The sequence below is a fragment of the Arachis hypogaea genome, chromosome 20 (assembly GCF_003086295.3).
Source record: "Arachis hypogaea cultivar Tifrunner chromosome 20, arahy.Tifrunner.gnm2.J5K5, whole genome shotgun sequence".
In the NCBI taxonomy this organism is placed as follows: Eukaryota; Viridiplantae; Streptophyta; class Magnoliopsida; order Fabales; family Fabaceae; genus Arachis; species Arachis hypogaea.
In genome coordinates this window covers 7745644-7817732 of record NC_092055.1, presented here as the reverse complement: position 1 = coordinate 7817732, position 72089 = coordinate 7745644, and the positions used below count along the sequence as shown (strand labels likewise).

The window sequence follows — 72089 nt, the reverse complement described above, 5'->3', positions numbered from 1 at the left end:
GAAGTTTATGAATGTTAAAATTTTTGGCTCTTGAAAGAATAATGAAAAAGGAGAAATATTATTGATAATCTGAAAAATCATAAAATTGATTCTTGAAGCAAGAAAAAGCAGTGAAAAACACAAAGCTTGCGAAAAAAAAGAAGGCGAAAAATAAAGAAAAAGCAAGCAGAAAAAGCCAATAGCCCTTTAAACCAAAAGGCAAGGGTAAAAAGGATCCAAGGCTTTGAGCATTAATGGATAGGGGGCCTAATGGAATAAAATCCTGGCCTAAGCGGCTAAATCAAGCTGTCCATAACCATGTGCTTGTGGCGTGAAGGTGTTAAGTGAAAAGCTTGAGACTGAGCGGTTAAAGTCGTGGTCCAAAGCAAAAAGAGTGTGCTTAAGAGCTCTGGACACCTCTAACTGGGGACTCTAGCAAAGATGAGTCACAATCTGAAAAGGTTCACCCAGTTATGTGTTTGTGGCATTTATGTATTCGGTGGTAATACTGGAAAACAAAATGCTTAGGGTCACGGCCAAGACTCATAAAGTAGCTGTGTTCAAGAATCAACATACTGAACTAGGAGAATCGATAATACTATCTAAATTTTGAGTTCCTATGGATGCCAATCATTTTGAACTTCAAAGGATAAAGTGAGATGCCAAAACTATTCAGAAGCAAAAAGCTACTAGTCCCGCTCATCTAATTGGAACTAAGCTTCATTGATATTTTGGAATTTATTGTATTTTCTCTTCTTTTTATCCTATTTTTTTTAGTTGCTTGGGGACAAGCAACAATTTAAGTTTGGTGTTGTGATGAGCAGATAATTTATACCCTTTTTGGCATTATTTTTACATAGTTTTTAGTATGTTTTAGTTACTTTTTATTATATTTTTATTAGTTTTTATGCAAAAATCACATTTATGGACTTTACTATGAGTTTGTGTGTTTTTCGGTAATTTTAGGTATTTTTTGGCTGAAATTGAGGGACCTGAGCAAAAATCTGATTCAGAGGCTGAGAAAGGACTGCAGATGCTGTTGGATTCTGACCCTCCTGCACTCGAAGTAAATTTTCTAGAGCTACAGAAGCTCAATTGGTGAGATCTCAATTGCGTTGAAAAGTAGACATCTTGGGCTTTCCAGCAATATATAATAGTCCATACTCTTCCCGAGATTTGATGGCCCAAACTGGCATTCAAACGCCAGCCAGAGACCCTTTTCTGGCGTAAAACGCCAGAACTGGCACCAGAACTGGAGTTAAACGCCCAAACTGGCATCCAAGCTGGCGTTTAACTCTAGAAATGGCCTATGCACGTGTAAAGCTCAATGCTCTGTCCAAGCACACACCAAGTGGGCCCCGGAAGTAGATTTCTGCACTATCTGCACTTAGTTACTTATTTTCTGTAATCCCTAGTAACTAGTTTAGTATAAATAGAACTTTTTACTATTGTATTATAGAGCTTATACCACTTTAAACATTTGGAAGGCTGGCCATTCGGCCATGCCTAGACCTTTTTCTCTTATGTATTTTCAACGGTGGAGTTTCTACACCTCATAGATTAAGGTGCGAAGCTGTGCTGTACTTCATGAATTAATGCAAGTACTATTGTTTCTCTTTCAATTCACGCTTACTTCTTCTCCAAGATATACTCTCAAACTTAATTCAGTTAAGTCAGAATGAAGGAGTGACCCGTGACAATCACTGATGAGCGGGTAATTTATACGCTTTTTGACATTGTTTTTAGTATGTTTTTAGTAGGATCTAGTTACTTTTAGGGATGTTTTTAATAGATTTTGTGTTAAATTCACATTTCTGGACTTTACTATGAGTTTGTGTGTTTTTCTGTGATTTCAGGTATTTTCTGGCTGAAATTGAGGGACTTGAGCAGAAATCAGATTCAGAGGTTGAAGAAGGACTGCAGATGCTGTTGGATTCTGACCTCCCTGCACTCAAAGTAGATTTTCTGGAGCTACAGAATTCGAAATGGCGCGCTTCCAATTGCGTTGGAAAGTAGACATCCAGGGCTTTCCAGCAATATATAATAGTCCATACTTTGGCCAAGAATTGACGACGTAAACTGGCGTTCAACGCCAGCTTTCTACCCAAATCTGGCGTCCAGCGCCAGAAAAGGATCCAAAACCAGAGTTGAACGCCCAAACTGGCACAAAAACTGGCGTTCAACTCCACAAATGGCCTCTTCACGTGCAACACTTAAGCTCAGCCCAAACACACACCAAGTGGGCCCCGGAAGTGGATTTATACATCAAATACTTACTCATGTAAACCCTAGTAGCTAGTTTATTATAAATAGGACCTCTTACTATTGTATTAGGCATCTTTGGATTACCTTATGATCCTTTGATCACGCTTTAAGAGGCTGGCCATCTCGGCCATGCCTGGACCTTCACTTATGTATTTTCATACGGTAGAGTTTCTACACTCCATAGATTAAGGTGTGGAGCTCTGCTGTTCCTCAAAGATTAATGAAAGTACTACTGTTTTCTATTCAATTCATCTTATTTCGCTTCTAAGATATCCATTCGCACCCAAGAACGTGATGAAGGTGATGATTATGTGTGACGCTCATCACCATCTCCCCTATGAACGCGTGCCTGACAAACACTTCTGTTCTACATGAATTAAGCTAGAATGAGTATCTCTTAGATCTCCTAACCAGAATCTTCGTGGCGTAAGCTAGAATGATGGCGGCATTCAAGAGAATCCGGAAGGTCTAAACCTTGTCTGTGGTATTCTGAGTAGGATTCAATAATTGAATGACTGTGACGAGCTTCAAACTCGCGAGTGCTGGGCGTTAGTGACAGACGCAAAAGGAGGGTGAATCCTATTCCAGCATGATCGAGAACCGACAGATGAATAGCCGTGCCGTGACAGGGTGCGTGAGCATATTATTCACTGAGAGGAGGGGATGTAGCCACTGACAACGGTGATGCCCTTGCATAAAGCCAGCCATGGAAAGGAGTAAGACTGATTGGATGAAGATAGCAGGAAAGCAGAGGTCCAGAGGAACGAAAGCACCTCCATTCGCTTATCTGAAATTCCTACCAATGATTTACATAAGTATCTCTATCCCTATTTTATTATATAATATTCGAAAACAACATTATCACTTTATATCCGCCTGACTGAGATTTACAAGGTGACCATAGCTTGCTTCATACCAACAATCTCCGTGGGATTCGACCCTTACTCACGTAAGGTATTACTTGGACGACCCAGTGCACTTGCTGGTTAGTTGTATCGAAGTTGTGACAGACTGTAAAACTAGATCAGAGCACCAAGCTTTGGAGCCATTACCAGGATTTGTTCGAGCCTGGAGATCACAATTTCGTGCACCAATCACCCACTATCTTCGTTACTCACTTAGCCAAGATCCGCGTGCCTGACAACCACAAGCGGTCTACATGATGTTCAACGTAGTCATTGGACGACAGCCGGAGTATATTCTCTTGGGTCTCTAATCCACAGACCGATTCCGTGAGATTAGAACCTTCGTGGTATAAGCTAGAACCAATTGGCAGCATTCCTGAGATCTAGAAAGTTTAAACCTTGTCTGTGGTATTCTGAGTAGGATCTGGGAAGGGATGACTGTGACGAGCTTCAAACTCGCGAATGTTGGGCGCAGTGACAGTGTGCAAAAGGATAGAGAGATCCTATTCCGATGCTAGGGAGAACCGACAGATGATTAGCCATGCGGTAGCTGTACCTGGTATTTTTCATCCGAGATGAGAAATCCGACAGTTGATTAGCCGTGCAGAAACCGTACCTGTTATTTTTCATCCGAGAGGATCATACAGCTTGCCATGGAAGGGAGCACGCATGATTGGATGAAGACAATAATAAAGCAGAGGTTCAGAAGCAACAAAGCATCTCCAAACGCTTATCTGAAATTTCCACCAATGAATTACATAAGTATCTTTATTTTATTTTATGTTTTATTTATCTTTTAATTATCAAAAATCATAACCAATTGAATTCGCCTGACTAAGATTTACAAGATGACCATAGCTTACTTCAAGCCGACAATCTCCATGGGATCGACCCTTACTCACGTAAGCTATTACTTGGACGACCCAGTGCACTTGCTGGTTAGTTGTACGGAGTTGTGAAAAGTGTGATCACAATTTCGTACACCAGGCACCTTAAGTCATCCAGTTCGGTACTAGTTTGCCCTTCTAAATTCGGATCCAGACAGTTTTTGTTCCTTTGGTCATTATTCCGGCGTTGGAAACGTGAAGCGACAAAATGATTCTTTTTGAAATTTTGGCTCCTAGGTGTAATATGCCCCTTTTTCTTTGGGAAGGGTTCCCGGCGATTACTCCTTGCTACCTCAATCCTCCTTGAGCTTTCTCCCGTTGCCTGACCCGGGTTAACTTGCTCTGGATAACCCACTGGTACCCCTGTAGTCGGAACATTATGTCCACCTTCATATTCATTATCACTTTCGTTGCCGGTTCCAGCTTGTGGTTCCATCCCATCGATCACTCGGATGGTCGCAGCAGCAACAGCACCAATGGCAGCAACAACACTCATCATTGCGATCACGATATCTGTCAAACTATCTACCGGTATGGTTACCTCATTAACTCTCCGTCTTCGACCTCGATTGCACTCACGACCGCGCCCACGAGACGCCATTTGGTTCCTGTTTATACCAAACAAGTGATATCAAGGTGATTAGTCTCAATATCTCAAGTCCAGTATTTCAAAGTCCCAGATGCATGCTCATGAGCATTCATGCCACATATACCAGTTAGATACCTTAAATAGCATGTATAAACACCCAAAGTATACCCAGAGGCATAATCAGTCCGTCCCTCAAGCTCTATAGAAATGAACTGCTCTGATACCATAATGTAACACCCTACCACACAAGGCTTTACACCTAGGATGTAAAACAAAGGTGGTGAGGCGCTACGACCTCTAAAATAAAATACATACGTATAATAGCAGAAAGAATATAATAAACTAGGAGCCTTAAAAAATGGGTAAAACAAAATCGCAAAATAAAAAGCGCAACGCTCAAGAGAAAGGATTACTTGCGTGCTAAGAAACTTAAAAGCTAATGATAGGAATAAGACAAGAGTCATAAGAGTGCCAAAAATGCAGAGGAACTAGCTTCTGACTCAGCATGCGAAGCCAAGGCTGGCCGGAGAATATTTATATATATATACATAAGAACCCCGAATATCCAAAATATAGAAACAAGTCCCTAACTCTCCTGTAGCCTCTATGAGGAACAAAATAAACAAGTTTAGCAAGCTAAGTACATGAGTCATATATACACAAACAGAGAACCCAAAATATCCCAAGGACTACTCCGCTTTAAAGATCCAGACGCCTAGCGAGGAGCCTCTCGACCTGCATCTGAAAACAACAACACAGTATGGGATGAGAACCGGAGGTTCTCAGCATGGTAAAGGTACCTTGCGTATAATAAATAAGGTCCTGGGAATGCCAAAGGCAATCCTAGAACTTCGTCATACAATTACAGAACTTAACCTCTAAGTAAAATCCATAAATAGGGGTAGGTGTTCTAAGTACACTATAATCCTTTGTCTTAAACCTAACACCTAACACTCAACCCTTAACCATTCCTCCGTCCCTCCGTCTTCCATAAATTCAGCAGAGACAAGCAACCAAAAAAATTCACGCACAAGTAATAAGCAGATAGTGCAAATAGCAAGAATAGCAGGTAACACGATATATATGTTCAATTAGGCAATCCCAGATAATGCATAGCAATCACACAAACAAATGCACATGATACATGCCTGTTCTATGGCTGATAAGGCTCATATGTCGGTTATCCAGCCAACACGACAAGTCCGAAAACCTTAGACTGTCCCCCGTCGCGCATCCCCGTGATTCTATGCATAGATTTCACATTCATATAACATTCAAACATTCATTCATAAATTACACAAAGGGGGCTATCCATACCTGGGAATTTATACGTGCCTGGTGCACGAATTTGTTACATGTCAATGTCAATATTACTATTTTTTACAAATTCGCACAACTAACCAGCAAGTGCACTGGGTCGTCCAAGTAATACCTTACGTGAGTAAGGGTCGAATCCCACGGAGATTGTTGGCTTGAAGCAATCTATGGTTACCTTGTAGCTCTTAGTCAGGAAAACAATTCACTTATCAAATTGAATTACGAGGAATAAAAGAGCATGAAATAAATACTTGTTATGCAGTAATGGAGAATATGTTGGAGTTTTGGAGATGCTTTGTCTTTTGAATCTCTGCTTTCTCCCTGTCTTCTTCTTCACGCACGCACGTCCCTCCTATGGCAAGCTGTGTGTTGGTGGATCACCGTTGTCAATGGCTACCATCCTTCCTCTCAGTGAAAATGGTCCAGGTGCGCTGTCACCGCACGGCTAATCATCTGTAGGTTCTCGATCATACTGGAATAGGATTTACTATCCTTTTGCGTCTGTCACTACGCCCAGCACTCGCGAGTTTGAAGTTCGTCACAGTCATCCAATCCCAGAATCCTACTCGGAATACCACAGACAAGGTTTGGACTTTCCGGATTCTTAAGGATGCCGCCAATAGATTCTAGCTTATACCACCGAGATTCTAATTAAGGAATCTAAGAGATACTCATTCAATCTAATGGAGAACGGAAGTGGTTGTCAGGCACACGTTCATAGGTTGAGAATGGTGATGAGTGTCACGGATCATCACATTCATCATAATGAAGCACGAATGAACATCTTAGATAGGAACAAGCGTGTTTGAATAGAAAACAGAAGTAATTGCATTAATTCATCGAAACACAGCAGAGCTTCTCACCCCTAATAATGGAGTTTAGAGACTCATGCCGTCAAAGAGTACAAATTTCAGATCTAAAAATGTCATGAGATACAAAATAAATCTCTAAAAGTTGTTTAAATACTAAACTAGTAACCTAGGTTTACAGAAAATGAGTAAACTATGGTAGATAGTGCAGAAATCTACTTCTGGGGCTGAGACTAAAGCTTCTCACGTGCCTGGGCTGTTTTGGGCATTCAACGCCAGGTTGTAACCTGTTTCTGGCGCTGGACGCCAGACTGCAACATGGAACTGGCGTTGAACGCCAGTTTACGTCATCTATCCTTGAGCAAAGTATAGACTATTATATATTTCTGGAAAGCCCTAGATGTCTACTTTCCAACGCAATTGGAAGCGTGTCAATTGGACTCCTGTAACTCCAGAAAATCCATTCCGAGTGCAGAGAGGTCAAAATCCAATAGCATCAGCAATCATTTTTCAGCCCGAATCAGATTTTTGCTCAGCTCCCTCAATTTCAGCCAGAAAATACCTGAAATTACAGAAAAGCACACATACTCATAGTAAAGTCCAGAAATATGAATTTTTCCTAGAAACTAATGAAAATATACTAAAAACTTAACTAAAACATCCTAAAAACTACATGAAATTAACCCCAAAAAGCGTATAAAATATCCGCTCATCACAACACCAAACTTAAACTGTTGCTTGTCCCAAAGCAACTAGACAAATAAAATACAATACAAATAAGTCACGAAGCAATAATATCTCAGAGTTTTTGAGTGAAGCTCAGATTCTAATTAAATGAGCGGGACTAGTAGCTTTTTGCTTCCGAACAGTTTTGGCATCTCACTTTATCCATTGAAGCTCAGAATGATTGGCATCTATAGGAACTTAGAATTCAGATAGTGTTATTGATTCTCCTAGTTTGGTATGTTGATTCTTGAACACAGCTACTTTATGAGTCTTGGCCGTGGCCCTAAGCACTTTGTTTTCCAGTATTACCACCGGATACATAAATGCCACAGACACATAATTGGGTGAACATTTTCAGATTGTGACTCAGCTTTGCTAAAGTCCCCAATTAGAGGTGTCCAGGGTTCTTAAGCACACTCTTATTTTTGCTTTGGACCTTGACTTTAACCGCTCAGTCTCAAGTTTTCACTTGACACCTTCACGCCACAAGCACATGGTTAGGGACAGCTTGGTTTAGCCGCTTAGACCAGGATTTGATTCCCTTAGGCCCTCCTATCCACTGATGCTCAAAGCCTTGGATCCTTTTTATTACCCTTGCCTTTTGGTTTTAAGGGCTATTGGCTTTTTCTGCTTGCTTTTTTTTTTGCAAGCTTTGTATTCACTGCTTTTTCTTGCTTCAAGAATCATTTTTATGATTTTTCAGATTATCAATAACATGTCTCATGTTCATTATTCTTTCAAGAGCCAACATATTTAACATTCAAGAACATCAAATTCCAATGACATATGCTCTGTTCAGGCATTTATTCAGAAGGCAGAAAGCATTGCCACCACATGTAAACAATTAGAATTTGTTTTATTAAAAATTCGAAAAATATTGCCTCCTTATTCTAAAGAAAATCTTCTATTTTTTTCATGTTTAATGATGATGAGAAAAATAAATTATAGCTTAATTGGAGATAAAATAACTACTAATTACTACTATAACTTCTAAGGTAAAACTCAAATAAGAATAATTATCACAGAGTTAAGGTTAAGATTAGAGCTCAACAACCTTGAGTTTGGGATGTGGATGTTCCTCTAGTCTGTGGAGTGCTTGGTCCTTCAAGAGATAACTTCTGACGCTTCAGTTCCTTTAAGTCACGCCCTTGCTCTTCTTGTTCCCTGAGCAGTTTGCAGAGCATACTATTTTGATTTTGCTGTTCTTCCTTTATTTGGTTCGTAGATTCTTGCAACTTGGTGACAGATGCTTCAAGCTGTTCCCAATATTCAAATTGAGGGACTTCCGGGAGGAATTCTTGTGCCCTCCTCTTGATGGGGTCATCCTGCATTTGTTGTTTTTCCATTGTGGTTTTAGTGATTGGTTGCTCTACTGAGATGTACTCCGTTATTCCCATCCTTACTCCAGCATCTTTATAGAGCATAGAGATTAGGCTTGGATAAGCCAACCTGGCATCTTTGGAGTTCTTGTTTGCAAGTATGTAAAATTCAGATGGAATCAGTTGATGAACTTCCACTTCTTTTCCCAACATAATGCAATGGATCATCACTGCTCTTTTGACGGTGACTTCAGAACGGTTGCTAGTGGGCAACATAGAACGCCCAATGAAGTCCAGCCATCCTCTGGCGACTGGTTTGAGATCTTCTCTCTTGAGTTGATTTGGGACACCCTTGTTGCTGGTGATCCACCTGGCTCCAGGGATGCATATATCCTCTAGAATCTTATCCAGGCCCTTGTTTGTTCTCATCATTCTCCTATTGAAGGAGTCTAGGTCATCTTTCAGCTGAAGTAGCTTAAAGATCTCCCTGATTTTGTCAGGGTGGATGTGAACAATCTTTCCTCTGACCACAGTCCGATAGTCATAGAGGGCAGTTCCAGATATTCTCTGCCTGTCTGTTTGCCACAGATTAGCGTAGAACTCCTGAACCATATTCCTTCCCACTTTTGTTTCAGGATAAGCTAGGACTTCCCAGTTCCTGTTTCGAATCTGCTCTTGGATCTCCGGATATTCATCTTCCTTCAGATCGAACTTGACTTCCAGGATCACTGATCTTAGACCTATTATTTTGTAGTAATGGTCTGAATATTCTTTGGTTAAGAACTTCCCTTGATTCCAAAGTGGTTTTGGAATACTCTCTTTCTTGCCTCTTGGAGTGGTTTGTTTTCCTTTAGGAGCCATGATCTTAGTGGGTATAATTTAGTGATCACGGATAAACACACCAAACTTAGAGGTTTGCTTGTCCTCAAGCAAAAGAAAAGAAAGGAGAGGGATAGAAGGAGAGCTAGTGTCGAATGGTGGATGAGATGAGGGAGGCCGAATGTGGATTTAAAAGGGAGGGGGTGGGTTTCCGAAAATTTTTAAAAAAAAGATAAGATAGAAGATATGATTTATAAAAAAAAATAAGTATGATATGAAAAGATGTGATTTAAAACTGAAAAGATATGAAAGATATTTGAAAAAGATAAATTTGGATTTTGAAAAAGATAATGTGAAGATTTGAAAAAGATATTGATGAGTTGAAAGGATTTTAGAAGGAAAAGAGATAGATTTGTTTTGGAAAATTTGAAAAAGAGTTGGATTGGATTGAAAAAGAATTTGTGTTTATGGATTAAGATACGTTTGATATTTTTAAAGTAGGGTTTTTAGAAATTAGGGGTTTTAGAAATCAGGGTTTATAACATATTTATGCAAAAAATCATGAATTGAAACATGAAAATTAAAATTAAAATGAAAAATATGAAGTAAAAACGAATTTACCTCCTCCCCACCATCCTGGCGTTAAACGCCCAAACGCTACATGTTTTGGGCGTTTAACGCCCAATTGCTGCTTCTCCTGGGCGTTCAACGCCCAGCTGTTGCTTCTTTCTGGCGTTGAACGCCAGGAACTCCTTTGTCACTGCGCGTTTTTCTGAACGCCCAGGACACTATAAATCTGGCGTTAAACGCCCAGAAGGAGCTTCTTTCTGGCGTTCAACGCCCAGAAGATGCTTCTTTCTGGCGTTTAACGCCCAGATAGCTATCCTTACTGGCGTTCAACGCCCAGTGGATGCTTCTTTTGGGCGTTGAACGCCCAAAACAGACTTTTACTGGCGTTTTCTTGCCAGTGAGCTCGCTTTCTCTGTTTTGTGTGTTGAATCCTTCTGTAACCCTGTGAACTTATACAATTGACTCTTTACCTTAGTAGCAATGAACTTTATATAAACAAATAAAATCAAGAATAGGGCAAAATAACAGAAAAAAGTCTTCCCAATGGCTGGATTGCCTCCCAGCAAGTGCTTCTTTATTGTCTTTAGCTGGACCTTGCTGAGCTTTTAATCTAGCTTAATCCTTGAGCACTCTTGCTCAACATTGCCTTCAAGATAGTGCTTGATTCTCTGTCTATTAACAATGAAATTCTTATCAGAATCAATGTCTTGAAGCTCCACATAACCATATGGTGATACACTTGTAATCATATATGGTCCCCTCCACCGGGATTTCAGTTTCCCTGGGAATAGCCTGAGCCTAGAGTTAAACAACAGAACCTTTTGTCCTGGTTCAAAGATTCTAGATGACAGCTTTCTGTCATGCCACCTTTTAGATTTTTCTTTATAAAGCTTGGCATTTTCGAAAGCAGTGAATCTGAATTCCTCTAGCTCATTCAGTTGGAGCAATCTTTTTTCTCCAGCTAATTTGGCATCAAATTTTAGGAATCTGGTTGCCCAGTAGGCCTTATGTTCCAGTTCCACGGGCAGGTGACAAGCCTTACCATACACAAGTTGGTACGGAGAGGTCCCTATAGGAGTCTTGAATGCTGTTCTGTAAGCCCACAGAGCATCATCCAAGCTTCGTGCCCAATCCTTTCTACGGGTACTTACAGTCTGTTCCAGGATTATTTTCAGTTCTTTGTTAGAAGCTTCAGCTTGCCCATTTGTCTGTGGATGATATGGAGTCGCCACCTTGTGGCGAATCCCATACCGGACCATGGCAGAGTAAAGCTGTTTGTTGCAGAAGTGAGTGCCCCCATCACTGATTAGTACCCTAGGGACACCAAACCTGCTGAATATATGTTTCTGGAGGAACTTCAGCACTGTTTTAGTATCATTGGTGGGTGTGGCAATGGCCTCTACCCATTTTGATACATAGTCAACTGCCACCAGAATATAAGTGTTTGAGTATGATGGTGGAAAAGGCCCCATGAAATCAATTCCCCATACATTAAATAACTCAATCTCTAAGATTCCTTGTTGAGGCATGGCATAACTATGAGGCAAATTACCAGCTCTCTGGCAACTGTCACAGTTACGTACAAACTCTCAGGAATCTCTGTAGAGTGTAGGCCAGTAGAAACCACATTGGAGGACCTTGGTGGCTGTTCGCTCACCTCCGAAATGACCTCCATATTGTGACCCATAGCAATTCCATAAGATCCTCTGTGCTTCTTCTCTAGGCACACACCTACGGATTATTCCGTCTGCACATCTCTTAAAGAGATAGGGTTCATCCCACAAGTAGTACTTTGCATCAGAAATTAATTTTTTCTTTTGTTGCCTACTGTACGCCTTGGGTATGAACCTTGCAACTTTATAGTTTGCAATGTCTGCAAACCATGGTGTTTCCTGAATGGCGAACAAATGCTCATCCGGAAAGGTTTCAGAGATCTCAATAGAGGGAGAGGGCGCCCCTTCTACTGGCTCTATTCGGGACAGATGATCAGCCACTTGGTTTTCTGTCCCTTTTCTGTCTCTTATTTCTATATCAAACTCTTACAGAAGCAATACCCATCGTATAAGCCTGGGTTTTGAATCCTGCTTTGTAAGTAGATATTTAAGAGCAGCATGGTCAGTGTACACAATCACTTTTGATCCTACTAAGTATGATCTAAACTTGTCAATGGCATAGACCACTGCAAGCAATTTCTTTTCTGTGGTTGTGTAATTTTTCTGGGCATCATTTAAAACACGGCTAGCATAATAAATGACATGCAGAAGTTTGTCATGCCTCTGCCCCAGTACTGCACCAATGGCGTGATCACTGGCATCACACATTAATTCGAATGGTAATGTCCAGTCTGGTGCAGAGATAACTGGTGCTGTGACCAGCTTAGCTTTCAGAGTTTCAAACGCCTGCAGGCACTCTGTGTCAAACAAAAATGGCGTGTCAGCAGCTAGCAGGTTGCTTAGAGGTTTTGCAATTTTTGAAAAATCCTTTATAAACCTCCTATAGAATCCTGCATGCCCCAGAAAGCTTCTGATTGCCTTAACATTGGCAGGTGGTGGTAATTTTTCAATTACCTCTATTTTAGCTTGATCCACCTCTATTCCCTTGTTTGAAATTTTATGCCCAACGACAATCCCTTCAGTCATCATAAAGTGACATTTTTCCCAGTTTAAAACCAGGTTGGTCTCTTGGCATCTTTTTAAAACCAGTGTCAGGTGATCAAGACAGGAGCTGAATGAGTCTCCATATACTGAGAAGTCATCCATGAAGACTTCCAGAAATTTTTCTACCATATCAGAGAAAATAGAGAGCATGCATCTCTGAAAGGTTGCAGGTGCATTACACAGCCCAAATGGCATCCTTCTGTAAGCAAATACTCCAGATGGACATGTGAATGCTGTTTTCTCTTGATCCTGGGGATTTACTGCAATTTGGTTGTAGCCTGAATAGCCGTCCAAAAAGCAATAATAATCATGACCTACTAGTCTCTCTAGCATCTGGTCTATGAATGGTAAAAGAAAATGATCCTTCCTGGTGGCTGTATTGAGCCTTCTGTAGTCAATACACATGCGCCACCCTGTAACTGTTCCTGTAGGAACCAGTTCATTTTTTTCATTATGAACCACTGTCATGCCTCCCTTTTTGGGGACAACTTGAACAGGGCTCACCCAGGGGCTATCAGAAATAGGATAAATAATCCCAGCCTCTAGTAATTTGGTGACCTCTTTCTGCACCACTTCCTTCATTGCAGGATTTAGCCGCCTCTGTGGTTGAACCACTGGCTTAGCATTGTCCTCCAATAAGATCTTGTGCATGCATCTAGCTGGGCTTATGCCCTTAAGGTCACTTATGGACCACCTAAGAGCTGTCTTGTGTGTCCTTAGCACTTAAATTAGTGCTTCCTCTTCCTGTGAATTTAAAGCAGAGCTTATGATCACTGGAAAAGTATCACCTTCTCCCAGAAATACATATTTCAGGGATGGTGGTAATGATTTGAGCTCGGGTTTAGGAGGTTTTTCCTCTTCCTGAGGAAATTTCAGAGACTCTTTCAATTTCTCTGAATTCTCTAGATCAGGCGGAACATCTTTAAAGATGTTTTCCAGCTCTGATTCGAGACTCTCAGCCATGTTGATCTCCTCCACCAAAGAGTCAATAAGATCAACTTTCATACAGTCTTTTGGTGTGTCTGGATGCTGCATGGCATTGACAGCATTCAACTTAAACTCATCCTCATTGACTCTCAGGGTGACTTCCCCCTTTTGGACATCAATGAGAGTTCGTCCAGTTGCTAGGAAAGGTCTTCCTAGAATGAGAGTAGCACTCTTGTGCTCCTCCATCTCCAGCACTACGAAGTCAGTGGGAAAGGCGAATGGCCCAACCCTGAAAATCATGTCCTCAATCACGCATGATGGGTATTTAATGGAGCCATCAGCAAGTTGGAGACATATCCGGGTTGGTTTAACTTCTTCAGTTAAACCAAGCTTTCTGATAGTGGATGCAGGTATTAGGTTGATGCTTGCCCCAAGATCACATAAGGCTGTCTTGGTGCAATTACCCTCTAATATGCATGGTATCAGAAAGCTTCCGGGATCTTTAACCTTTTCAGGGAAGCTTTTCAGAATGACTGCACTGCATTCTTCAGTGAGGAGAACTTTTTCAGTTTCTCTCCAATCCTTTTTATGACTTAAGATCTCTTTCATGAACTTAGCATAAGAAGGTATTTGCTCAAGTGCTTCTACAAACAGAATCTTTATTTCAAGAGTTCTGAGATAATCTGCAAAGCGAGCAAATTGCTTATCCTGCTCCTCTTGGCGAAGTTTTTGAGGATAAGGTATCTTGGCTTTATATTCCTCAACTTTGGTTGCTACAGGTTTATTTCCTACAGAAGTGGTTGAAGAAGCCCTTTTAGAGGGGTTGTCATCAGCACTTGTGTGTGTCTGATCCCTCACTGGCAATTGAGTGCCAGGGTTGGAAGCTGGAGTGACGTTAGACGCCAACTCCTCATATGTTCCTGGCGTCTGAACGCCAGAACTGTGCTTCCTTGGGGCATTCAACGCCAGTTCCTTGCTTGTTTCTGGCGTTGAACGCCAGTCCTGAGCATGGTTTGGGCGTTCAGCGCCAGCCTTCCACCCAATTTCTGGTGTTTTAGTGCCAGAATTATTTTCCCCGGGCTCTTACTGTCCTCAGATGGAATTTGGGTAGTTTGCTCATTTCTTGGCTTCCTGCTGCCTTGAGGTGGGGTATTTAATGTTTTTCCACTTCTTAATTGAACTGCTTGGCATTCTTCTGTTATTTGTTTTGACAGTTGTTGCTTTGTTTGCTTTAATTGTTCTTCCATATTTATATTAGCCATCCTTGTCTCTTGTAGTCTCTCCTTGAATTCGGCTAACTGTTTTGTTAGAAAATCCAATTGTTGATTGAATTCAGTAGCTTGTTCAGCAAGACTGAGTTTAGTAGTCACTGTTTTAGCCTCTTCTTTCATGGAAGGTTCGCTGCTTAAGTACAGATGCTGATTTCTGGCAACTGTATCAATGAGCTCTTGAGCTTCTTCAATTGTCTTCCTCATGTGGATAGATCCACCAGCTAAGTAGTCTAGAGACATCTGAGCTCTTTTTGTAAGCCCATAATAGAAGATGTCTAACTGAACCCACTCTGAAAACATTTCAGAGGGGCATTTTCTTAGCATCTCTCTGTATCTCTCCCAGGCATCATAAAGAGATTCATTATCTCCTTGTTTAAAGCCTTGGATGTCCAGCCTTAGCTGTGTCATCCGTTTTGGAGGAAAGTATTGATTCAGAAATTTTTTTGTCAGCTGTTTCCATGTCTTTATGCTAGCCTTAGGTTGGTTATTTAACCACCTCTTAGCTTGGTCTTTTACAGCAAATGGGAATAGTAATAATCTGTAGACATCCTGATCTACTTTCTTATCATGTACTGTGTCAGCAATTTGTAAAAACTGTGCCAGACACTCTGTAGGTTCTTACTGTGGAAGACCGAAATACTGGCAACTTTGCTGCACCATGATAATGAGCTGAGGATTCAACTCAAAGCTACTGACTCCAATGGAGGGTATACTGATACTACTCCCATATGAAGCAGTGGTGGGGTTAGCATATGACCCCAGAGTCCTTCTGGACTGTTCATTTCTACTTAGATCCATGATGGAGAAAGGGAGATGATGTAAAATAGAGAAAAAAATATTTTTATTTATTTATTTATTTATTTATTTTGAAAATAAAATAAATAAAAATGGGTGAAGATTTTCGAAAAATGGAGAGAGAGAGAAAGAAAAAATGGTTAGGAAGTTTTGAAAAAGATATGATTGAAAGGATTTGATTTTTAAATTTGATGACTAATTTAATGCTAATTTTTCGAAAATTATGAGTAGAATAAAGAAAATATATTTTTTTATTTTTGAATTTTATGATGAAAGAGAAAAACACACAAAAGACACACAACTTAAAATTTTTAGATCTAATGCTCCTTGTTTTCGAAAATTTTGGAGGAAAAACACCAAGGAACACCAAACTTAAAAATTTTAAGATCAAAACACAAGGAAGACTCAAGAACACTTTGAAGAATCACAAGAACAACAAGAACATGAAGGAGGAACACCAAACTTAAAATTTTTAGAAAACCAAACTAAAATTTTCGAAAATTATAAAAAGATTAACAAGAAAACACCAAACTTAAAGTTTGGCACAAGATTCAATCAAATAAAAATTATTTTTGAAAAGAAAGATTTTAAAAAGAAGATACCCAATTACCAAGAACATAGACCAACACTCTAGCCAATTGGACAGTAAATGTAACACTTGTTTTGAAGAAGTATTTTTAATAACTAAGAATAAAATTTTTTTGAAAACTAATGTTTTGAAAAGGCACAAGAAAAACAAGAAAAGATGCAGATCAAGAAAAACTAAAGATCAAACAAGAAAAATACACAAGAACAACTTGAAGATGAAGAAAGAACAAAGAACACAAATTTTGAAAAAAAAATTTAAAAGAAAATAAAAACATGCAATTGACACCAAACTTAAAATATGAAACTAAACTCAAACAGAAGAACTCAATTATCAGTTTATAAAATTTTTGAAAAATTAAAAAAAAAAGAGAAAATAAGGATTTAAAAAAAGAAAATTTCAACCAAAAACAATAATAGAAGACTCTAAACCAAAAAGAAAAATTTTTCCTAATCTAAGCAACAAAATAAACCGTTAGTTGTCCAAACTCGAACAATCCCTGGCAACGGCGCCAAAAACTTGGTGCACGAATTTGTTACATGTCAATGTCAATATTACTATTTTTCACAAATTCACACAACTAACCAGCAAGTGCACTGGGTCGTCCAAGTAATACCTTACGTGAGTAAGGGTCGAATCCCACGGAGATTGTTGGCTTGAAGCAATCTATGGTTACCTTGTAACTCTTAGTCAGGAAAACAATTCACTTATCAAATTGAATTGCGAGGAATAAAAGAGCATGAAATAAATACTTGTTATGCAGTAATGGAGAATATGTTGGAGTTTTGGAGATGCTTTGTCTTTTGAATCTCTGCTTTCTCCCTGTCTTCTTCTTCACGCACGCACGTCCCTCCTATGGCAAGCTGTGTGTTGGTGGATCACCGTTGTCAATGGCTACCATCCTTCCTCTCAGTGAAAATGGTCCAGGTGCGCTGTCACCGCACGACTAATCATCTGTAGGTTCTCGATCATACCGGAATAGGATTTACTATCCTTTTGCGTCTGTCACTACGCCCAGCACTCGCGAGTTTGAAGCTCGTCACAGTCATCCAATCCCAGAATCCTACTCGGAATACCACAGACAAGGTTTAGACTTTCCGGATTCTCAAGGATGCCGCCAATAGATTCTAGCTTATACCACAGAGATTCTGATTAAGGAATCTAAGAGATACTCATTCAATCTAATGGAGAATGAAAGTGGTTGTCAGGCACACGTTCATAGGTTGAGAATGGTGATGAGTGTCACGGATCATCACATTCATCATAATGAAGCACGAATGAACATCTTAGATAGGAACAAGCGTGTTTGAATAGAAAACAGAAGTAATTGCATTAATTCATCGAAACACAGCAGAGCTCCTCACCCCCAACAATGGAGTTTAGAGACTCATGCCGTCAAAGAGTACAAAGTTCAGTTCTAAAAATGTCATAAGATACAAAATAAATCTCTAAAAGTTGTTTAAATACTAAACTAGTAACCTAGGTTTACAGAAAATGAGTAAACTATGGTAGATAGTGCAGAAATCCACTTCTGGGGCCCACTTGGTGTGTGCTGGGGCTGAGACTAAAGCTTCTCACGTGCCTGGGCTGTTTTGGGCGTTCAATGCCAGGTTGTAACCTGTTTCTGGCGTTGAACTCCAACTTGTAACCTGTTTCTGGCGCTGGACGCCATTCTGCAACATGGAACTGGCGTTGAATGCCAGTTTACATCGTCTATCCTTGAGCAAAGTATAGACTATTAATATTGCTGGAAAGCCCTGGATGTCTACTTTCCAACGCAATTGGAAGCGCGCCAATTGGACTTCTGTAGCTCCAGAAAATCCATTCCAAGTGCAGAGAGGTCAGAATCCAACAACATCAGCAATCCTTTTTCAGCCCGAATCAAATTTTTGCTCAGCTCCCTCAATTTCAGCCAGAAAATACCTGAAATTATAGAAAAGCACACAAACTCATAGTAAAGTCCAGAAATATGAATTTTCCTAGAAACTAATGAAAATATACTAAAAACTTAACTAAAACATCCTATAAACTACATGAAATTAACCCCAAAAAGCGTATAAAATATCCGCTCATCAGTGCCCGGTCACCCTTACGACGTAGGGTCAACAAAGTATCGAGATTTAACCTGGAACACGTGGTGACGAGCCATCCTTAATGTGCTCAAGGCGACTCAAGTGGTCTGCTACTAAATTCTGGCTACCACTCCTATCCTTAATTTCTAAATCAAATTCTTGCAGCAACAGTATCCAACGTATCAACTTTGGTTTGGACTTTTTTTTAGCTAATAAAAATTTTAGAGCTGCATGGTCCAAGTACACTACCACCTTAGTACCAAGTAAATAGGCTTGGGATTTATCCAGAGCAAAAACAATAGCCAGAAGCTCTCTTTCAGTGGTGGTGTAATTAGACTGAGCAGCGTCTAAGGTTTTAGATGCATAAGCAATTACGAAATGATCCTTACCTTCGCGCTGAGCCAGCGCCGCTCCTACTACATGGTTGGAGGCATCACACATAATCTCAAAAGGCTGGCTCCAGTCTGGTCCTCTCACAATCGGAGCTTGAGTTAAGGCGATCTTCAGCTTATCAAATGCTCGCATGCAATCCTCACTGAACTCGAACTCAATATCTTTCTGCAGCAGTCTGGATAAAGGTAATGCTACCTTACTAAAATCCTTGATGAATCTCCTGTAGAAACCTGCATGGCCAAGGAACGAGCGAACTTCCCTCATGGAGGAGGGTTAAGGTAAACTAGAAATTATATCTACCTTTGCTGGATCTACAAAAATACCAGTATTAGACACAACATGTCCTAGTACAATCCCTTGTTTTACCATAAAGTGACATTTTTTAAAATTTAAAACAATGTTTGAACTGACACACCTGTCTAATACTCTAGCTAAACTATCCAAGCAAAGGTTAAAGGAATCGCCATTAACACTAAAATCATCCATAAATACTTCCATACAGTTCTCAATAAGATCTGAAAAGATACTCATCATGCATCTTTGGAAAGTAGCAGGTGCATTACATAAGCCAAAAGGCATCCTCTTATATGCATACGTTCCAAAGGGACATGTAAAAGTAGTCTTTTCCTGATCTTCAGGAGCTATATGAATTTGAAAATAGCCTGTATAACCATCTAAAAAGCAGTAATGGGATTTACCTGACAGGCGATCAAGCATCTGATCAATAAATGGCAAGGGGTAATGATCCTTGCGAGTAGCTTGGTTGAGACACCTATAATCAATGCAAACTCTCCATAAATTCTGCACTCTAATTGTCAGGAGTTCTCCATGCTCATTCTTTACTGTTGTGACTCCAGACTTCTTGGACACCACTTGTACTGGACTGACCCATTCACTGTCTGAGATGGGGTAGATGATATCTGCTTCAAGCAGCCTGGTCACTTCTTTCTTGACAACTTCTAAGATAGTGGGATTTAATCTTCTTTGGGGTTGACGGATAGGCTTTGATCCCTCTTCTAAGAATATTCTGTGCTCACAAACTTGAGGGCTGATGCCTACTATATCCACCAAGCTCCACCCAATTGCTCTCTTGTGTTTTCTCAGCATACTGAGCAGCTGCTCCTCTTGTTAGGAAGTGAGTTCCCTTGCAATGATAACTGGGAGCTTCTGATTATCCTTAAGGTATGCATACTTGAGGTGTGGTGGAAGGGGCTTTAATTTCAATATCTGCTCATGGCTGGGTTCTGGATCATCTGGAGCTAGTGATAATGGCAAAGTGTCCTCATTGTATTCAGAGGATGTCCCCACACTTGGACCTTGCTCTATGTGCTTTTCTTCTACGTCTTCTTGGTGAATTTCAGCTACAGTTTCATCAATGATGTTGCACTGAAAGATAGAATGATCTTCTGGAAGGTGCTTCATAGTTTTATTTAAGCTGAAACTCACTACTCTGTCATCTATCTCAAAGGAGTAAGTTCTTGAGAATGCATCCAGCTTGAACTTCGAAGTCTTCAGGAATGGTCTTCCAAGCAGGATTGATGATGGTCTTCCTGAGTCATTAGGGGGCATTTCCAGGATATAGAAGTCAATGAGAAATGTGAGCCCCTTAATGCTCACTAGCACGTCTTCAGCAATTCCAACTATTGTAATAATACTTTTATCTGCTAACACAAAATGAGCTGCCGACCTTTTTAAGGGAGGAAGCCTCAAAGCATCATATATAGACAATGGCATTATACTAACACACGCTCCTAAATCACACATGCAGTCAGAAAATATTACACCTCCAATGGTACAGTTAACCATGCATGGACCTGGATCACTATATTTTTCAGGTATACCTCCCATTAAAGCAGATATAGAACTACCTAAAGGAATAGTTTCTAATTCATTAATTTTGTCTTTATGTATGCATAAATCTTTCAGAAACTTTGCATATTTAGGTACTTGCTGAATAATATCAAAAAAGGGAACAGTTACCTCAACCTTTTTGAAAATTTCTACCATTTTGGGATCAAGTTCCATCTGCTTTCTGGACTTCCGTGCAAGGTGTGGAAATGAGATAGGAATGGCGCTACTTGCAACTTCTGCCTCCTTTGGTGCTCCATTCCGCGGCTGAGCTACTTCTTCTTCAGCTATGTCTTGTACTTCCTCTTCCTCTTCAGCATCTTCCACTTCAACCAAGTCTTCAACTGGGGTGTGTTCTTGTGGGCTTGGCTCCTCTAGGTTCCTCTCTTGCAGTGTGGTTCCGGACCTCAGTGTGATGGCATTGATGCCACCTTTTGGATTAGGTAAGGGTTGAGAAGGAATTCCACTAGAGATTGAAGGTTGGTTGGTGGGAGCAGGTAATGAATCTATCTGGGAGATGAGAGCTTGTAAAGTGGCATTCAGACCATTTAGAGTAGAGTTCAGTGTAGTCTGCATGTCTTGTTGTCCTTGTGCAAGAGAACGAAACATCTCGTCATTTGATGAGGAAGGAGGATAAGTGATCTGAGGGGCCTGTTGTTGGTTGTGCTGGGGTCCTTGGGACTGCCTTAGGTGAGGTGCTCTGTAAGTCTGGTTCTGATTCTACTGTCTGTTGTTGTTATTCCACCTCTGATTTCCATTATTGTTTCTGCCTCCTCTGTTATAGTTGTCCCTCCAGCCATGGTTGGAATTATCTCTCCAACCCTGGTTGGAGTTGTCCTGCCATCCTTGGTTATAATTCCCACCTTGGTTGTAGTTGCCGCCTTGTTGATTGTATCCTTGATTCGGGCGGTCATAGAAGTTATGAGTAGCTGCCACAGTGTTGTCTTCTTGTTGGAGCTGCGGACACTCATCAGTGTAATGACTATAATCAGCACAAATTCCGCATACTCTTTGGGGGACCAACTGTTGGCTTTGTTGTGCTGGGGGAGGCTGAGTTTGTTGTTGATTCAATTGCATCTGCTTCAGTAGGTTGGTCATTTCACATATACTCTGTGTAAGAACAGAAGTTTCAATGCTAGAGGAAACCTCTGCAACAGCCTTTGAGTGGTTGTTCCTGTGCCTATGATTCCAAATGGATTCAGCTAAGTCGTTGATCAGTTGCCATGCTTCATCTGCGGTCTTGTACTTTTTCAGAGAACCATTACTAGTACCATCTAATGTAGTTTTATCCCGAGGCTTCATGCCTTGAGTGAAGTAGCTGATCAACACTAGCTTGTCAATCATGTGATGGGGCATACGTCTAGAAAGTTCTTAAAGTGCTCCCAGTACTCATAGAGAGTTTCTGATTCACCCTGAACAATGCAGGAGATCTCTTTCCTCAATCTATCTGTGACTTCAGCTGGAAAGTATTTTTCTGAGAATTCTCTCCTGAGCGTATCCCAGTTGGTAACAGTTGCTTCAAGTTGGGAGTAGTACCACTCCCTTGCCTTTCCCTCAAGAGAAAACGGGAAGGCGGTTAACAGAATAGAAGTTTCATTTGTACCATGACGCCTAATAGTAGAACAGGCTGTCTGAAAATCCCTTAGGTGCTTGATAGGCTCCTGAGCAGCTAAGCCATGAAACTTGGGCATCAAGTTGATTAGTTCAGTCTTCAGCTCAAAATCTGTAGCCAAAGTTGGATGATGAACTTGATACGGTTGTAGTGTAAAATCTGGGGCTCTAGCTTCCTGGAGAGTAATCCTCCTAGGTGCTGCCATGTTATCTGCACATGAATCAACTGAATTAGTAGTAAAGGAGCTTGTTTTTCCCTCAGATGGCGGTTCAGATTCGCCCTCAAATGAGACAGGTGAATCGATAACAATCACTTCACCACCCTCAGAGGCTAGCCTACGCCGAGCTCGCCTAATACGTGAAAGAGTTCTTTCAATTTCAGGATCAAATGCAGCTAAGCTCGGATCAGGCAGTGAACGCGTCATTCAATGAAAGAAACATACAGCTCATGGTAATAAAATAAAATAAAATATGCAAATAAAATAAAAAAATGTACACTAATTAATAATTTAGCACACAATTGCAACTCCCCGACAACGGCGCCAAAAATTGATGTGCTGCATAAGTCGGCCGATTAAGAATTCGATTTAGGAAATACGTTGCGAGTATAGCTCTCAACCAGCAAAAATCCACCTCATCAATTTAGAAAGATTGTCACAAAAGTTTAGAATAAAAATACTGGCAGTATGAGTCCCAGGTCGTCTCCCAACGAGTTGCTAGAAATGGTGCTAAGTTATCAATCAGGAGTTTGTGGGTAATTTTGAGTTTGGGCAATGAGTAAATAAATAATTGTAAATTAAAGCAATGAAAATTAAAAGAGATTTATATATTCAAATTAAAAAGCCTTGACTGGGGGAATGATTAATTGGAAGTTCCATCCTTGTTGAAATTTTCTCAAGTGTAGTATAAAGAGGTTGTTGTTTTCACTTAGTTAACCCTTACTAAATAAAGGAAAGTCAAGTGATTGAGCTAACTCTTATTCGCAAATCCTAGTCCTCTCCCTCGGGAAGGTCTAGTGTTAGTAAATACAGAATTAGCCAACAACTTCCAATTTAACTAATCACTTGAGCATTCCAACTCAAGTGTCTCCTTTTAATCAACCTCCATGTCAAGTTGGGATTCTACTCCATTAACATGAGAATTACTTGCATAGAATTAAAAAGGGAATAAAAGAAAGACATGATAGACAATAACTGCAATTTAATTAAAAATAAAAGTAATCCTTTGCATTAACAATCTATGAAAATAAACCAATTGTAACTCTAAACAAGAATTAAGAATATGGAATAAATAAAAGAGTAAGGAAAAAAACTAGAATAGTATCTTCAACGGAGGTGATGACTCTTCAATATCCAAAGCAAAAATAATAAACTATGAAACTATGAATGTAAAGAAACCCTAGAGGAAGAGTAATTTTCTCTCTAGATTCAGATCTAAAAACTAAAAACTATGCTAATGAGAATGTGTGTTGAGTCTCTGCATGTTCCCTGGCTCTAGTCTGTGTTTCTGGGCCAAAAACTGGGTCAAAACTCGGCCCGAAATCGGCCCCAGCATTTTCTGTTATTTTTGCAGATCGCGCATGTCACGCGTACGCGTTAGTCACGCGTGCACGTCGCTGGTCATTTTGGCGTGTCACACGTACGTGTCAGTCACGCGCTTGCGTCTTCGTGTAAACTCCAATCCACGCGTACGCGTCAGGCACGCGCACGCGTCGCTTCAAATTTCTTCATATCGCGCGCTCGCGTGAGCCATGCGTGCGCGTCGATGCTTGCTGGTTATCTCCTTGGTTTCTTGTGTTCCTTCCATTTTTGTAAGCTTCCTCTCCATTCTCTAAGCCATTCCTGCCCTATAAAGCCTGAAACACTTAACACACGGATCACGGTATCGAATGGTATAAAGGAGAATTAAAATACATAAATTAATGATCTCTAGGAAGTAAGTTTTCAACCATAGAGTAAAATTAGGAAGGGATTGTAAAATCATGCAAATCATATGAATAAGTGGGTAAAGACTTGATGAAACCACTCAATTAAACACAAGATAAACCATAAAATAGTGGTTTATCATCCTGCGTTAGTGTTCTGTTCCGTGTTATACATTGTTTAGATGTTGATGGTTCTAGGAGTTAGAATCCGAGTTTACTTGTGGCATTGAAGCTGTTTCTTCTCTTGAGAGAGAGCGAGTGGAGTCGAGGTTTTGGTTGCCGTCATTTCGGTTTGAGGCGAAAAGAACTCTGTGAGGCGTTTGGGTTATGGTTTTGTGTTTTGAGATAGGGGCTTTTTCCAAAAACTATGTTTTATATATCGGAATTATTACATATGGATACTGATATGAGACAATGTCTATTTGGTGATTGTATCAGTCTTATGTATTGTTTGGTTGTCTTGAATGATTATGAACATTTTTTTGACTGGATTATTGTGCGGCTTTGTGAAACGGAATGTTTTTGAAGTTGATTCTTTTAAAGATTTGAGATGAAGTTTAATCCGTTGGGAATCGATTTGAGTTGAGTTGATTTCTTGATAATGTGAAACATAGAATGCTCTTTTGGGCTCAGCTTGGTTTGCTTTAATTGATTTGGTTTTGATAAATGAATTGTTGCTAAACTGTTTCTTTAAGGTTTTGGAAACGAGTTTAATCGGTTGATAACAATTTGACTTAACAGTTTCCTTGAGATATGAAAATGAAATGACTGCTGGATTTAGCTTGCTTTTGAACTGATTTTGGATTTTAGACTGTTGAAAAGGATATTGGAATGGCTTAGTTGGGACCCGAACCGGGTGGCAAAGTCCAAGTTTTAGGGGAGGTGCTGCCGAAATTTCTATAAACTCCTAGACTTTGTTTGAAAAGTTATTTAGAAAGATTTGGATTTGGGGAAATTGTATTATTTGATTTATTAAGAAAATATTTATGTTTTTGAGCTTAATTTATTTAAGTAAACCATATGTCTCGAGTTCGATTTATTTAGAAATGAACTATTTTACCATTTGAATCACTGAAGGAAAGTATTGTGTTCTAATATTGGTTTTAATATAAAAAGGGCTTTGCTTTTGCTTAAACTTAAAGGTTTCGTTCAAATGAGATTTTAGTGATTTTAAAGGAAATTGGACTTTTGATTGAATAATTACGTTTGAGACATTTTGGAAGAGGTTAGAGAATTGGTTTCAAGAAGAAATCTGAAAGCGGTTTGATTCAAATGGACTGGTTCCATTTCAAGTGAATTAATTTTTGGATTGGGTTGGAACTTGTGATTTTGTATGACTCGGTTTCATAATAAATTCAGTTTTATTTACTTGAACCAAGAATCTATAATTTTAAGTGTTTCAATAAGTTTTTAAGGAATTGAGATAGGTTGTCCTTTCCTAAAGACTTGGGACTCTGCCGAGGGACTTTTGTTATAAAATCCCGTTGTTGGATGGATGATTTTGAATATTTCAAAATAAATATTTAACTTGCCATGGTTTTGGAAGTTTTGGAAAGAGGATGCCGAGGGTGACTTTGTTTTTAAAAAGGGAACTTACTTTGAGTAAGAGTGGCTTATGAGCCTGAGATGATTTGAGAAATGAGAACTTTAAAGACAAGGCTGAAAAGAGTTGAAATTTGATTTCAAAGTGAAATGAATTGAGAAAAAGTGATTTCTGACTTAAACGTTGATTTTATGAATTTGATGATGTTGGATGGTGGAAGTGCTATTTTGTTAAGAGCCGGAATGGCTGTGTATGATAATGAATTATGGCCGGATGACTGAAATGAATGTTGATTTATGGCTGAGAATAAATGCATATATGCTGAGTTATTGATATTGTGATTTTGCACTTCCAACTATCTGAGATACGAGTTTCCCGGGGTGAAAGCAGTGGCTAGCCACCACGTGCTCCAGGTGGAGACTCGATACTCTGCTGACCCTATGTCGTAAGTGTGGCCGGGCACTGTGAAAGTCCCGGATGAGCTCGCCCCCGTGAATATACACCAGTGAGGGTGTTGGATGTGAATTATGATTATCTCTTGTGAATAACTCGAGTTGGGGATGCACGACAGAGGGACAGTCCAATGGTTAGCTACCAGGACTTGTCGGGTTGGCTCTATAACCGACAAATGATATCATCAGCCACTAGGACAGGCATGCATCATATGCATCTATGTGACATTGTTTGGGTGTGCATATTGTACTTGGTTTGCCTTTGTGATTACTTGTGATTAACTGCTAATTGCTCTACTTGCAGTAACTGTTTGTCTGTGCTTGAACTTTCCTATTTGTGTTTGCGACTGAGACTCTGTTGGACTGTGGTAATTGGTTGTTGGTTGGGTTGTTCGGGCCTAGAGCCGTGATTGATCATGAGGTGGGCCGAAGGCCATGTCTGGTTGATATTTCTAGTTTGAAAAAGTATGAAAGGCTAATTTGGTTCAGCATAGATAAATCTTTTGAAAGGATTTTGAATTTTAATTTTAATGAACAGTTTCCTCTTTCAGAAAAGGTTTTCGATTTTCTTGATGGTAAACCTTTGCTTTTGAAAAGATGCATAAGGCAGTTATTGATCACTGAAATGATTTTATCTCGCGTATCCTATTATAGTAATTCTCAAAAACCCTCTACTGAGAACCCTCTCGAGGATGATGTTCTCACCCCCCTTACAAATTTTCCTTTTCAGGATATGGACGATGAAGTCACGAAGAGTTTATTTAATTGTTGTTGAGATGCTCTGTATTGCTTTAGTTATTATTTATTGTTCCCTCGCCTCTATCTTTATACATTCTGTAAGAGGGATAGGAATTGTATTGGTTAATGCTTGTAATATTATTTATGTGTGTGTGTGTGTGTGTGTGTGTGTGTGTGTGTGGTAAGTATGGATGTACGTTACCGAACGAAAGTATTTTTGGAGCGGTATTGCGGTTTAAAGTTTTAAACATGCTCATATTTTAGTATTAAATAGTATAAGAGTGGTCGTAATGTCTGAGCTATCAGAGTAGCGCAGCCGGAAGCATGAGCTTTGATAGTTAGGGTGTTACATCTACTAATAAAATTGTGGATAAAATTAATTATTGTAAATACAACTATTTACTAATAAAATTATTGCACATGAATGAGAATTAGAACTATATCAATTAATATAACTAGAATGAATAAAAATATTAATGATTAATAATTAGTTTAATAATGCATTGAATATTGATTTGATATAATTATAATAAAGATATTTTCTTAAAATAATATAATTATACATTATTCATGAGCTAATTGTAATATAATTAAAATAAATTCATTTGAAAAAAAATTATGTGTAATCTTCATAAATTACAGTAACTATTTATTTATGTATACATTTATATTAATTTTGTTAAATAATTCTAAATATTTTCTTTTTTATAGATGCATATATATTAATTATACATAAAAATATTTAAATCACATATATTAATTATTTTTTTGTTATAATTATTTTCTTTTATATATATATATATATTCACAATGCGTGCAATAAGCTTTTATGTTTGATATCCATATATAGCCTCCAATTCCAGTCTCATTCATACGCAAACTGTATACAATTTTTTTTAATGGAGCAATTTTAATTTTTCGTTTTATTTTCTTTCAAGTATATTTTTTTCTTTAAATAGTGATATTTTAATTTTTTTTTTGTTTTAAGTACACTTTTATTAAGAATTTCATTATTAATCTAAAATATAAAAGGAGAAAAAAAGATTATACATACATATATCCAAGAAAAAAAAACTTAAATATCAGAAAAAAAATCTTATATTAAAATATTTAAAAATAACATATCCAATAAAAATAGTCGTAATATATAAATTGAGGCAATAATTTAAATTTAAATTAATGTAAAACGAATTTAATCAAATACCAATATTAGAACTAAATTACTTAAACAATATTTAATCTATTATAGTCCTTAGACATGTATAGATTAGAGTCATTCTTGTAACGACAACCAATTGAAACATCATAAGTTTGGACATTTAGAATTTGTGCAAATTCAGACCATCATCTTGTTAAATAAGCTTCATCATCCGCTATCCATGCAATACGGCAAGGTATAAAATTACCACATCGAGAAACTAAATTGACTCTTATCTTCAATGGCATTACATTGATGCAAAAGCAGGCTGGTAATTTCTGAAAAAAAAAATCATAATATGTTATAAAATTATTTTAATAACGAAAAAATTAAAATAAGAAAATTTAAATATATTACTAATCGTTGAAATTGCATATTCGAGTTTGACACGAATTTAGCAAAACTGAACTTAAATTGAGGGAATTCAATCTCATTATGTGCTCTAATTCGAACATCTCCAAGCAAGCGTAGAAAGCATGGAGGTGATGAAACTTGAACTTGGCCTATAAATCTCCATAGAAATAATTCCTCAATAAAAAATCGAGCTCCTTCCAAGAAAACTAATTTTACCCACATTCCATTAGGTTAGTCATAATATGTGAGTAGATCTAACCATCTTTCAGTAAAATAGAGTTTACTGTCTCTTCTTTGAACGCTTACATCCATGTAGTTAGAACCCGAATCAGTGAATACAACTCGATGAGGTATTTCATGGATGTGATACATTGTAAATGATTACGGCAAAAAATAATCGCATTGGAATATTAGACGAAAAGAATAAGTCGGAGTAAGAATAATCATTAAATTATTAAAAGAATAATATAATAAAATGAGTATATAAAAAATACTATACAAAATTATAAATTGTACCTTAAAAGGATCAATTTCGATGAAAAACGAAGAATACATTCTATGAAGTAGTAAAAGAAGAATAATAAATTTAAAGAAAATGAGTTGACTCTCAGATCTAGGCTCATGTATCACAAAAAAACTCTATATATAGGTTTTATTAAAAAAATAAATATGTAAATTAGTTATTATTAAGGTAATTTTTTATTATTTATGTTAGTTATACATCATATATTTGTTTTGCTAAAATTATATGATTTTATCATATCATATCATGATTAGAATCATTATTTTTTATTATGAATAAAGTAACTGGGACAACTTCATATCAATATCAAATCATATTATTATTATTATTATTATTATTATTATTATTATTATTATTATTATTAACATAAATGGATCACCATTAAGGTAACAACTTGCAATTAATAAAATTATTGGATAATGAATAAGAATTAGAATTGTATCAATATAATTAAAATCAATATAATTAAAATGATTAAAAATATTTTCGAGTGATAATTAGTTTAATAATGTATTAAATATTAATTTTATATAATTATAATAAAAATATTTTTCTAAAATAAATTTATTTAGAGAAATATAAATTAGTTATTAATAACTGGTGCCATTAGCATATAATTATCATATCATATTATTATTATTATTATTATTATTATTATTATTATTATTATTATTATTATTATTATTATTATTATTATTATTATTATTATTATTATTATTATTATTAAAATTAAAATTATTTCCGATTGATAATTGATAAGTAGTTTAATAATGCATTAAATATTAATTTTATATAACTATAATAAAGATATTTTTCTAAATTAGTATAATTATGCATTATTACTTAAATGCTAATTATAGTATAATTATAATAGATATATTTTTATAAAATAAATTTAGAAGAGAAAATAATGCATTCATTTTGGCGAGAAAATGGATTTATGAGAAATCGACACCTCACTTCCATTAGTTGGGGAAAATCTCAATTTTAGTATATTAAGTAGATTCTTAGGGAATGCATGCCATTTCTGCTGTCACTTTTCATGTTTTTAAATGCTGGCGCGTGGACACTCTACTCTCTCCTCGTCAGAAATTTCTATATTGGAGTGAGCTAATTCCTTCTACTTATTCAAATGTTTTTGGTCATTTTCCTCTTTTGGGCCTAAGACGTGGATAATATAGATACTGAATCTTGTTGGGCTACTATTGGGCTTGGCCCAGATCACAGTTTACTTAATGTACAAAGAAAAAGCAAGAGCGGCTTCAGGAAAGGGGGACATGGTGAGTGCGATGGAAATGGGAGCATACGGTTAAAAGTGCGAAGAAAAACCAAGCAAGACGAATACGAACGGTTATGATGGTGGAGCTATAAAAGTGACAGAGAAAGCTCTTAAAAAGACGAATAGTCTCCCAAAGCCAACACTGAATCGCGAACAAACCATTGAAAGGGTCCTCCAAAAGACACTCTCTTTTGGGGAATATAATGATGATCATCATCATGATGAAGTTCACTCCATTATTCAACTTATAAACTTCAGACTTCATACTGCTGCTTAATCGACACTTGAACAAAAAATGGTTGCTGTTTCTATTTTATTTTATTCTATTTTTACTTAGAACTCTATGTGTTGGGCTAATCTAAAATTATGTATGCCTCAAGACAATATACGTATTATTTAAAATGCTTTCATTCATTCAGACATTTAGTAGCATGTTACATGTAATTGTAAAGTGCCCAATGGTACAAATGATATATCACTATATTTTTGTCGATTTTTAGCAAATTGATGGTGGTTCGATATCTAATAGTCTGGAAGCGAAACCTACTCCTTTTTTGCAGGTACCAATTTTCTATAAGTACATCAAAGTGTCTTTGATTAGACAAATTTTCAAATAAAAAATAAATTAAAATTTATAAAATAATAAAAGAAGTAAAACAAAGAATTTGGTGTGTTAATTAACTGAAATAGAAAGAAATTGCATTAAACTTTAAAGAAAGCAATAAAAATGCCTTCGATAGGGTCAAAGGACTTTGGCATGAAAATTATAAATGCTGAAATGTAAATTGCATTCCAAAGGTAAACATTACTTGAAACATAAATTTGCTTGAAAGAATAAAGTTTACATGAAATTTAAAAAGAAAGTAAAGACATGTGGAAGGAACTCTACAGATAATTGACTCGAGGCAGACTCAGAAAATCCCTGAGATGTGAGTGTGCGTGAGTAATTTCTGAAGTAAAGTTCCAACCTTTATTTCCTAAAGCTTTCTAATATTTATATCCTATTTCTATAACCGATTATTAATGGCATAATGATATCCCGTATACACACTCTCAAATAACCATTCCCGCTCTCTTGCTAATAAACGTTACTCTTCAATTCATCACATGGTGAAAACCTTTAACTTCTCGCCACAATATAACTGTTCGATTTTCCTTTCGAGCTCCTATTCGATTTCTCAACTGCTTTCTCATTCGATTTACAAAAAATGACTAAATTGAATACATGCAGAATAACTCCCAATAAATGCCTGCACACATGTCATTTTGACATTTATTCTCACCTCGACCTCCTTTCGAAGCTTCGAATCGGAATATCCTGATCGAAAATATTTGTCGACTAACACACTGATTCACTGTGAAACTAATAAAAGATCACGTGTGATATATATTTTACTACTATTTACTTATTTACTGTTCTCAACCGATGCCTACACCACCTCTTCCTCTGTCTTATCATCCTCCGTATCCGCTGGTGTTTTACTTTGATAGTTATGTTGCCCCATACCATCCAGGTCCGTCACATCCGCATACGCAGCCACAGGCACCTGAGTATCACCCATAGCCTCAACCGAACCCACGTCCGAGTAGACCTCAGAGAGAGGCAAAGCCTCCGCCGTGTGGCACTGGCCATCGGCATCATTTCCAACGTGATCACCGCCAAAGACATCAGATAATTTCTGTTGTATACTGTTACTTTTCTCTTTACTATTGATATATTTTGATGTACTTTGATGTATTTATATCACAGTAGTTACATTTTGATGTACTTTGATAAAGTAACCTTCGATGTATTTTGACCTAATAGTTATGTTACGTACTGCTTGCTTTGTGCATATTTCATGTCAATGTGGTCATAGTTTGTACTGCAATATTTAGAATTCAGTGTAAAACATTATAGGCGGAGTACAATGTTGAGCTACATAATATGGAATACAAAATATTTAGAATTCATTGTATTTAATGATGTAAATTTGGAATACTAAATATTGCGAGTGAAAATAACACAAACTTAAACATTACTTGTTCCACATAAACCCTAAACCAAACACCTACAAAGTAACAACCGTAAACTAGGCCTCGTCAGTCTGATGGTTTGGACAACCTCTTCAGGTATGACTGGTTTGACTGCATAGACCGCACATTTTCTCTTGGTACTCGTCCTCGTCCATCTCATTACGAAACCAGGTGGAAATCGGTCTACCAGTGGACTTCCTGCGCATGGCAGGGTTAGGTCAGAGGCGTGTCCCATACAACTCTGGAAAAAGTTTCTCATCTGGTATCGGTGGAAACTCCGATTAGTATACCTTAAACACAGCCTGCTGCATGTACATCGGATGGACGTATGGACCTCATTCGATACTCAAGGTGGCACAGGTGGCTAGCGCATGACGACATGAGAAATGGAGTGAATGGAAAAGGCCACAGTCACACGTGCCTCCCACCAGGCAAACACGGAACAACCCCTACGACCAACCCTTGAATGGCTCCAACTCCGTCTGTCACAGTGAGTGACGCGCATCTTCAAAATTCCCTCTCTGTTATTCTCAATAGCCGCCATGAGCCATTGTGAAAACTGATTACCCGCCATTAGCTATGCGTGTGCCTCCCGTCCCTTCCTCACGAACAACTGCTGCAGCCTCTTGTAGGTGCATCGCATGATTGCCAATATTGGTAGATAGCATGTACCCTTAAGAACGACATTCATGCACTCGGAGAGGTTCGTCATCATGTGACCAAACTGACGACCGCCATCGCAATGTTGTAGCCAGATCTCTTTGTTGAATCTACCAGCCCAATCCGCCATCTCCCGCGATAATAACATCAATGCATCCATGTACCACTCATACCCAGACTTGCTTGGACTATAAGCAGCATTTATGAGATACCTCTTTCCCTCAACAGACTTGAAACGAGACATGAAGTTTGCTGCCATGTGTCAGACACGGTAAGCATGAAATGCTCTCGAAAGATGCCAGCCACTATCCTCAACTCTCAATACAGCCTTGATCGCTTGAGATCTATCAGAAATAATCAACAGACCTTCCTGTGTAGTGAGGTGTTACCTCAAATTGGTAAGAAAGAAAGACTATGATTTCGACATCTCAGTCTCAACAATTACAAAGGCTATAGGAAGGATATTGCTGTTACTATCTTATGCCACTGTATTAAGCAGAATACCACCATATTTTTCATACAGATGCATACCATCGATGGAGACGAACGGCTTGCAATGCTTGAAAGCCTCGACGTAGGGAGGAAAGGCTCAAAATACCTTGTCAAACATGCTGCAGTCACGCACCATGAGGTGCCCATCATAGTACGGTGCAACACTAATCTTCCATATCGTTCCGGGACAACAACTCTATAGTGCTTGTAACAACCTCGGCACCTTATTGTAAGACTCCTCCCAGTCATCGTATATTTGTGCAATCACCTTTTGCTTCGCCATTCAGACTTTATGAGGGTTTGAAGTGATAGCCCTGCCTAACTGAACCTTGTAGGACTAAGATGCTGACTGACGGGTTTGATTGTATCAACGGGAGAATGACAGGGCAGATGAGACTACTGTCTAACTGTCGGTGGTCCTGCAACATTGTGGATGCTAAACACGTGTACGCTCCTCCCACCCTACACACTTTCCTAGCGAAATAGAACAACAGCGGTAAACAGGTTCAACAAGCATAATAATGATAACTAAGAATATAGAACACAATGAATCTTTAACTTACCAGTATCTGAGATTCTATCAAAGAGTAACACAGGGACTCCAAGGGCAGCCTACTGCATGTTGTCAGCAACGCACATGGTACTTTAATCGATCTGACTCCACTACTCGATATTCAGCACTTTTGTGAATGTTGTATGTAAAACTCGCGAAATTAATGAATAATTAGCCAGTAAATCAATTGTTAATCCAATAAATTAGAAAAATAAATTTTATAGTTTAATGAGGTAGAGCTAATTAAAATAAGAATTTTGATACTAATTTTAAAGAATTTGGCCCAAAATTGGATCAAACAGGCCGAACCGAACGAACTGGACCCGTAATGGGCCCAAGGCCCAACCCATTTGCCCTTGTATTAAAGAGCTTCAGCTCTTCTCTTCCTTCAGTTCAATGAAGGACGCTGAAGAACAAAAGGGGAAAGGGAATGAAGAACAAAACCCTTGGTCCAATTTCAAATTCACATAACTTTCAATTCGGAGCTCCGATTGACGAGCCGTCAGCGGCCACGCATTCGTCTCAAAATTCTCTACAAAACCCACTAAATAATTTGGTAAGAAACTTTATTTTTCTCACCCAAATCTTCTCATATCAATTTCAAAATTTGTTGAGCTTTGGTTTTGAGAGTTCATTGAATTTTGGTGTTTAGGAGCAAATTAGCTTTGTGGGTTTGCTGGTTTCTGTCCCTAACTTCTGTTGGCAAGGTGAAAAACCTCTAATCCTTGTAAAATTATTTATATAGAATATGGGGTGTTGATTTAGTGATGTATATGTGATATTAGATTGAATTATATGATATGGAGGTAAATTGATGAAATTGGTGGTCAATTGATGGTGTTAAAAGCTTGAGGTCAGACAATTGTTGCTGAATTTCTGTTTGAAAGAGGTTTGGAGCTTTGGGTATTTGCGGAACAGCGATAATTTGTGGTGTTCCGAGCATTAGGGAGGAATTGGCCAAGGTATGGTTTCGGTTTCTCGTAACTAAAATATAATATTTTGTGAAAAATTAGGTTAGATGATCATAGGTTAAGTTGTATGATATGTATGATTGAGGATTGGAGACTTGTTGAGTGGGTGATTGAAATATAGGATGAATGAATGATGATCATTCATGTTGGATAATGATGTTAATGAGAATGTGTGAAGGATGATGATGATATTGAGTATAAGAATGATGACTTTGTTAATTGGTGAGTTTTCGTTTTGATGCCTATTTGGTGATTTTAGTTAATGTAGTATGTGTTGGATTGATGTAGATATTTAGTATGTTGGTGAAGGTAAGAATGTGGGGTATGGTTGATGAGGTGATGGTTTTAATGAACTATAATGATACATTGATGATTGATGTTGTAGTGAGATTAATGAACATGAATTATTATTGTTGTTTCATTGATAAATAATGTTGTTTGGATATGGATTGTTGGCTTAGAGTTGTTGAAATAGGGTGTTGTATGCTATGGAATGAATGAGGATGTGAAGATGACAGTTTGGGTTGTTTTTAATGTTGTGTAGAACCTTAGAATATTGATTGAAAATTGTGATTTTGGTGAAAATAGAGGTTTGAGGTTTGTTGAAAAAATATGGTTTTTGGCCGAACTTCGGCGAGCCATAACTCGGCTTCCAGACCCCCAAATTGTTTCAAACTTATTTCATATGATAATTGGGTTCGTGAGTTTACGCCGTTTGAAGAACGGATGAAAAATGTTTTAAAACGAAAAAGTTATGCGCGTCAGAGGTTCGGTATGTAAGATTAAAATTCTGCAGACTTAACCATTTTTGACTAATCTGCAATGCATGCGTACGCAAACCCCTCCATACACGGATGTGCATTTCTGTTTGGCATGCATGCGTACGTGTGGCCCCTGTTTCAGCAAACATGAATTTTTTTATTTAAAACTTAATTTCGAACTTTTAAACCTCTATTTTTACTCCCCGGTATCCTAAACTTAAATTTAATTATAGAAAGGGAGTTGTACATTGAGAGGATAATAACTTGCGAGTGAAGAAAGATTGTAAAGGGGTGATGTAAGTTGAAAAGTTTAACGGGGATGCTGGTTTGTAAATAAATGTGATTGTAGCCCTGGGTAGTAGACAGTGGTGATGGCCACTTGCTCTAGGTATGAGATAGGGAAGAAGAATTATGAAAAATGAATTTAATTTTTGCAGTTTTGAATAAATGCATGTTTGTGATACCTGTGTGGTAGCAAGGATGGTGGTTCGTCCCGCTTGCTCCAGGTTAATGTTTGAGATTTGATAACGATGATGCTTGATTTAAATTGAATGAATGTATTTTTGAGACCCTGGGCAGTAGCAAGGATGGTGGTTCATCCCACCTGCTCCAGGTCAGTGATTGTGATGACTAGGTAGTAGCAGCGGTAGTGATTATTCCACTTGCTCCAGGTTGATCTTTTAAACACCCGACTGGTTAGTAGCCGCAGTAGTGGTTATTCCACTAGCTCTGGGTTGAGCGGGTAGTAGCAAGGGGATTGTAGCTCAAACCCACTTGCTTCGCAATGGGTGTTTCAGTCCATGGTTAGCTACCAGGACGTGTCGGGTTGGCTATATAATCGACAGATGATATCATCAGCCATAGGGCAGGCATTCATTATATGCATTTGTCTATTTTGCTTGAGTTTACATTTCTTAGGATTACCTAATTGATAATTTATGCTTACCTGCTATATTTGTTACCTGCTGTAATTGTATTCTACTTGTGTTTGCCATTGTCTGTTTGCTTTTCTGTGTGGTTCCACCAGAGTTGGAGGTTTTGCAGGAAAGTAGACAACGGAGGGTTTTAGTTAGAGTTTAGTTAAGATTTAAAACCTTAGATGACCTACCATACTTATGGTTTACAATTTATTACCTTTAAGTTTTATAAGCTGAGTGTCGAAATTTTAGGATTACCTTCGACTTTTCCAGAACATTATATGTTAGAGATGTGGGCATTGTTACCATACTGAGAACCTCTGGTTCTCACCCCATACATATTCTGTGGTTTTCATATGCATGACGTGAGGCACCTCGCTGAGGCATTCTGGGAGCTTCTTACAGCGAAGATCTTCTTGCCTTTGGGACTTTACTTTTAGTTATAATGTTTACATATAGATACTTATTATCTCCACTATATATATATATATATATATATATATATATACGATGTATTATTCTTCTTAGAGGTTATTTTGGAGAAAAAGGTTCTGTAAACTCTGTATTTTGAGCTCTTTTGGAGACTCTCATGTATATATGTATATATATATATATATATATATATATATATATATATATATATATATATATATATATATATATATACGATGTATTATTCTTCTTAGAGGTTATTTTGGAGAAAAAGGTTCTGTAAACTCTGTATTTTGAGCTCTTTTGGAGACTCTCATGTATATATGTATATATGCTTATGTGCTCTGGCCGGTTTACCTTTGCAAGCCGAGTTAGAAGCTTTGTTATTTGTATCTTGGAAATCTTTAGTAATTATCCATGTTTAACTTACTCTTATTTTTCTTCGGTTACGCTAACGTTGACGTGAGGGTTGCGCTTTTCGGTTTAACGCTTTTGTTTTTAACTTTCCTACAAAGACTCCTAGTTATAAACAATTTTTCACCTATATTATATTATATAATTTTATTTTTAGAGGTCGTAATACCTTACCACCTCTGTCTTATGACTTAAGCATAAGATTGTGTGTGGTAAGGCGTTACACTGTAATTCTTCACACCCTATATTACGGCATCTCTGTTTTTGAATCTGTGGCCAACCCTAAACTCTACCCACCATCCAAGTTGTAATCTTTCTCACCCGTGTTAGAAAATGGGTTCTTCTCTTGCATCACGTCTAGATCCAACGTACCATAGTGACTGGGTACAGATGACAAGGCCGGAATTGGGTGCGAGGAAGGCAGAAGATACCTACGTGATTCCTCAACCAGGGTCTCTAGTACAAACTCTTCCTCATCATCATCCTCGGAGAAACTGCTCTCGTTGATACCATCGACCTCCATGTCTTCCACTGTACTGGCAATGTGAATCGGTGGTGGTGCAAGAGGTGGGTCATCTTGGATGAAGTCTGACGACCCAGATCCACTACCACCGACGTTGCCGACCTCCGCAAAAATCTCCATCACTTGTTCCGCCACGATTCTCCCATGGATGTCAAACATCAGGCGCACATGATCATGTCACCATAGAGGCAAAACAGAGGAAACCGAAAATCTCCGTTTTCCATCGGTGCTAGCAACCTATACCCCACCCTTTTGATCTCTTTTCTCCCGCTATCACCGACGCTATCCAATATCAAACTCTTCAATTCCACCAATGAACTTACCAGCCAAGTACATAATAGAATGGGATTCTCACACTCAAATGTCACTCCATTATCACTATTTCTTATACGGCAATTTGGATACATACTTAAAACCAAGTATTCACTACTACTAGACATTTTGGCTTATTTTCAGAAGGAATAGATAAAAAAGAAGTAATAAAATATTTGTGGAGAATACAAAGGATTGCACATCCTTTTATAGCTACTAGAAATTTATTTTAATGTATATCGTTTACAGTATAAACGTCATAATTACGCTCTTATTTTATTTAAAGTGTAAACGAAATAAGGATAAAAAGAAATGCAGCATATATTTCGTTTACAATATAAAAAATATACGTATTAACTTATTTTGTTTACACTGTAAAAAGACACATTAAAACAAATTTTTAGCAACTATAAAAGGATGTGCAATCCTTTTATAGAATTGAGAAACAAAAACTAAAATATTTTTTAGATAAACTCACACTGAAATCTAATAGTTAAAAAATAAATACACAAGTTATAATAACTAAAATTTGTTTATTAAAAAAATGTTTTTTTCCTTTTTAATCATCAAGTCAATCCGTTATTATTAGCGTCTCTATTAATTTATATTTTTTATTATTAAATATAAAATAATAACAAATTTAAAATTGTTTTATCTAATTTATACCAACGTGTTTTATGAAAAAGTACAGCAAGACAATAAGAATAATAAACAATATGAACAATAAAATAAAAAAATTGAATTAAAATCATAATTTTTTTTATTAATTAGTTATTAATAATTTCATATTTGAAATTTTAAAAATAAAGATTTCAAATTAAACCAAATCACAAAGCGGTGCAGTAACACCTATTATCACGCTAATTTTTCTCTTCTATTCGCAAACTCCGATCTGCAGAGTAACTCAGCCGCTGCTTCATTTTCCCGCTCTCCGGTCCGACACGGCCCAGACTCTAGACGCCACCGTCCAACCTCTTTGCGAACGTCCGATCGCGCCACACAATCCCCGGACAGCCTCCTTCGCGCTGCCCACCCGCCATTGGCCGTGCAGCCTACCCCGCAGCCCACTTCGTTCTCCGTCCTAGCATCACCATCCGCGACAGATACCGAAGTTGTCGTTGCGTGGTTTCTCCGTCATCGGATCTCCTCTCCTGCCTCCATTCGTCACCGTCGACTTTCTCTACCCCGCAAATGTGCTGGATGTTCAATTCACCAAGTATGTAGATGGTTATTTTAATTCTTAATTGGATGGTTATTTTGTTCGATTCAGTTTAAGTATATACAATTAACAAATGCTAGATGGTCATTTTATTAGGTAGCCAGATGATTATTTTAATAATTACGTACATAGTTGTTTGATGACGATCCCACGGCGGTGATGAGGGAGGGGGGTTTCAGGGGTGGACGATGATTGCCGGTAAGGGAGCTTCTAGCACCGGAGAGGTGGAACTATTGATGAGGGTGGGGTGGCAGACGGTTTGAGGGAATAGGGTATTTGGGTGAACTCCTTTGGTAAATTAGGGTTGGGATGGTTAATTTTTTGAAATAACTATTTGAATTTTTTGGCTTAGGTAATTTGAAGAGTTTGCTTACTTTTTTTCTTGTATTGGGCTAAATTTGGAGCTCATTGTTCACATTGTTTAGATTTTTCGTTGTTTTCCTAACGGAATTGGTGTTTTATTTTATGGATTGAGTCTCTGTGTTGTCTGTTGATGCATGGTTGGGAGAGAGGTGTTGGGAATAATACACCATTCCCCCTTGAGAAAATACCTTTCACAGAGAAATAAAATAGACACAATCACAACACTAGAATTTAACGTGGAAACTCCAATTACTGGAGAAAAAAAAAACCACGGCCGTTGTCAAATGACAACCAGAGAATATCACTATGTGAAAATTGTTACAACACATAGACTTCTTTCTCTCTAACACTGGCACCCCAGTACACCCACACTCTCAAAGCAAATATTTAACTACACCTCACAACACTCTCTAATCAAAGAGTATAGAGGAAAAGAAAATTCATATACAAGCTTTAAGTGTTTCCGACTGGTGCAAAAAATATGGAGAACTTAACCTCGTATTTATAGCCTAGGCCACCCACTTCATTTGCTATCCTAAGCAATGTGGGACTAATTCAACCAAATCCTAACAATCTCCACATTGATTGAAATAGTCACACATCTTCAGCTTCCATAGTCAACACCGACAACTCTTTACTGCCATTGTCTATGCCGACAATCATAGTTCAGAGAACTATCATACTCCACCATGAAAGTATACTCACTTGGAATTAGACCACTCCAAGCATTTCGCCTTGGTACAGATCGAAACCTTGCTGAAAATTCATGGTGCAACTTCCAAATTGGCTTTTCCTGGAAGTTCTTCAGCCATCGACATAACTCCGCCACACACCTTGCATCTCAACGCCAACCAATGCCCGTGTGAAATTGTGGACCCGATTGCTACAACTTATCCTTATCCATGGCAGTGCGGCAATACCATGAGGATACTTCTTGTCTTCTAGAGAACATCATCTTCATACCAGAGATCTTCTCCTTCAACGCCTTGTGCAAACCTGATTGTATCAACACATCCTTGACTTGTATTTGCCACAAGCCAAAATTGATTCTTCCATCAAATTTCTCTATTTCAAGCTTCACAACACTTGAATATCCTGACATTGTTGCAACCGTATACTGGAATAGTATAACTCAACTGTAGACCGTGCACTAGGAAGGGTCCCCAGGAAAGATATGTGGGTCACAATGGACACACTTAAATACCAAGTCTTTTCTTAGCCAGAACCTTTCCAAACTGCACTCTCACATTGTCACACTTCTTTCCAGCAACAACAACAGCAACCAAAGATCAACCTCAAGCCACGGGACAAAATTCTTTTCTGATGTGGAAGGTCAGACTAGGCTGCAACCACAGAGCATACCAAGAATAAATCTCACCGAACCGAAGCTCTGATACCACATGTTGGGAATAATACACCATTCCCCCTTGAGAAAATACCTTTCACAGAGAAATAAAATAGACACAATCACAACATAAAAATTTAACGTGAAAACTCTAATTACTGGAGAAAAAAAACCACGGCCGTTGTCAAATGACAACCAGAGAATATCACTATGTGAAAATTGTTACAACACATAGACTTCTTTCTCTCTAACACCGGCACCCCAGTACACCCACACTCTCAAAGCAAATATTTAACTACACCTTACAACACTCTCTAATCAAAGAGTATAGAGGAAAAGAAAAATCAGATACAAACTTTAAGTGTTTCTGACTGGTGCAAAAAATATGAAGAACTTAACCTCATATTTATAGCCTAGGCCACCCACTCCATTTGCTATCCTAAACAATGTGGGACTAATTCAACCAAATCCTAACAAGAGGTGCGATTTTTTTTTCCCTCACAATAGTGCATGATAAGAACGAAGAATCTTTGTTTGATGTTCTCATTCTTAATTAAAAAATGAACATAGAGTACGAAATAAAATACAAATATCGAAGTCAAACCTTTATGGTGGTCAACTTCTTACTTTGTTTGTATCATAACTGATGGGAGCAGCGTTGACTTTCAATGTCAAAGTTCACTAATCTTTGAACTTGAAGGAAAACTCTTCATTTAAGTTCTCAAATCATAGAAAGAGATCAATCACTTCATATATGTTATGATAAAGTCACAAGAGGATAGTGAGTGACACACACAGACGCTGGTAACAAGCTCTTTCAGGTCAATATCAGTTAATGATTAAGCTGTTTTCAATCTGTTCTTTTAAGCATGTTATATATCAATCTACTATATATTATGTACAAGTGTTTCTTAGTATCATGTAACTAGCAAAAAAAAAAAAAAAGAACTTTGCATAATTATTAACCTCATTCAATTCATCTTATTTGGCATTATTGTCTTGTTTTGTATGATTTAGATCTATACATTTCCAATTTGGTGAGCATAGCGTGGGAAGAATAAACACATCTTCTTGGAATCTTGCATTCTCAAGAAATGCATATGGAAATGTCTAGTAGAAATCTTCTTGCCCTTGCAAACCTCTTTGTGATCCTAAGTTTATCTGCTTCCTACAACCACAACTTGGATGAGTCTTCAGAAATCTTCACCTACTATGGTCGCGCAGCCGAAATAGGAAAACATTGCAGCTCATACTTATCCTTGGCATCTAAGTTAAGCCCTGATGCCAATAGAGGTATCAAAATCAAGAGAGAACTTTCTTTCAACTATGGAGATTGGGAGCAGGAGGATGGACATGCAACCTTGATCCCATTCAACCAAAGCAACAGGTTTGAACACAGTTTAGCCTTAAAACTAGTCTCTTTCAAAGTGGTGGACGTTAGTTCAGTCCATCACTTTGAAAATACAGTTAGTCTTGGAGGCATAATGTCCATAGGCATATCTGGTGAAGGTCCAAATTTTCGAACCCACGAATGTTGTCCTTTCACAAAGAGGCCTGGCTTATCTGTTCTCAAAATTGCATTTGAAGGTGTATACTTACAAAGCAATGAGAATGGGAATGAGCATTTGATGTGTCTCCTGGGAAACACAACTTTACCAGTACCAGTACCAGAACCATTCAACTATGATTGTAATGGTAATCTTCTAGATTACACTCTCATACAAGATGACCAGATTTTACTTGTTCTTCGGTACCCTCAAACGTTCAATTTGACAAGCAGAGTTGTAAGAGGCGAAATGCGAAGCTTGAAGCAAGAAGGAAGCTTGGCATACTTTGATAATGTTCATATTTCTTCCCAGCTGAGGCACTACTCCAGCTATCAATTCAGCTCTGAATTGAAGTCCAGATCTTGTGATCTTTATCCATATCAACAAGAGCTGACAACACATGGAGCAAAATCATTGGATACTGGCTACGGCTTTTGCAGTTTTCTTGGGCAAGTTATACAGCAACCTTTTGATGTTCTCCAAAACTATAATGATAGACATGTTGCTAGCAAACTAGGCCCTTTCCATCTTGGAAAAGAGTTTAGTTCCAATTGGACTCAAGAAAACTTTAGGCTGCTTTTTCAGATTCTTATGTGTGAGGAGGAAGCATCTACCGACGATGTCCAAACTGCAAGAGTTTCTGCAGTTCTAAGAGCATTCCCTCCATCCTCTCCTATATATGCATGGCAAGAAAGAACAGGTCTCTCAGGCCTGACTTTATTCGCAGAGGGAACTTGGAATTCCGCAACAAGAAAACTTTGCATGACTGGGTGTGTTAGTTCAGTGTTAGACTCAGAAGAATGCAACTACCAGATATCTTTACACTTTCCAAATGTGTTCTCCATCAAGCAGAGGAGTGTAATGCTAGGTAGCATATATAGCATCAAAAATGAAACAAACACGTCCTTCTTGCCTTTGTTGTTCGATTCATTATGGTGCCCTTCAGAACTTAAGAACCTTGGTTTGTATAACAATCTGCACTATGAACAACAACAACAACGCCTTGTCCCACTAGGTGGAATTGGCTACATGGATCAAACGAAGCCATTGCACCCTATCTCGTATCATGTCTACAATGAGACTATTTACACGTATAACAATCCATACTATAATTACTCAAAGGTTGAGCTAGCTGCAGCAAACAAAAAGAAGAATCAACCCTCCAAATTGTTCACCTTTATCAAGAAATTGTTCCTGAAGTATCCAACTCTGGTGGATGGAGAAGATTTGCATGCTTCATTTGATTTCCTCTCCAATAAACTCAATGTCCAGGGGATTTCAATTCATCATCAATCCTTGAGCAACCAGAACTCAAGGGTCCTCATACGGATGGAAGTGCTTTCACTTGAGATTTCATATCAACATGAAACAACAGAACCAGAAGAGAAGAATCTCTTTAATATATCATTGCATATGACTTTCTCTGAAAGATATTTTGATGAAAATGCAGTTACTTTCCCTTACTTCTTGGAAGGTATTTATGATTCCTTAGCAGGTGATATGTATCTGATTGGATGCAGAAAGGTTTCATCAAATGATAAAAGCAGTGTTGAGCATGGCCTAGATTGTTTGGTGGAAGTTAAGGTTCAGTATCCTTCTGAATCAACAAGATGGCTGAAGTTTCCCTCAGTTGAAATGACCATCACTAGCCAAAGGAGTAAAGAAGACACGCTGCATTTCGAGCCTATCACTTTCAAAACTTCAATTCCATACGACAAGAGTGAACAAAACTATGCCTTCAGGAAAATCTTTGAATGTGTTCTAAGGCTTCTCATTTCCCTTGCAGCAGTAGGCATAATTTGGAGCCAACTTCGATACATGAATACAAATGGAAGCTGCATTCCTTATATGTCTCTTGGGACGCTTTCCCTGCTGATGTTTGGTTATGGTGCAGAATTGGTAAGGACCAGTGAGCTCCTCTTTGGATCAAATGAATATTCTTTTAGAAATTTGCCTTATGGGTTCAATGGGTATCAACAAGCCTTGTTGGAAGCATTGCAAACCTCAACAAGGTTTCTAGTGTTGGTTTCTTTCCTTCTCACTATAAAGCAGTATCAAAAGGTGTCAGAAGTTAAGAACAAACCTATTGCCTATTATCTTTTACCTGCAATGTTAATGATTAATCCGAGGTTTCTGGCCTCGAAGATGCAGGATTTCTTCTTGATGCCTCAAGTCATTGAGAACAAAGCTTGGAGATGTCAAGTGAAGTCTTTGAGGAAAACATACTATTTTGGACTCACATTGCTGAGACTTGTTATACATTTCTATGACTACATCAGAGATCCTTTGGTGGATCCATTTGTTAGTGATGGTGGTGATGCATTCATCAACAACCAAGTGGGATCAGATTTCTTTTCCATTTTTGATATCATGATTCCCATCATTATGGTTTTATTTGCATGTGTGGTCAGCATTCAACAAAGCTGGAATTATCTCAAGCCAAAAAGTCCTTGAAGTCTTTTTTTTTTCTGAAATTATTTCTTCCTTGTTTCCTTTGTGTTCGTCAATTCACAATGTTTGCCTTGTTTTCTTGATTTTGTATCAATAAGTGTGCTATGAATATTAACACGCATATGCTTGTAAGTTTTATGCTATGTCTTTGTAATTTTAAGGCTTAAAAATTAAAATGAGCTGAAGATAAAAATTATAACGACAACTAAGCAATTGTAAATTTCCATGGTTACCTACCTGCCTTATTTGAACATTATATTATATAATCCATGTTATTGCACGTCTTAATGTTCAGTATTCTTATTATTTACCAGAAAAAAAAAAAACATAGTAGAAAACAAAAATGCAATTGTCAACTCAAATCGAAGTCAAAGCTAGCTAGTTAGTTAGCCACTCAATTCAATAGTTAAATCTCAACAGACAAATATAACAGCAAAACTATTCTGGTTAACTCCTTAGAGCCTTGCCATGGAAATTTGAAAGTCCACTACTCTTGAACTTGAAGGAGAACTCTTCATTTAAATTCTTCCACTTTAGAGAAAGAGATCAATCACTTCATATAGAGGACAAAGTCAGAAAAGAACAGTGACATACACTCGCTCAAAACAAACTCTTATCAGGTCAGAAAGTGTTCTTTTAACCATTTTGAATATCAATTTAATATTATGTATCACTTCTATAAGTGCTTCTTAGTTTTCATATAACAAGAAAATATGATCAATGCATAATCATCAACCTGATTCAATTTCTTTCTCATTTTGAATGTATGCTGAAATACGTCCCCTCTTACCATTTATATATCAATCTACCATTATGTCCCAAGTGCTTCTTAGTATTCAGAGAACTAGGAAAAATGACTAAATGCATGAGCATTAAGCTTGGTTCAGTATTCTCTCAGTTTGACTTATTGGCTTGTTTTTACTTTTGTGTGGTTTAGGACTATTAAATTTCCAATTTGGTGAGTCTGGGAAGTAGAAAAGATAAAAATCACCCTCTTGGAAATACTGCATTTTCACGAAATGAAAATCAAAATTTCGATTCGAAATCTCGCTGCCTTCACACACCTCTTTGTGATCCTAAGTTTATCTGCTTCCTACAACCACAACTTGGATGGCTCTTCAAAAATCTTCACTAACTATAACCGCGCTGCCGAAATAGAAAAGCATTGCAGCTCACACCTATCTCTGGCATCTAAGTTAAGTCCTGACGACAATAGAGGCATCAGAATCAAGAGTGAACTTTCATTCACCAATGGAGATTGGGAGCAGGAGGATGGCCATGCAACCTTGATGTCGTTCGAGGGACACGGTTTTCCCACAAAACTGGTCACTTTCAAAGTGATGGACATTAGTTCAGTCCCTCACTTTGAAAACACAGTTAGTCTTGGAGGGATAATGTCCATAGGCATATCTTCTGAAGGTCCAATTCTTCCAACTAGTTCATCTCCTTTCATAATTAGGCCTCGTTTATCTTTTTTCACAATTTCCTTTGAAGGTGTATACTTTTACAAACCAATGATCATGAGAATGGGAAAGAGCATTTGTTGTGTCTCTTGAACATAACTTTACCTATATCAAAACCATTCATTGATGATTGGAATGACTATTATCTAGAATATAGTCTATTAGAAGATGATCATATTCTACTTGTTCTTCAATACCCTCAATCCTCCAGCTTGAAGAGAAGAGCCATAAGAGGCGAAATGTAAAGCTTAAACCAAGAAGGAAGCTTGGCATACTTTGATAATGTTCATATTTCTTCTCAGTTAAATGGTTATGCTAATGTCATGTATCAATTCAGCTCTGAATTAAAGTATAGATCTTGTGATCTTCATCCATATAAACAAGACTTGACAGCAGAAGGATCAAAACCATTCAAAAGTAGCTTTTTCTCCACGACGTTTCACGAAGACCTTTTGATATTTTCCAAAACCATAAAGATAAGCATGATGCTAGCAAACTAGGCCCTTTTCAACTCGGGAAAGAATCTGATTCTGCTTGGAGTGATGGAAACTATAGGATGGTCTTTCAGAACCTTATCTGTGATGAGGAAACAAATGACAATAATATTGAAAGTGCAAGAGTTTCTGCAGTTCTAAGAGCATTTCCAGCCATGAATGAATTTACAGAATGAGCAATAACCGGCCTCTCAGGCATACCTTTATCTGTATAGGGAAGATGGGAGTCCTCAACGAATAAACTTTGCATGATTGGGTGTGTTGGTGTGGTTGATTCAGTGTCAAGAGGTATGCAATTCTCTGATATCTTTACACTTTCCAAATGTGTTCACCATAAAGCAGAGGAGTCTCATGTTAGGTAGCATATCTAGTATCTCAAATGAACAAACATGTTCTTCTTGCCTTTGTTTTTGGATGCACAATGGAGCCCCATGGATCTCAAGACCCAAATGAGTTTATATGACATTCCATACTATAATTACTCAAAGGTTTAGCTGGCTCCAGCAATAAAAAAGAAGAATCAACCTTCAAAATTGTTAAGCCTCAGCAAGAAATCACTCAAGTTAAATGAACTCCACAAAAGACTCGATGTCTATATGGACGCGATTCGTCATGAATCCTCAAACAACCATAACACAAAGGTCTTCATGGAGATGAGGTGCTTTCACCTGGAGCTTCATATTCATACCAACATGAAGAAACAACAGAACTTGTTAACATATCATTGCGGTTCACTTTATATGATGCTTATTTTGACAAAATTGCAGGTCCTTACCCTTGTTTCTTGGAAGGTGTATATGATCCCTTAGCAGGTGATATGCATCTAATTGGTTGGTGGAAGTTAAGGTCCAGTATCCATCTGAATTATCAAAGAATCCCTCAGTTGAAATCACAATCACCAGCCAAAGAAGCCAAGAAGACAAGCTGCATTTCAAGCCTTTCACCCTCAAAACTCTCATTAATCCAAACAAGGAGGGTGGTGATTTATCTCTATGATTATGATTACATCAGAGATCATGCTTTAGGCTCAGATTATGTTGATTTATCTCTATGATGATTCTACTTGCTTCTCTTCTCTACATTCAACAAAGATTGAATTATCTCAACGATTTGATTATAATGTGTGTGGCAAGTTCCTTATTTCTTTGTCCATGTAACCTTGTACATGCTATGTATATAGTATGTTACTTTATGTTTAGGTGTCGGATGGTAACATTTATTTCCTCTCTGAAAATGCACAATCTTATGTCTAATCAGTTTCAATAGAAAACAAGGAACATTGATCTTATGATATTTTGTGGTCATGGAGCTTGAGCTTATTATGATAGAGGGCTTTAATATGAGGATCATATTTTGGACCTGCATGGTTTATGTGGCCTATTTGCAGGGTCTTTGAATAATTGAGAACAGCAATAATACTGTTCCATTTTTCCATGTTTTCAAGGATGGCATGACCATACCTTGAAGTAATTTTATTATTGGTTCATGTAGCAACTAGTTGACATCATAGGAAATTCTTTGGGAGTGTGGTAGCTTAGCATTTCAATGCCGAAACTTCGGTATGTCATTTGTTTTTGTTGCTTTTATTCATTTGGTACATTAAGGGAAACTTTAGAGTAACAGTTGAGTTGCCTACAAATTCAAAGCGTCAGTCACTAATACAATTATTAGGTTAAGCTGTCTACATTATATTCTTTGAATGCGATCCTTATTCGAACCTTACAGTTAATGCAGGATGTTTATGCACCAAGAGTACCCCTTCATTTGGTATGTGATGCAATAATTAGCATCACTACCACAAACTTATGCTGTGCCTATAAGGTTTCTGCCATGTCCTAATCTTCCTAATTGAATAATTAAGGTAATCACCCCTTGTCTTGTTTTATTAGTATTATACTTTAGAAAACAACAAATTAAAGGGTTTGGAATTTGTTGAGTGAGTGAGTGAGGGCCAGGGGCAAGGGCAAGGGCAGGTCCACCAATAATTTGAGCAATATATTAGGTTGTTTCATGTGCAAGCAAAAAGACCACAGCCTGGCAATCATGCTGTTACGAATTTATTTTTACTTTTCTAATAATTAGAAACATATGTTGGGACTAAAATAAAAGCCATCTATCTAAGTCGCAAAAGCAATCTGTGATATAATGATTGCCATCGTTACTTAATTTGGAGAAACACTGGATAACTAATTCATATATTCCAGCTATCTAATATATTGCTCTGGTTGTTAAGATGTTACTATAAACATAACACATTCATATATATCGTGTTTTTGTGATAAATAATCATGATTGTAATGACTAGAGAAAGAGTAGTACTACATACTTTCTAAGGGGTTCTTTTATTTTATTTTATTTTATTTTTCTTTTTATCCTTATGTTCTTCTAGAAGTGAATTAGATTTACTTTATGTACTAATATGGCCTTTCCAAGTTCAATAGGAAAGAAAACATGCATAAAACCATTATTATTCTATGTGTGTATATAACTACATATGTAAATGTTATATGTGTTGATCAAATTACATGAACTTGGACGGCAAGGAAGGTAACCACCTCTTTCTTGGTAGTTGATGATGATGATGCCCCCTCAAATGGCGATGAATGTGGAATCATGGCATTGCCCTTTTGCGTCACCATTACTCCTCACCCATCATATATAGTTATTAGCCTTTATTGCATAAATTATTACATTTTAGTTTTCCATTTTTCTTTTTTTGTTGATCAAAGTTGTATGCACCAACCTTCAATTCCTTTAATATCTTATATCTTACAATAATAAAACTATAAAAAAATAAAATAAGGGAAATGATCATCATTAGGTCATCTCACTTTAGAGAGTAAAATAAGGATTTTCACTTTTAGTTGGATATAAAAAAAATTAATTAGAAGTGTGTGTAATCCTTTTTAATTAACTTTATTGATTCAATAATGATAAGGATAAAAGCTTTTTTAGTACGTCAAATTAAATTTCTAGTAAACTTCTCAGTTTACCAAAATTTAAGTAGTACTACCTAACCAATAAATATTAACTAATAATCAACCAAATTTTTATTGGAGTGACATATGAGTTTAGATTTAGGCTTAATTTACTAAAATTTTTATTTTTTAAAAATAGTTTATAAAAATTAATTTTTAAAAATTAGTTTTTTAAAAATTATAACATATATATTTAGTAAATTGAATTAAAAATATTTTTTAATAAATATGAATAACAAATACATTTGATAAAATAGTTTTTAAAATTTAAAAATATTATAATAGATATTAATATAAGAATTAAATTTGAATATTAATTAATATACGAGATTATATTAGATTTTTTTAATTTTGATAAGCACAAGTTAACTTCAAAAAACTTTCTCTTAGGTGCTTTTAAAAACACTTCTAACTTTTAAAAACTGAAAGCATAAGTACATGAGCTCTTTGATTTACCAAACGTAAAACGAGACGCACAAGCACCTTTTCAAAAAGTTTTACCAAACCACACCTTAATTTATTCTATTTTGAAACCCAAATTCACAAAAGGTGCGTGTGTAACAACATCTATAACTTAAGAAATGATAAATATACGTTATCCTCAAATTTATGCTCTCTCATGCCCACTATCGCAATCGCAGTTACTGCCTGCACTAACACGTGGGGAGTCATCATCATCATCATCATCATCATCATCACCGTCATCATTGTCACCCATTCTTGCGTTTTCGGATCCCTCCTCATCTTCTTCATCCGAGTCGCTACATGTGTTTTTTCCGTGCATTTGCCAAGCCTGTTTGTTCAAGCGTGTATCAGCCTTCTCATGTGTGTAGCCGAAGCCAACGTCAGGGCAACTATCCCTGAAATCTGTAGACAATCGCGCAAGAGACTTCTTGCCAGCTAGGACCATGACAAGAACGAGCATATAGTAACATACGACCAGATTCTACTTGACTCCGAATAGAACCTGCATGTGATTCTTCGTCATTAGTGTGGTCAGATTCCAAAATAGAAACTAAAACTGGTTTGGTCCCAACTCCAACAACCACGCTATTGAGAAACTTCCAACGTATCCTTCTTGTTGTTGCTACGAATGAGGTGGTCGAGGTGGATCCTGTGGTAGATAAGTTGGGGGAGGAGGCTTGTACTGTGGTGTATAGTAGGGTGGCAGTGGAGAATAGTGTGGTAGATAACATGGTCGTGGAGGTGGATAGTGCGATAGGTACTACAGTGGATAGTATGGGGGTTGTGGGGGCGGATAGTGCAGCTATGGTGGTGGTGGTTGTCGTTGTGGGGATGGTTGTTGCTGTGGCGGGGTCGTTGTTATGCATCAAATAGATCGACTCAAACTTTGTCGCATATAGTCAAATGACCACCAAACTCTCCTCTATACCAATCAGTGTACTCAACCGTAGGTGAATAAGGATATGCGTCAAAACCATCAATAGTATACTAGTGTCGGTTTAGTTTCCACCTACTGAACCATTTGCTGTGGAATTCTCTCCTGTCTGTATTTTGTTCACCATGTAACCTAACATTGTGATGCTCCTCCTGGTCCTTTCTCTGACCTGGTAGAGGTTGTGAATAGCCAAATTAGCGATCAACTCAATCAATTGAGTATCATTCTATAATTTCAAAGTTGATCAACAGTCCAACAACGGTCCATATCTCATGATGAGCGTATACATCTTACGATATGTTATGATTGATATAGACATATAGAAACCACGGAAACTAGAGTACAATGTTGCATCAACAGAATATATATTAACAACAAGAATACTAATTGTGATTATGAAATAATATTTTTAGTTATTATTATGTCATATTGCATATCATCAAGTTTTTGCCTAATATGTACTAACTTTATTGCTCTATGATTTCAATGTTATCTCCAATTATTCCACCTGAAAATTTAATCTTTCTGGTTAAAATCATAATAAAATTAACTTAATATAATAATATACAATTTTATTTTGCACGTGCAAATACGATTTTATCTCTGTGCCAATGAAAAGATTCCACCTACAAAAACGGGTGCAAAAAATTGAAACTAACCAATGCATTCGTTTTCATGTCCAGACGCGATAGAAACCAATTTTTCTTAATGCATCAGTCACCAAGTTATTATACTGTTCTACTGGAACTAATTTCTTCGATTTTAAAATCATCGCCGGCTGGATGAGTAAAGATAAAAATTAGACTAACACACAATATTCATAATTAAGATCACTTTATAAATATATATTCAGAATAAGTTATATAAATATTATTTAAAAATATATGTACCGTAAGTTATATATATCTCATCAATGTTAATATTAATTATATATATTATTAATATTAATCTTATTATCATACTATTTTTATTAATAATATAATACTATATTCATAAATATGTAGCAAATTTTAATTTAACGACATATATTTAGCATAATGTTAACATAAATATATTTTATTAATTAACATGAATATGTAAAATATTTTAATATTAATAAATATTATAACTTTTGTATACGGTAATAATTGAATTACTGATTTAACATATATTTTAATATTCATTATTCAATATTCATTATAGGAATACTAATAACATACTTTTAATGATAATAATAACATATAATATCCAAATTACTATACATAATAATATTAATATACACAATAATATTAACAATGGAAAAAAAAAAATAAAACGCTAGTAACATACTAAAAAAACGAAACGAAAAACTATATAAGTTATATATTACCTGCTAGTGTTAATATTTACGATATACATACTTGAGAAATTATTCTAATGTATACTTTCATATTTAATTATTCATACAGGTTATCATTATTAACATGTAAAAATAGTAAATAAATTCTCAACATAATAAAAAAATACATATGAAGAATTTGACAACATAATATATAATTTATGTATCAAAAATTATTTAAATAAGTAATAATATATTCTTTTTGTAGAGTTAAATTTCGTATTTTTTTTTTTTGTTAAAATTACATATCAAATACTTCACATACCTCTAATATATATATACCACAACTCACACTACACTATCTCATGAATCTCACTAAAAGGTCATGAAAGAAGGAAGAAGCACTACAAAAAAATCGCTGAATATAATTAGATTTGCTGTCGGATTTATCATTGGAAGTTAGCGGCGAGTTTACCAGTAGATTTGGTAATAAATTTGTTGGATAAAAAAGATACTGTCGGATTTAGTTTTTTGATGGTAAATTTGCCAGTAATAATTGGGAAAAAAGAAAAAATTGGCGTGATCATTACCATCGAATTTAGGGAGAAAAATCTGGCAGTAAGGTAATTAAATAAAGGTTTAATTACTCTGTTGGTCCCTATAATTTCGCGAAATTTTCAATTAAATCCCTATACTTTTTTTCCTTTCAATTGGGTCCCTATACGTTAATTTTTTTTTCAATTTAGTCCTTGTTAACGTTAAACGTTAAAAAAATGTTAGTGAATTGTGAAATTACTTGTATATCCCTAGGGACCTAATTGAAAAGAAAAAAAATATAGGGACCTAATTGAAAATTTAGAAAAAATATAAATATTCAATAAAAGATATTCCTATAATCCCTATTTAATGATTCTACGACATTAAAAATATTTCTATAATCCCTTTTATTTTATCACTATCATTTTTTTTCTTATTTATATACAAATTGTGACATAAAAAATATTTCTTTAATCCCTTTTATTTTATCACTATCATTTTTTTTCTTATTTATATACAAATTGTACCAAAAATACTGTCTCTTTATTTTTTTGACTTTCAAAATACCTTATCTTAAGAAAATACAAAAAAAAAAGTAATGGATAAAATGAAACAGAGAAATAGTAGTAATAAGTATAATATAAAATTCAATTTTCATCACTCAAGTATTTATTATGACCAATATAATGAAAGAACTTGCATATGGCATATGGTAACAAGAATCATTGATAGAATAATAACTAAAATTGTTTACAAAAATTGAGTTCTATATAATTCCTCAAACAAGAGAATAAATTTGGCTGACAAAAACTCAAAATCAAGTATATTGAAGAAATGAATTTTCCTTATGGTAACAAGAACCATCAGAAAGAAATCCCTAAAGGCTGCTTGCTCTAGCATAAACAGATATTCCATCTCCCTTGGATATGATCTTTGCCATTGCAACTGATGCCAAGTGACGCAGGCCGTCGACAACCAAAAGTGAGCAGGAAATACAATGCATCCTCACACTGTACAAAACCCTTGGTCCATTCAATCTGCAACAACTTAGTTTCAGCTTGTATATACAAAATGATCTGGATGCACACAGCTAACGATGTTCACAGCAAAATTAAATCATAGGGATGGGGATACTTCCTAGCTCCTACTAAGAGTCCAAGCAGAAAGAAGCTTTAAAAAATAAGTATGCCAAAGTAGAATTTATTTAAGACATCAATGATAGGAAACCATCATTTGCAGCAAAACTTGATCATTACCTTTGTCAAGCAATTTATGCAAGTAACAAGAGTTTTCTCATCCTCAGTAATCAATAGGGGGACAATAACCTGAACTGAAATATTTTAATTATTGATATCATTATTAAGTTAATAAAGTAACCCAAGTCCAATTCATCTGAAATACATTTACAAGCAAGAAGAGCCAATAAGTGAAAAATTCAAGAAATACATACACTTAAACATCTGAATGTATCATGCTGGGATAAAACAATATTCAGGCAGTGCTCTGCTTTATTTGAGACCTGAAAACAGGACGAAATTTGCTGAAATTAGGAGAAGAATTAACAAGAAGACAAACAAGAATATCACAATGCTGGATACCATAGGAACTCTATCCTTTGTTACATTAAGCAGCTTTTCAATAACAATTTCGACTGAACTTTCCATGGCGTCTTTCTAAAAAGAATAAACAGAAAGATATAACAACCTCTTATTATATTCCAGAAAGCCCATAAAAGAAATATGTATGGTTGCATTTACCAATATAGGCAAGGGCACAATGAAACAAAGTGGAGTACATAAAAGGGGGTAAGAACCTGGATTTTAAGCATTTCAACAAGCATTGAAAGAGCAAGCTCTTTGATTGAGGAATCTGAATCATCCAGCACCTCAAGCACAACTGTCAGAATCTGATTGAAGTACTGCAATGACGATGAAACAAACATCACAAAAGACAAAAAAGAAAAATCTAATATACTGTGCTATGCCGCAATGGTGAAATTTTCTTAGCTTTATCCCGACTGACTCCATTCTCAAAATGTTATCATTTTTTCAAACTATTAGTTAGCTCTTAATTTCTCAGGCTTGCATTCACAGTCCAAATCCCAAAATGAAAGCTTAGAATTAAAATTTAAAAAAAAATATAAAACAAAAGTATCCGTCCAATGCATGTTTCCATCAGCAAGTATGAAGCTTTTTTTGGGGGGGTACATGCTAAGACCTCCAAATTACAGGTCAATGGTGCAGCAACATCAAAAAACAACTTAGTATTATTGATAACAAATCTAAAGGAAAATTTCTAAAATAAAAAGTGTATATAGATTCTGAGTAAGGAAAAATAAGGTTATTTCGCCCCTACCTAAGTTCAAGATGCAGAACTTCTTCGGAAACTGTTTGCTTAATTGCGGCCCTGCTGAATCAGGCTTCGACTCCATTAACTAGCAGCAGCAATTTGAAAATTTTGCCGATCTATGGGTGGCGGTGTGCGCATTGATGGGTTTGGGGCAAAAAGGAGAGAGAAAGCTGACGTTGATTGCCGCAAGAGGGGACCTTATGGTGGATCCAACGGGAGCTCAAGAAGTTAGGGCTATTGGGTTAGGACGGGGTGAGTGTGGGAGTGGGACAAAATAATAAAGGGTTTTTTGGGAATTTTGAAAATATAATGGTATCTTTGATTAATTTTTTTTTTAAATATGAGAATATTCGTTTATTTAACAGAATATTCCGTTATTTTAAACGTTTTTGTTACGGTAGGGACTAAATTGAAAAAAAATTAACGTATAGGGACCCAATTAAAAGGAAAAAAAGTATAGGGACCTAATTGAAAATTTCGCGAAACTATAGGGACCAACAGAGTAATTAAACCTTAAATAAAACGCGCAATTTTAGTCACAGGCTATGCGTTATTGGCGGATTTTTTCAACGGTAAATTCGCTGGTAAAATTGACCCTAAATCCAATTTTGTGAACATTTCTTTTCTATTTTTGCAACATCATTAACCTCACTTCTCTCCCCTTTCTCTTTCTCTCTCGCCATCAGCCCTCCATCACCATCATTTGCTGCCGTTTCGCCGTCATCAACCGCTTCTCACAACTCTAGCTATCATCGCTATTGAAGAGCGTCCACCTGGAGCTTGTTTCTGTCATGGAGGAGCTTGTTTCTTTCCTACGAGTTGCTGTCTCTGTTGTTCGCCGCCGCTTGCCTCTGTCAGCTGCAATACTACCCTTCCTCCTTTATCCAGGTATGTCTTCTTTCCTGCCTTATATTTCTTTGACATTGTTATCATTTGCTAAACCTTAACCCCTTTTTGCCCTAATTTTTTTTTTGAACCACCATTCAATTCCACCTCTTCCTCTAGTTCCTCTACCTGCGACTGCTTAATTTGTCTCCTGTGTCCCCTTCTATTTTTGCCGCTTCTGGTTGTCCTGCTCGGCTCCTTAGGGTGAAGGGACTCGTGAGGATGCCTGCTTAAGTTCTTCACATCACTACCAAGAAAATCTCTTGTGATGAAGGTAAAATTTTCACTACTCCTTCCACAATTTTTATCATCCTATGACTGTTTTATAATTTTTGTTTTTTTTTCAAATTGAATCTTTCTCTCGTATTTGGATATCATTTATTGTAGAATGTTAAAGGATTTTAGATTGAAAAGGTTATATATTTCAATATTTGGGTATTTAGATAATAATTGTTCTGAAATTTATACAAATAATGGTACTATTACTGTTGCTTGAATATTTGATGCAAGTTATGTGTTAGAATTTTGAGTTTTAGTGGCTGTGTTGTTTCTTTGGTTTGTCCATGAAACATATTCTAATATTGCAATTGATCCAGGGTGCATGGCAGATTATATATGTGTCACATCTTTTTTTAGTCTAAACTAGCATTTTGTTGTTAAATTAAATTAAGCATTGTTTGGTGCAAAATGGTAATCATAGATTTGATAAATGTTGTGATCTTTTTATTTTAGTTTTGGTGTACTCACTTCATGTAAAACCTGCGAAATTAATAAATAATTGGCCAATAAATTAGTTATTATTTAAAAAATTAGAAAATTGAATTTTATAGTTTAATGAAGTAGAAATAATTAAAATATGAATTTTAACATTAATTTTAAAGGTTTTGATCCAAAATTGAGTCAGACGGACCGAACCGAATAAACTGGGCCCAAGGCCCAACCCAATTCACCCAATATAAAGAGCTTCAGCTCTTCCTTCTTTCCCAAATGAAACACGCTGAAACTTGCATGAGGAGAAGGGAAGAACATTCAAACCCTTGCTTCAATTTTTATTCCACCATAACTTTCAATCCGGAGCTCCAATCGCCACACAGTTTGCGGCCACATGACCATCGCATCAAGCTCTACAAAGCCCACTAACCAATTCGGTAAGGATATTGTAACTTCACCCTCAGTTTCTTTTTCTCCCAATTTCAAATTTTGGGTAATTGGATATTGAAATTTTTGATATTTTGGTGTTTAGGATCAAACTAGTTTGAGAAAATTATTGGGTTTTACTCGATGCTTGAGGAAGGTAAGAACCTTTAAATCTTTTTGTGGATTATTGAGTTAGTAAAGTTTGATGTTGATTATAGTAATATGATAATAGATTGAATTATGTTGATTTGAAGTCCTATTAGGGATTGAACTTGTGGATTTTGGAACCTTAGAAGCTAAAAACCAGTTTTGGTGTGATTTTGGTGAAGTGAAAGCTTGAGAAAACAGTGAATTTGAGGTGTCTTTGGCTTAGGGAGGAATCAGTCAATGTATGGTTTTAGTTTTTCGTAGGTAATATATAATGTAACGTGAAAACTTAGGCTAGACGACCTAGGATAAGTTGAATTATGTGTTTGGTGCATACTTAGTGGTTTTAGTTGATGCAAATATTCCTCAAACCCTTCTCAATCATTTCCAAATAGAAAATCATTTTCAATATTAAATCTCTTCCAAACCAAATTAATTCCAATATTAAACATTTTCTAAAATCAAATCATTTTCAGAATTAAACTGAATTTCAATATTAAATTTTTCAAAAGTCAACTCATGTTCAATAACAAAACATTTCCAAAATGTTGAGAAAACCAATTCGGCAACCATCAATTTAACAGAATTAATAACTCAGAATATTCAACCTTCTCAAACAGTCATTAACTCCATCAAACAAACAATTACAATCATCCAGAGCAACTCAATTCAGTTCATAAGACTTACAAAATCACAAAAATATACTTTTTGCTTTAATATTGAGTTGTAACAATTCTTGAAAGTAAAATAAGTTTAAGAAAAATGCCCCTACCTCGATCGCGACTCAACTACGCGACAAAACTCCATTTTCTCTCAGCCCACAGCGGCGGCAGCCGCAACCTCAGCTCCAAACCACTTTTGCAGCAACTCTAATCGCAATATATAATAACCGAAACTCAATCTTATAGCAATTAACATTGCGAAGCCTCAACATAAGATAACAAAAAAGTGACTAAAAGGCTTTTTGAAATAAAAACGCTTACCACAACAAAGAAGAAACGACTGAGTCAAGTAGCGGTAGTCCCAGCGGTGGTTCCGATGGCCACAGAACTGCTCCCGGCGGCCAGAACAGCGGCGAGGCTTCATCTTCCTCCGGCAGCGACACCCACGACGACAACCTCCATGTTCTCTCACTCCTGTTCAAGCACCTCTTCCCGACAAACCCAATGGTGGCAGCGGCAGCGCAGCAGCTTCTCGATGGGGTCTCCATCGTCAAAGACGGATCGGCGGTAGGGAAAGGAATGGCGGCGACAAATCTAACATTGGTGAAACTCGACTATGACGGCGGCACAGGGAAGCACTAACGGCAGCGGCATAGCTTCCTTCAACCCGCGGACTCCCTCTCTCTCTCTCAAGTTGACGTCGACGGCGACTTGGCAGCCACGGAGCTCCTCAAACAGTGGCGAGCTTCCTCCAAATTGCATTCGGCAACAGCAACTCCGCCTCCTCATGCGGTTCTCTCCTTTAGCTCTGGTCTTCCCCACAACGGCAATGGCGGCGATTTGCGATGAGGGCGACGGCAATGACTGGTCGCAGCTCATCCACCTCTTCTCCTGCTCTCTTGGCTCTCCCTCTCTTTTCCCCCTTCCTTTCTTTCTCCCGTGTTTCTATGTCTCCCTTTCTTCTCTCTTAATCCAGCCTGCGTATGTGTGGGTTTTTTATGTATCGAAGAAGAAAGGGTAAAAGGAGGGTGAATGGCGGCTAAGGTGAGTGGCGGTGAGTTAGGGTAGAAAAATTAGAGTTTTCAATTTGTGAATTAGGGTTTAATTTGGGACAAATGTGAAATTAGAGATTTTTGAATAAATTGGGATTTGGTAATTTTAATTAAATTAGGGTATAGAGTATTTAATTTAAAATCTAATTTAATTCTTTAAAATTAATTTAAAATATTATTTAATTATCAAAATTTGATTTAATTACTTTTAATAAAATAGTTGACAAAAATAAAACCTTTAATGAATAAATAAATTGAAAGTAACTTATAATAAGATTTTTCGAAATTTTTGGGTCTTACATGATCCATATATATGTTTTTAACCTTCCTTTTGAACTTGTTTATTTTCGTGAGTGATGTAATTTCTGTTTTGTTTTTTCTTAACTTCTCTTTCAAGTCTCCTAGTTACAATCTTCTTCAATTAAGTTATATACATATTTTTATTTTTACAGGTTGTACTGCCTCTCCACCTCTAATTTACGTCCTAGGCGTAAATCTCTGTGTGGTAGGGTGTTACATTATGGTATCAGAGCAGTTCGTTCCTGTAGAGCTTGAGGAACAGACTGACTATGTTTTTGGGCATACCCTAGGTGTGTGTACATACTATTTTGGATGTCTTCTTGACATATATAGCATAAATATTCATGTGCATACTTTTGGAGATTAGAAGCACTAGACTTGAGATATTAAGATTGATCACCTTAATATCAATTGTTTAATATGGACAAGACCCAAAAGGCGTCTCCTGAATGCAGGCAAGGTAATACGGTTGACTATAGAGCTGCTGCTGTGCAAGTTATTGCTAACAAGTTGAGACAACAAGCTAAAAATGGTGATGGAGGCAGTAATAGACCTGGTGGTGAAAATAACCAAGGAACTAGAACTCAAGCAGCTGAAGAAAGGGGTCGATGGCATTTATTTAGAAAGGTACGGAGATTCGAGGAGGTTCTGGTGGAAGCGAGTGGCGGATTAAGTCCTTAGTGGTTTATGATAAGAGTGACGCTGTGGAAGCGCGGTGATTTTGGTGGCTCTAGAATTGTAGTAACGTGAGGAAGGAGTTTTAGGATATAAGATTGTTTCGAGGATTGACGAAGAAGCGAGAAATAGAAGTGAGTGTATGTGGGCTTAGGTTAGAATGGATTGACTCAAACTAAGAGATTGAGGAATTGTGTAGAGTTTGAGATCATTGTGAAGGATTTGAGATTTAATTTGATTTAGATGGTACCCATAAAGGATAAGGAAGTTTGTAGTCATTGAGAAAGAGTTAGACGAAGCTAAGAATGAAACAAACGGGTATAGCTTACGCTTGAATTTGGTTAAGTTTATTATCTTGTACATGAGAATGAAGAATGTGAACTGATGTTTGAATTAATATTGGAGAATAGTAGAATGAATGATATGAGGTCAGTTGAATTTGAGAGAGTTTATATAAAGATTGAGGGCAAAATTTTTAATTAGGTAGGTAGGATGTAAAACCTGCGAAATTAATAAATAATTGGCCATTAAATTAATTATTATTTAAAGAAATTAGAAAATTAAATTTTATAGTTTAATGAAGTAGAAATAATTAAAATATGAATTTTAACACTTATTTTAAACGTTTTGACCCAAAATTAGGCCAAATCGGATGAATCAGACCCATATTGGGCCCAAGGCCCAACCCATTCACCCAACACAAAAAAACTTCAGCTCTTCCTTCTCCTTTCCCAAATAAAACACGCTGAGACTTGCATGAGGAGAAGGGAAGAACATTTAAACCCTTGCTTCAATTTTTATTCTACCATAACTTTAAATTCGGAGCTCGGATCGCTGCACTGTTTGCGGCCATGCGACCACCGTGTCGAACTCTACAAAATTCACTAACCAATTTGGTAAGGATATCGCAACTTCACCCTCTGATAAACTACTATTTTATGATTTATCTTGTACTCAATTGAGTGGATTTCATCAATCTTTCATACACTTATTCATATGATTTGCATAGTTTTATATTTTCCTTCCTGATTTTGTGCTATGATTGAAAACATGCTTCTTTGGTCTTAATTTGCTAATATTAATCCTCTCTTATTATCATTAGATACCTTGATATGTGTGTTAAGTGATTTTAGAGATTACAGGGCAGGAATGGCTCAGAGGATGGAAAGGAAGCATGCAAAAGTGGAAGGAATACAAGAAGTTGGAGAAATTGCTAAGCTGTCCAGCCTGACCTCTTCGCACTCAAACGGCTATAACTTTAGCTATAGAGGTCCAAATGAGATGTTTTTAGTTGCGTTGGAAAGCTAACGTCCGGGGCTTCACAACGATATATAATTTGCCATAGTTTCCTCGAATCCAAACGACGCGAACGCGTAGATCACGCGGACACGTGACCTGGCAGAAACGCAATCCACGCAAACGCGTGGACGACGCTTCCGCGTCACTTTTCCGCGACCTGTACGTACCAGAATACGCTGGGAGCGATTTCTGGGCTGTTTTTGACCCAGTTTTCGGCCCAAAAAACACAGATTAGAGGCTATAAAGTGGAGGAATGCATCCATTCATCATACATCAGCTCATAATTCATAATTTTAGGATTAGATGTAGTTTTTAGAGAGAGAGGTTCTCTTCTCTCTCTTAGGATTTAGTTTTAGGATTTAGGATTATTTCTTCATCATCACAGGTTCAATGTTCCTTTTATTTATTTTTCTAATTTAATTTATGAACTTTTCCATGTTAGATTTGAATATTCTATTTAATATAATTTGAGGTATTTCAGTTATAAGATTGTTTTATTTATGCTATGAATGCTTTTGATTTATCCAAATTATTTTCATTCGAGTAGATTCTCTTCCCTTTTGGCTCTGGTTAAGTAATTGGTGACACTTGAGTTATCAAATAAAGCAGTGGTTGAAATTGGCAGATTACTAATTGATCTAGATCGCTCTAAAGCTAGTCTTCCCATAGGGATTGACTAGAACTTGAAGATCAAACTAATTAGTCCACTTGACTTCCCTTTGCTTTAGTAAAGGTTAACTAAGTGAGATTAAAATCCAATTCTCATCACAATTGATAAGGATATGACTTCCAGTTTCTATACCTTGCCAAGAGTTTTATTATTTATTTAAATTAATCCCTTACAATTTACTTTCTTGCCATTTACTATTCTTGCTTTTTATCTTATAAACCCAAAATTCTACCTTTTTCATAGCTAATAATAAGTCATACCTCCCTGCAATTCCTTGAGAAGACGACCCGAGATTTAAATACTCGGTTATCAATTTTATTGGGTTTGCTTAAGTGACAAACAAAACGTTTGTAAGAAAGGATGATTGCTTGGTTTAGAAACTATACTTGCAACGAGAATTTATTCTGAATCCTAAACCATCACCCTCAGTCTCTCTTTTTTCCAATTTTGAAATTTGGATAATTGGATATTGAAATTTGTGATATTTTGGTGTTTAGGATCAAACAAGCTTGAGAAAATTATTGTGTTGTTTATTGATGCTTGAGGAAGGTAAGAACCCTTAAATCCTTTTGTGGATTATTGAGTTAGTAAGTTTTGATGTTGATTATAGTAATATGATGTGGAAATAGATTGAATTATGTTGATTTGAAGTCCTAATTGTGGTTGAACTTACGGATTTTGGAATCTTGGAAGCTGGAAACCAGTTTTGGTGTGATTTTGGTGAAGCGAAAGCTTGAGGAAACAGTGAATTTGAGGTGTCTTTGGCTTAGAGAGGAATCGGTCAAGGTATGATTTTGGTTTCTCGTAGGTAATATATAATGTAACGTGAAAACTTAGGCTAGACGACTTAGGATAAGTTGAATTATGTGTTTGGTGCATACTTAGTGGTTTTAGTTGATGCAATATGTGTTGAATTGATGTGGTATGGTTGGATTGATGGTTAATTGGTTATTGATATGAATGTGGCTAATGTTGGTGAAATGATGATTTTGATGATTGATAATGATATATTGATAATTATGTATAAAGTTGTCTTGAATATGGATTATTGGGTTGAACTTGATGAAATTATGTATTTGTGTGTTATGGAGTGAATGAGAAGTGTTGAGATATGGCTTGGTTTGTTTTGGTGTTGTTTTGAAGCTTGGGATATTGATATTGAGTTGAGAAATTAGTAAAATTAGAGGTTTTGTGATTTCGGTAAAACTTGAATTTTTAACCAACTTCGACAGCTCATAACTCAGCTTCCAAACACCCCAAATTTTGTCAAACTCATTTCAAATAAAATTTGGGTCCGTGAAGTTTATACCATTTGAAAAACGGATGAAAACATTTAAAACGAAAAAGTTATGTGCGTTTGAAGTTTGGTGTCAAATTTTGGAAATTCTGCAACTTAGCAGCTTTTGAGGAAAAAGGAGGGGTCGCGTACGCAAGCATGTACACGCGACGCGAGATTTACTCACTGCCTTGATATCTCGCATATGCGGACATGATCTCGCATACGCAGACCTGTAAATTTAGACGATCGCGTATGCGAGCAGTATACGCGATGCGAGAATCCTCTACTGTTTTGAAATCTCGCATACGTGGACAAGTCTCGCATACGCGAGACCTCTATTTTAGTTAAAAGTGGGATTTTTCATACTAAACCAATTCTCTAACTTTCTAAACTTCTTTTACACTTGTTTAAGATTCGTTAGTGAGCCTTTAAGCCTTAGAATAAGGGTGAGTCTGTTAAATAAATTGAAGAGATATTTTAAAGGGTTTTACGAAGTGTAACTAAATTAATGAGGCGTTGGTAACGTTGAATGAGAGGAGGTTGATGAGGATGATAGAAGTAATGATGATTTGTATTTAGATGAGATATATGTGATCCCCGGGTAAGAGGCAGTGGCATTGTTCACCTGCTCCAGGTAAGGGATGAGGAAGAGGAATGATGAAAACTGAGTTAATCATGAATTTTGAATGAATATGAAAGAATTGAAATGATAATTGAGTGAGAGATGGATTGATGAAGATTGAGTTTGAATGAAGGATGATGAGGATTGATATTGAAGTACGATATTTGAATGAATTGAATGATTATGAGATGTATGTGACCGGGTAAGAGGCAGTGACGTTGTCCACTCGCTCCGGGTATAAGTTGAGGCTCCGGATAAGAGATGGTGGTATTGTCAACTTGCTCTGGATAAGAGCTGAGACTCCAGATAAGATGCAGTGGTGTGATCCACTTGCTCCGAATAAGAGTTCGAGGCTTCGGGTAAGATGCAAGGGTTGAGTTTTGTCACTACTTGCTCCGAGTCGAGAACTGTAACACCGCCTGGATAAGAGGCAGTGGTGAAGTTGTCCCCTGCTCTGAGTACGCGGATAAGATGCAAGGGTTGCGGCAATGTCTCACTTGCTCCGTGTTTGGTATTTTGTCCAGGGTTAGCTACCGGACATGTCGGGTTTGACTTTATAATCGACAGATGAGACTCATCGGCCATAGGGTAGACATGCATCATGTGCATTTGTGTGATTTGCTTGAGTATGCTTTGTTTTGCCTTGCCTAAATGCTTATATATGCTTAATTGCTATTTGCTCTAACTGCCGTATCTATACCTCTATTTGTGTTTTCTTTGTCTAAAATGTATGTGTTTGGAGGCGTGACGAGGGTTGTTCCACCGGTGTTTCGGAAGGTTGGAGGGGACGATAAGGGAAGTGTTAGGTTAAAGATGGTTTTAGAACTTGAACACTTTAGATAACTTACCTAACTTATAGTTTAGAACACTTTCTTAAGTTAAATTCTGAGTGTCGGAGTTCTAGAAATGCCTCTGACTTTTCCGAGACCTTATATATTATCTATGTGGGCAACATTACCATGCTGTTAACCTCCGGTTCTCATTTCATACATGTTGTTGTTTTTCAGATGCAGGTCAAGAGGCACCTCTCTGAGCTTTTTTAAGACTCTTTGGAAGGGAAGAACTATTTTGGGACTTAAGGTTTGAATTTTGTCTATGTATTTTTTTATATAGATTCTCTGCCTTGTATATATTAGGTTTTGTCCCTCTTAGAGGTTGACTTGGAGAAACAGGAATATTTACTTAGTCTTTTGGAATGTATTCTAGATTATATTTATATGTATCTATACTCTGCGAAGCGGAGCTCGTTATTTGTATTTTGGAATTCTGATCCATATATTATTTTTTTTAACCTTCCTTTCGATCTTGCTTATCTTTCGTGAGTGATGCGATTTCTGTTTCGTTTTTTATTAACGTCTCTTTCAAGGCTCCTAGTTACAATCTTCTTCAATTATATTATATACATATTTTTACTTTTACAGGTCGTAGCACCTCTCCACTTCTGATTTACGTTCTAGGCGTAAATTTCTGTATGGTAGAGTGTTACACTTCAGTCTTTCAAGAATTCAAGTGTTGTGTTGCATTCTAGATTTTTTTTTTTTTTTTTATGAATGATATTATTTTTTTAAATTTTGTGTGATTTATAGACAAATTATTATAAGAAAGTGTGAAACTTTGAATTTTGTTAGGTTAGATATTATTAAATTTAAATATTTAAATTTATATATTAAATTTTTAAACTTTTTTTTAAAAGATTAAAATTTAAGTTTACCATTTGATATACCGTCGGTTAAATCCGCTGGCAAATATTAATTTAATTATTAATAAATAATATATTATTGTCGGATTTACCGAGAAAAAATTTGATAGTAACAAGTTTCGAAATTTCACCAATTAAAAGTTTATATTTGCCGGTAATTAGCGACAGACGAAAAAATCCGCCAATAAACAACTATCAACAAAATTTATACCGTCGGATTTATTCTACCACTAAATCTACGGTAAAACAGGTTACCGACAAATTACATATTACCAAATTAAAATCAATATATAAAATAATTTCTGTTTAATTACACCCAAATATTAATTTATGTTTGGATGTTAATGTGTTATATAATTAAATCTTAGTAATATATACGACGTTTGGATGTTATGGTGTATTATATTGTTTTATGTAGGAATTGAAAAATTTTGGATGTTAAAAATCATGAATTTAAAATGTTAAAAAATCATGAATTTTAAATGTTATACCGAATTATATTTATATTTTTTTATACGAAGATCCTATGATATTTGATATTAATTACCTTAATGTTATAGGTATTTTTTTTTTTTAAACTTATGTCATTAATTAATAGGATTACTTGATTTTACGAAAAAGAATTTGGTGGCTAATGCTCTAGCTTTCTATATAATAGAGGTTATATGAAAGAAATAATATATGACATAAGCAAGACCTAGCCAAATTTTAGGGAAGTTGAAGTGATAGGGTTTGGTTATTTTGGATGTTATTATTGATGTCTTTTTGGATGTTAAATCTTGAATTTTCAAATGTTATATTATCACATAAATTTTTTTGTGTGATCTAAAAATGATGGAATTATAATATTTAAATGTTATTTTATTCATGTAAAGTTATGTACTTAAAATATGAATGGTAAATTTTTTATTTTTGGAAAAAAATATAGATGTTAATATTTTTTAATATATTGTGTTAATATAACATCTTTAAATGTAAAGAAAAATTAAAAATGGAATAAAATACACATTATATGATAAAAATGGATGTTAAAGAAAACGGAAAAAGACAATAAATGATTATGTAGTATATTTTAGAAATAAAATTATTATTTTTAAATTTAAAAAAATAATGATTCATAACCTATTTGAATTATAATAACTCTTCAATCTAAAAATATTTATATAAAATTACCTATAATAAAATTTTGGCGGCCAAAGATAAAGAACAAGTAAAATAAGATGAGACACCAAAAAAAAAGTAAGATTGATATAAAATAAAAAAAGGAACACATAATTTAGAATAAGAAAAAATCTGAATTAATTTCAAATTAATTGGACAAATTAATTCGAAATTGATTACTTGTTATGAAAAAAAGAAAAAAAAACATTTAAATATAAAGAAAGAAATAGGCGCGTGTGAGAACTAGTTTATAGTCAACATGTATTAGATAGTAAATGTTAATTTAATTTTTGTGTTTTTGAACTTTTGTTTACTTATTTTGAACTTAAAATTACAGCTCATATAAATCGTAGGTTTTAAAGATTAGTGACTATAGAAGAAATGAAACATGTAATATTTTGCATTCATCTTCAAAGTGCTTTAGAAGATGATGGCATGACAATAAAATTTTTTCAAAACTTTTGAAACATATTTAGTGGTGATATATTTCGAGCAGTTAAGACTAATAAGCCTATCCTTAATCTTTTGCAAGATTATCTCTAAAGTACTTATACATAGACTTCAGGGTATGATGAATAGACTAATTAGCCCTACGCAGAGTGCTTTTATTAAAGGCAGATTAATCTCTGGTAATATCCTAATTGCTCATGAGTGTATACATTATTTGAAGAACAAAAAAAATGAACTGAAAAATGAAATGGCGTTAAAATTAGATATGAGTAAGGCATATAATAGGGTGGAATGGCACTTTCTTTGGTTTATATTGGAGAAGTTTGGTTTTGACTTCCGGTGGATCATGTGGATTCGAGAATTAGTGACAACTGTTTTTTATTCTGTCATTGTGGAAGGACAACCCTATGGTTTCTTTAAACCAAATAGATGTATTCGACAAGGAGATCCTCTATCTCCCTATCTTTTTCTTTTCTGTGTAGAAGGTCTCTCCTTCTTGCTACACAAGGCAGAATAAAATAGACTAATTCAATGTCTTCAGATACATAGGCGATGTCCCAAGGTCAACCACCTCCTCTTTACTGATGATTCCATCTTATTCTATAAGGCTAATCTTGAAGCATGTTCAAACATCCTATATTTATTGAATTTTTATGAAAGCATCAGTGGCTAGAGGGTAAATCTTAATAAATCTGTTGTATTCTTTAGCCACAACACTCCCTCCACTACTCGTACACTACTGGCTAACTCTATGAATATTAATCACATTGGGGCCCAGGATAGATACCTTGGTTTGCCTTCTACAGTCTCTAAATCGAAAAAGGCTTTTTTTAGTATGATCAAAGAGAAAGTTTGGAAAAGAATCTAAGGGTTGAAACGCAATCTTCTATCGTCAGGTGGTAGACAGGTATTGCTTAAAGCAGTGGGAGAAGCTATTCCTATTTATACTTTGTCTTGCTTCAAGTTGTCTAATAGTTTAGTTTCAGAAATTCACTCTCTACTTTTTCAGTTCTAGTGGGGACAAAAAGGTTCTGAAAGGCGGATGGTTTGGATTAGCTGGGACACTATGACTCGCCCACGAAGAGAAGGAGGCCTTGGATTTAAAGATCTCAGAATCCAAAATCTGGCGCTTTTAGGCAAACAGTTTTAGCGACTCATAACATAGCCTACTTCTCTATTATCCAAAATCCTAAGAGGTAAATACTTTAGCAATGGTAATGCTATAACTGCAGAAATTGGAGTCTTACCTTCTTGGATGAAGGAGCATACTGGAAGGCCGAAAGATTGTTGAAAAAGGTCTTAACTGGGCTGTGGGTACTAGAGAGAATATTTGAACCTTTGAGGATCCTTGGCTGCTTCCTCCGTATCCTTTAATGATTTCTGACATGCCAAATAGACAGGCTATTTTTGAGTAGGTTCCAAGAGTTAAAGACCTAATTACTAAAAACAAGAATTAGAATCAGAATCTCGTTCAAGAATTATTTTCCCAAGACGTTGCAGACAGGTTTTTGTCAGTTAAAATTCAGCAGGGTAGGGACAAATTGCAATGGGATTTGAACAAATCCAAACAATATGATATAGCTTCAGGTTATAGAATTGGCTATTTATTTCACCATCCACCTCTGGAGCTTTGCTCTAATTATATGCAGCAGAAAAAACTATGGATTGATCTATGAAAGTTAAACTTGCCTCACAAAATTAAGCTATTTATTTAGAAAGCTCTCTATGGTCAGCTTTCGGTGCTTGCTCAGATTCACCACCGTATCCCATCTATATCGTCAATATGCCCCTGTTGTCATAAAGCAACAGAAACAATCACTCATTGTTTGATCGATTGCTCTAGAATCAAAGAAGTATGGTCTCAGAGTTATCTTCGTGACTGTCTTTTCCCTCAGAGCCCTAACGACTTTTGGACATGGTGGACTACATCAACAAAGATGCTTAACCCGTTGAAGAATGTTGACTGTAATCCTCAATTGCTTGCCATTATTTGCTAGAACTGTTGGAAAGCTTGCAACCAGTTAATTTTTGAAGGTTTTACTTCAATACCGTCTGTCATTCTAGCAAGCTCTGTCAAGTTGCTCCGTGAAATCCAAAGAACTCCCAATTTAGATCGTCATCTCCATGAGGCAATCTTTTAGTTTCATTCAATTTGTTTTATCATTATTTTTTCTTTACGATTTTCTTCATTTTTCGATCATGCACCGTTGGATGAATACTTTCAGTGTATTGTTTTGAAAAATTCTCACCTTTTATTATGTTGTCCTGCTTTTAGACATCTTTGTATTTCATTTTCTAATAATTAATGAAATATAACCTACTATCTTTAGAAAAAAAACATAAAAATAGTAAATTTGGACTATTTTGGCTATTTTATTGTTGGCTTCCAAATATTTCTGATTTACAATATACAAAATTCAAAATTTATAACATATCTTTTAAACAAATTAGGGGGGGATTTTGTTGATGGAGTGAGTTGGGCATTCTTATAAAAGATGATACATATCTTGCATTTCATATACAAAAGATTAAAATTTATGATATAATTAAGACAAAGTATAGGTAACCAACAAGATTTTTGAACAATGTGTAAACAATGTGAATTAATAGGGTTAAAAGAGTAAATTTAATTAATAACATTAAATTAGGGTGTAGTGTATTTTCATTTGATTGGTGGTTGTTCATGTTGTTCAAAATTTTCATTGTTCCCCTAGTACTCCCATTAATTAATAAGTCATATTCTAAAGGAATTGCATAAATTCCTCAACGTAACTGTCAACAACAATGCCCCAACCAAAGAAAAGAGAAAACAGGTTTGTTCTAGTTCACATACACTTAGGGGTGACAAGGTGTAGGGTAGGGTAGGATTTGGATCCAACCTTAACTCTACCTGCGGGTTGAGAATTTTTTAACCCTAACTCTACCCGCTCTTAATTCGTGGGTACCCAACCCTACCCGCGAGTTATAAAAAAGATACAATTTTATTATATAATTTGATGATAATTTAAAATATAACTAATTTTTATGTAAAAAAGAATATTGAATTATCAATTAATGATTTTCTTTTAGTGGCTAAGAATATTTTACATTTAATAAGAGGTATTTAATTCAACATCCATTTCACTACAAGAAAAATACCCATTCAGCCACACTTTTTTTAAGCTACATTTGAAAAGCGTAGCCTATTCATAGAATAGGCTACGCTTTTCTCCGTGTTGCCTTTTTATAAGAGAAAAGGATACACAATTGTGGCATCATTTAAAAAGTGTAGCCTTAGGTATTATAGAAATCACTTATAAAGCGTAGCCGTAGATTGATACCTATGGATTCACTTTTCGTATCAAAGGGAACGCTTTTAGAAAGTAGCCTATTTATTAAGTTTTGGGTGCATTTTAAAAGTGATGCCTAATGTATCTAGAACTAAAAACTTAATACTTGTCAAATTTTTTCCTCTTTAACACTTGTAAATTTTTTCCCTCTTAACTTTTTATCCAGTTCACACTTAATGAAAAATTTCCCTCTAAGAGAAGAAAACCATTTCACCTTTCACAAAAAAAAAAAAAAAAATCTGCTCACACTCAGCTCACAAAGAAAACCATTTCACACTCAGCTCACAAAGAGAAGAAAACCCTCATCGTCATCACCCTCAGCTCACTCATCATCACCCTCGCTCAGATCGCTCATCATCACCCTCAGAAAACCCTCACTCACCACTCACCACTGACTCATCATCGCGAATCGAAGCTAACCACTGACCCCCACTCACCACTCACCCTCAGCTCACTCATCATCACCCTCAGAAAACCCTCACTCACCACTCACCACTGACTCATCATCGTGAATCGAAGCTAACCACTGACCCCCACTCACCACTCACCGCCACACACCACCCCCACTAACCACTAACCACTGACTGTCAATCGAAGCTAAGTCGCCCTCTTGCACAGATCGTAGCGCGCCACCCAGACCGTTCATCTACCTTCGTAGTCTCTGCTCTCACCATCACTGGTCACCATCGTCGTATCTGCACTCACTGTCGCCGCTCAACCAAGTTGTCTCCGCTCTCACCGTTGCATCTCACTCTTGTTGTCTCTGTGCCGACCGTCGCCGCGCGTCTAGCATCATCGTTCTCTCTGCTCACCATCATCGAGAAGGTGTGTATAGATTTTCATTTGGTTCTGAAATTGGAGGTTTAGGGTTCC

General features: G+C 36.5%; 1 protein-coding gene and 1 non-coding gene across 2 annotated transcripts; both read left to right on the top strand.

Annotated features, from left to right (window-relative positions):
- Positions 1 to 22076: 22076 nt before the first annotated feature.
- LOC112788067 (small nucleolar RNA R71) lies at positions 22077 to 22179 on the top strand. The gene has a single exon (XR_003195448.1). It is a non-coding gene; the product is annotated as a small nucleolar RNA R71 (small nucleolar RNA).
- Positions 22180 to 42016: 19837 nt separating this feature from the next.
- LOC112785359 (uncharacterized) lies at positions 42017 to 45501 on the top strand. The gene is made up of 2 exons (XM_025828830.2): positions 42017 to 42155; positions 42352 to 45501. Exon 2 carries the CDS (start codon positions 42429 to 42431, stop codon positions 45333 to 45335), a length of 2907 nt encoding a protein of 968 aa, XP_025684615.2. The 5' UTR covers positions 42017 to 42155; positions 42352 to 42428; the 3' UTR covers positions 45336 to 45501.
- The last annotated feature ends 26588 nt before the right edge of the window (positions 45502 to 72089 follow it).

Bases quoted from the DNA above. Each gene is read 5' to 3' on its own strand.
- LOC112785359 (XM_025828830.2), top strand. From the start codon at position 42,429: ATGCATATGGAAATGTCTAGTAGAAATCTTCTTGCCCTTGCAAACCTC.